Raw genomic sequence first — 72,089 nt, forward strand, 5'->3', positions numbered from 1 at the left:
GATCCGCCACTGGCCACTGCCCATACTTTCTTTGTATCGCTTACAAGAAATTTGATTTGTAGTGACAACCAAAATCCATCACTATAGAGCAAAAAGGGTGTGAGTTTGATCCTTGGTACCCACATTTTTTTTTATATTTTCAATTATATAAATGACATTTTATTCAAAAACCGCTGTTCTCAGTGATAGATTAAAGAAAGTAAACCACTGCACCAGTCCATAAACTTGTTATTTTTTTAAAACTATATTTGGCACCCCCATCAAAAAATTTCAAGATCCGCCACTGGCCACTGCCCATACTTTCTTTGTATCGCTTACAAGAAATTTGATTTGTAGTGACAACCAAAATCCATCACTATAGGGCAAATTTATGTAGCTAAATTTGTCTATCATTGCCAAATGGTTGTCACTGCATGCTTTCCACCTTTACCTACGGACAAAACGTAGGTAATTCTATAAGGAGACTATTTTAAAAACATTATGGACCTCTACCTACGGTTGTGCCTGTCACTAAAAGTTGTCATTATTTTATTTTATTTTTTATAGTTTCTATTCTACTATAAATTCTAAAAATGAATAATTCATAAAATTACCACTAAAATTAGTTTAATCAATATAATAAAATAATATAATCAATATCATTGGAATTTGAAATTGATTACTATAATCAATTTTTAGAATAAATTTTTAAAGTGACTTAACTAGAATAATTCTCCCTAACCATGAACTATTATACCATTTACCTAAACCAATATTCAATACTCACAGAAATTAAAATTTATATTTACTCATTGCTCATTTAATTTATGGTAACAAAATTTGAATCACTATTCAAAATAGCTTATTAGACAAAAAGACATAATATCAAGTTACTTGATGATATGTTACACCGAGCGGGAGATATTCAAGTCACTTGATGATGTTGATATTATTCGAACATTCGCCGCAAAGAAGTCTCGGAAAGGGCATTTACCTCCTAATTTTATTTAGCACACTATTGACAGATTATGTTTCATCTCTCTTATTTCAAATTGTACTTTTATCGACAAAATAACGAGCCTATTTTATTTCGACCTATGACTATTTATATATTATGTCACATGTGAATTTGCGGTCAAAGTTTTGCCCGACTCGATAAAATTCCTGACTCTACCACTGACGAGGGTCGTCCAAGCCAAGAGTTCACGGAGCCGGGGAATGCTCCAGGTAGTTCGAACCCTGAGGAGGAGGGTGAGAGTTCAATAGGACTCTTATAGAATCTTTTAACTATGAAACTCCGCAAAACTTTTGAATCTCGCCATAATTCCTTTAATGATGAATTAATTTGGGACAAAATCAAACAATTGCAAAATAAAAAGTAAAAGGAAAGATTCGTACAAGAAAATTAGTTGGATTCTATGGTGAATTAATTGCCCTAAATATAAGGTTGGGTGATTCATATGTGAAGAGGGATGGAATTTTAAAGAATTGGACGAAGCATAAAGATAGAAGCACCATGGGATACAAGAAAGGGAGAGAATGTAGAAAAAGATAAGCACAGAAAAGACATATAACTATAACCGTTTGATTAAATCGAACGGTTGATATTTAACCCTCTCATCCTCCAATAATAAAGAGTCCTCTCATTTGGTATGTCATATATATATATATATATATATATATATATATATATATATATATATATATATATATATAAGTTTGTACAACTAAAAAAGACGTGTTCGATAACTGGCATGTTCTCGAATGCTAATAGCTTATTTTTATGAGCTTGCAACTTTTTTTTTTGATAAGATGATTATAGAAGTTTTAAACTTATAACTTATGACTTCTTTTTTATAAGATTATTAAAGCAGCTTATAACTTATCACTTTATCTCAATTTTACCCTTGCAATCTTAATTGAAAAAAAAAATTAATTAAATACACATTTTTTATGTAATTTCATATTATAATCTAACTCAACCGTTAATTTTACCATATACTATAAATTCAATCAATTAGCTTATCGACTAGTAGTTATAAACTAATTATAAGTCATCCACTGCAAGTTAGCTTATAAATCATCATCGGTTATAAGCTCATCTACTATCTGTTATTTTTTACCAAACACTCATCCAGTGTCAAAAATTTTAAGTTGTTTTTTCTTTTTTTTTTTTTTTTTTTTTTGCGGCCAACAACTAAAACACAAAGCCATTTTATAAGGACTTGGAACAACCTCTATGTACCAATTGACAAGAAAAAATATGACATCGCTTAATATCAAAATGATTCCCCAATTCTTCAACAAATAAAAAAATTATCATCCAAGCATGTGACATAAAAAAATAGACCAATAGATTCAATTGGAATGAAATGAAATACAGATTGAGCATAATCAAATTCCCAATAACCACATCACCATGTCAAGAACCAGCTCCAAAGCGATCGATCCCCAAAGCTAAGTTGCACGATTGTTGCTTCTGAATCTGTCTCTTGATATACAGAGCTATTGGCCACTACAAAGTTTTTTACTGCATATCTGCAGTAAGAATTAACCAATCAAATGTTGCAAAATTAAAATAGTGTACATAAAATCATGGCATATCCTGATAGTGCAGCTTAGAATCTTGTTACACAAGCAATGTTCTAGGGTTTTCTGGTTTTGCGAAGTTTGTGGATTAGAGAGAATGAGAAGAAAGAATAGATGATAAGAAATCGAGAATGTGAAATTGTATTATTGAGATATGAACAAATGTACAAGAGTTTAGCTTATATACAATATCTAGTTAGGTTGCTTGAAGCACAAGCTATGTAACAAACCCTAACTCTATTTGCTAATCTCTAACAAACTTGTAACAAAATTCATAACAAACTAAAAACAATAATGTGATTAACGCAACATTCACTTGTAAAATAGAGAGGATCTCCACGCGCGTATGTGGTATCAGCTATAATGTACAGCAGTAGGATTGGTCCATTAAAGAGTAATAATCTCTCTTTGACAACTTTCCAAAAAGAAGAGAAAATTAGTGCTGCAGGTTTTTATATGACATTCATTCGAATTTTCTAATAAAGATACTGAGCATGAGATTTGGCACATTCATGCAGTGACCATTCTGTTAGAACCGTTGTGGTAGGCAGTAGAGAGAATAGTTTTCTCTCAACTGAGGAGCTAAAGCTCTGTAATTTGTATTTGATTTCCTTACACTCATTTCCACTATAATCAATAAGATCATTTGGTGAATGGAAAAATGAAAAAATAGGGTACGATAGGAGGGGGAATAAAGCATACTAAACCTTACAGTCAGAAAACTAGATGTCAGCCACATTTGGCGGTGAAGGAGCATTTTTGTGTAGTGGGAAAGGTTCTCCGATGAGGTTACATTTGTTCCACAGAACATCAAGATCAATGATGATAATAATCCTGTTTATAAGAACAAATCAGACAATGAAATGAGCAATTCAACTAGTTTGTTGAGAATGTTAAAAAATAAATAAAATCAAGAAATCTCAACCTTAACATGGTTGAAAACTAATAATCATTTCATCTTACTTTTCATTGACTAAAATAAACATACAGACAGAAAGACAAAACAATCTCACTTGTAGTTTTCAGCTGCACAAACGCCGAAGTGCGTGAGTTTAACAGTAGAGCCTATCTGCAACCTGTCCAACATTATAATGGGTGCCATCAGACAGCCAAATACGGGAGTTTTCCAAGCCTATAACCTGCAGCTCGGGCTGAAACTCCTCGTTATCACAAGAGAAATCTTGGGTGCTCATTCTCTCTATCGCCCCTTGAGTCAGATTCACAGGCATTCTATCTTCAGGCACTGCAGATAGAGAGCAAAGATTTGAACCTAAAACTTGAAGAATGGAAAGAAAGAAAGAAAATAAAAGGATAGGGAGGGAATAAAGCACACTAAATCTTACAGTCAGGAAGCCAGTAAGCAAACCGGAGGTCAGACAGCTTTGGTGGCGTAGGAGCATTTTCGAGTAGTGGGACAGGTTCTCCAAGCGGATTACAATGTTCCCGTAGAAATTCAAGGCCAATGATGACAATAATCCTGTTTGCAATAACAAATAAGACAATCAAATGAACAATTCAACTAGTTTGTTCATAATTTTAATTAAAAAATTATGAAAAAGACGCAATTTTGTTTTGTGAAAGAAAAAAATCCAGAAACCCACACCTAACATAGTTCTAGACTCTATCAAGATCTCAGATTCGATTAACCCCGTTGCCAATTTCAGTGAGCTAGTTTGCCTTTTTCAACAAAACATAGTTGAAGACTAACGATCATTGAATCTTTCATTTCATTAATAACAAAAATAAATAAACATACTGAGAGGAGAAAAAACAAACTCACTTTAAATTGTTTTTAAGTACACAATTGGCGAGGTGAGTGGGTTTAACATAGGGGTATGTCATGCGGGATTTGAAATCATTGAATAGGATTCCAACAGTATAATGGGTGCCATCAGACAGATAAATACGGCTGTTTATCGCGTGGATGACTTGCAGCACCGGCTTAAACTCTTGATCACAAGAGAAATCGGGACTGCACATTCTCATTATGGCCCCTTGAGTCAGAACACTCAGATGCATAGGCACTTTCTGTTTCCTCCATTGAGTCTGATTTGCTTGCATTCTCTCTTTCAACACTGCAGATAGAGAACGAATATTCAGATAGAGCGAGTAAGAAAACACGGATAATTATAAGTGTCGGCACAAGCCTTCAATCAAAAGTGTTGGTGCAACCAAGGATGAGAAATAAAGCACACAAAATCTTACAATCAGGAAACGAGTAAGAAAACTGGACGTTTTGTGGCGAAGGAGCGTTGTTTTTGGGTAGTGGAACAGGTTGTCCGATTATATCACATGTCTCTAGCAGAATATCAAGGTCAAGGATAGCAATTAACCTGTGTTATAAATAACAAATGATATGAGCAATTCAACTAGTTTGTGAAATAAATAAATAAATAAAACAAAGAAACTCACGTGTGGTTTTGATTCTCTTGAAATTCGAATACAAGGAAGTGAGTGAGTTTAACAACAGAACCTTTCTGCATCATTCTGGAACGAACAAAAGCTTCAAATTTAGGAGACAATGTGAGCACTCCAACACAATGATTCGTACCATCAGAAAGCCAAAGAGAACGAGGTTCCAGGTAAGTCACTTGCAGCACAGGCTTAAACTCGTTATCACATTCAATGCCATTCTCGCTCAATATTCTTTCTATCGCCCCTTTCGTCAGATTCACTGCCATTGGAACCCTAACGAAATGGAAGGGAATATTGACTAAACAATTGACTAGACTGGAAAGACCAGGTGAACCAAAATTTGTTGGCTTTGCTTCGACAATTAACTTTTTTTTCTTTTATAAGAAACTAAACTTCCACAAATAACTTGAGCGGTATTAACACATTAACAATATAGGGGTGTCCTTCAAAAAAAAAAAAAAAACCAATATAGGGGTGTCTAACATTTCCCAAATATAAAAAATTGTGGAAACAGTCTGCCCTAGTTTTCTAGTGAGAGAAATTTCAACTTCTCTAAACTTTCTTTCTCCTTCATCCATCGAGGAGGGATGGTTTTAGGCTTCTTTCTCCTTCATTCATCGAGATTCGAGAAGGGGTGGTTTTACGTCTTTTTTTGACCTAAAATCACACATCTACATCTTTTTCCATTTTCTTTCAATCTAAATAAGTGGTTTTCACATATATCAAGTTTTCCTTTTATGTTTTTTGTGATTTCGTCGTTTAAGTGCGGCGTTGTGTTGTTCGTCGTCTTGTGCGGCGTTTGATTTCGTGTTTTGTCGCGCTATTTGTTTAGTTCCTATTTAAAGATCGACATCACTCAATTACAAATTCAATCAATGATTTGGGCGTCAACGTTGCAGATCCAGAATGATATGTATTTCGGTGACTTACATTTTATCATATTATTTGTAGGCATTTTGTCGTTGTATGCTATTAACTTGGGTGTTGTGAGTTTGTTTGCAAATTCACCTTTTTAGCGACGTTTGTATTTGATGTCTATCAGTTTGAATAGTGAATATCGTTTTGTTTTTGTTAGAAAATCTATTATCAATATACATATACATATATACATACATATATATATATATATATATATATATATATATATATATATATTTATTAATTGAGAGCAATTTGTTGTCCTTAAAAAATTAAATTATTGTTAATCTAATATATTTTTTTCTTTCCAGGAAAATTACTTGGAAAATAAATAAAATAAAATAATCTTAACATGGTTGCGAAAAAATTAAATAAATCATTTGTCACAACAATAAAATAAAGTTGAACGTTTGGAAAAATAGTTAAAAAGACTTAGAAATTCTCAAAGTTAAAAGCGTGGTTTAAACAAAGATTTAGTTATGAAATAGCTTTACTACGATCTACAAAGCAATAGCTTTCTATGGCTTCTTGGTAACCTGATGGTCACTAGGTGTACATCACACTCATCCTTCATGTTAAGCATGTGAAGACGTCCATTCGGAGTGCAATCACATAATCTTAACATGCTACGTTGCCAGGTTAGGTCATCAACATTTACCACGGAAGTGTTATTCTGCTAAGCCTTTGACTTATGACAAGAGTCCTAGTTAGATCTCAGCACTTAAAAGGCTCCTCCAAAATCTAGTACTCGTGCAAATTAATCTCTCTTGTTCCCTTCACCTTTTAGTGTATAGGTACTAACTCAAATCAAACAAACATTTTCCATTCTTTTACCCAATCAGTGTTAGAGAACTATTGCATCAAAAGTAAATGGGATCAAGTTTTACTTTCAAAGATTTTGAGTTAAAACAGTTTGTTTGAAAGCATGAAGCTATAGATTTAGCAAATGATATCATAACCTCACCATATCTAAACCACAAGAAGGGGTTTAGCTCATGCTGACAGAACTTCGAGATGAAGATGAAATGAAACATAAATGAAAACAGGAAAAGCTAAATTGATAAATAAAATATAATTAATACAAGATTACAATCCTTGAAGGAGAGTGATGAACTAAAAGTATCACCAAGTAATTCTAACTATAATTCACTAAAAACTAGTACTCATGCTCATCTACAAAAAGATGAGATGAAGTAATAACTCTAGTGCTGCTAACCCTAGCTAGAACTTGGCCTGTCAATTCACTATGCAAATTTTCTGACCCTTGGCACTAACATGTGGTTGTCCTTTTATAGTACAAGGCTAATCACTGCAAGTTGTACCCTTTTGTCATTTCCCCTATGAGTTGTCATTATCTTATCCTGTAACATCGATTTTTAGATATTATTATTAATATCATTATTTATGAATTATTTGTTGCTACTTTTATTTATTGGGGTTGATTTGATGGGTTAGTTGATTTTAATTAGAAATTGATGAGTAAAGGGTATTTTGGACAATTAAGGAGTCAAGGGTATTTTTGTGAAGTTATTAGAAAATAAGAGTTTTTTAGGAATTAAGAGAATAAGGGTGTATGAATAAAAGGAAGGTTTAAGTGAAGTAATTGTGTAGTGTTTTTCTTATGAAGAATGAATAGAGACTAAGCTCATTAAGAGTTGTGAGAACCAAACCCAAAACAAGTGGATATAAATAAGTTGTAGTCTTTGTGAATTAGGATTAGAAAATCATTTTGTAACATTTTGAGAAATAGGCAAGAGTAGAAAAAAGAGCCAAGAGGTGAAGAAAAGAAGAGAGCTCAAAGCATCAAAAGAGGAGCCTAGTTTTGAAGATTAAGAGGTAAGGGGGGAGTTCTATTCACCATTGGAATTTTATGAGCAAATGGGTAGAAAAAGGGTTTTGTGTAATTCTTGTTATTTTCATGCTATTATGATAAATTAATGATGAATTGATGTTGAAATTATTATCTGGCATGTTGTTGTGATTATGGGTATATGCTTAATTGTGAATTCATGAAGTTACCATGTTAATTCCATGTTTGGATTGTGTTGTTGTTGTGTTCTTGAGTGCTATGTTAAAATTGGTGAAATTATGGAATTTCCTACATGATTGTTACTTTGATGTTTTGATAGTTTGATTGGTGTTTTGATGTGTTGTAAGTGCTTATTTAAAGTGTTTTGACCAATGTTTTTAGATGATTTGGAAGTGATGGGGTTGATTTAGGAATCTTAGAAGAGCTTAAAATGGTGAAAATCGTGTATTTGAAATAAGTTGAAAATTTGTCATTTTTGGCACCTGATGTCTGCGCACGGTCGTGCTGCCTGGGCGCACAGTCCGTGCTCAGCTTTCGGCCTTTTCATCCAAACTTAGGAAAATCAACTTTTTTCGCCATTTTTCGTTCCGAATTGGGCCTTGGTGTCTTCACGAAACTTGTATATTTGGATGTAAGCTTTCATTTGTCTTTAGTTTGACTCCAATTGAATTTCTAGAACTTGAGTTATCATCAAAATACTACACATAGGTCATGTTGTGTTTTTCATGAATTTCACCAAAACCTTTTTAATGGCATATGAGAATTAATGAACTTGATTTTGCTACTGTTTTTATCACTTAATGATGGGATATGAAGGTTGGCGTTTAATTGATCATATGTGGTCACTTTGAAGTTAAATGAGGATGATTTTAGAACTTGAAATTGAACTTGATTTTGATAGATTGAACTAGTGTAACAAAATGAATTACTTTGAAAAGATTTTTGATTGATAATAGTGATTGAAATAGCATGATGTTGGACATAGGAATATGTATATGGCTAATGAGTATGTATAAGCATGTAACCTTGATAAGCTTGAATGTTGGAAACTATTTAATGAATTGAATTGATATGAATTAGTAAATGATGAGTTGTGATGGTTACATGATGATGAGCTTTTAATGATGAGAATGTGATGAGTAATTGTTGAGTTATGTGACGAAGTGTAAATGATGAATTATTTGGCTAAATGTAGATGGTGTCGAAAAAGATTTTCCTGTACCCAATTTTCATAAAATTTTTCCCTACCTGAACGAAACGCATGGTCATGTGTGCAAAATGCACTTACCGTGTGTATCCCACTGTTTCCACTGTGTGTGTTTTTGGAAAAACACACGGTCGTGCGTCCAATATTATTATTATTAACTGATTTTCTATTTATTTTTTTGGTAATGATAAAAGTAACTAATTTGTAATAAATTATTGTTAACTATTTCATATTTATGGGATTTGTCTATTAATATATAAACCTATTTTCATTAAATTGTCTAAAATTTCATCAGTTAGACTAGGTTTCATGGTAAAAAAATTATTAAATTTATAGGAAAAAGATAACGTATTATGAAATAAATATAGAAAAATAGTTTATACTCATCTCTTATGCCTGAAATTTAGGGAAAAAAAATTATTCTCATATCTTTTAATCTCTTAATCTCACTAATTTGCAAATAAAAATAAAAAAAATTAATAGAAAGACCACATTAATTTTAATATTTTGAAAATAGCCACGAATTTTCAAAAAATTTTAATATTGGTACATAAAAAATTTCTTCCTCAAATATAAAAACATAAAATCTGCTACGAGTGCGGTACAATTATTAAAAGTGAAAAAATTTCTTCCTCAAATATAAAAACATAAAATCTGCTACGAGTGCGGTACAATTATTAAAAGTGATTTACATATAAAATAAAATTAAATAGAGATAAAATTAAAGATCCAATTATTCATCTCCGCTAAAGTTAAATCAAAATCTCTGTTGGAAATTTAGGTCTTAATAAAAACAGATTTCATAAAACATTTCAACAACTATGAATCAATAGCAGAAACAAACAAAACATTGAATTATCGGATCTACGACATGTTTGATTTATCAAGAATATTAATAATTAGGGTATTAGGAATACCTGGATAAAACTTTCCCAACGATAAAGAAAGAGAGGATATGATGATCTAAAACACACAACAAAAGGTTAGCGGCGGCTGATTTGTTTCTTCCTCAACCGGTACCTTTATGCCTCAAGTTTTCTTCAGATGGGGAGAAGAAAGAGTTTTGCCGTGTACGGTGTATTGGGGACCATAGCCTCGTTTATATTGGATGGCCATTAGGGTTTCCCATTATTCCGTTAATGGGTCATCCGGACATCCACTCATTGAGTCAATATCAACTAATTAAAAATTTAATTAATTATCCAATTAGAAATCTAATAGTCTTATTACTTAATTTGATCACTAATCAATTAAGGCTCACAATTGATAAATAGCTAATATAATTATTATTACGATATTTGCCCACATAATGATATTAGAATATAATTAAATAATAAAATATTCCAACAATCTCTTCATCTTCTCGAATATGATTAAATATGAAATTCAAGTAAGAATTCGAGTTTTCATCTTTGAAACTCTCGGGGGCAACAAATTGAAAAATTGCAGTATGAACAAATACATAAATAAATAAATAAATAAATAAATAAATTAAATAAATAAATAAGGTGAAAAATGAACTTTGATCCTCTATTTGTTATTACTACTTTAAGGCGAGAGAGATATTAAAGAAAAATAAGTAAGAAAGCAGAACACGAAGATGCGAGGAAACATTAACGCGTTGGTGCATAAGGGATGGACATGACTCACTTAAGTCATATTTTAGTCTCAACCATTACTTTCAATATGATGACTACCATTTATTCCTATTTTTCACATAAAGATATGATTTTCAACTTCTACATTGGGATATCAACGGAACCGGGCAAGAGTAAGGTGTATTTTTTGCTCTCTACCCCCGTCAACTAATATGTTGACCATACGTCTCCATTTCACGCCTAACCAACTCTCAAACTAACCATCTACAAACATTGCACCTTGGTAAGAGAAGACACATGTGACAAATAGATGATAAAAAAAATATTTAAATTGGACCTATACAAAATAAACATTTCCCTCCATATTTCTCCGGTATGAATCAAGTTATGCCCTTTTGGATATCTGTCCGGGAATCAATAAAGATGTCCAACAACAACAACCAAGCCAAAATGTTGTATCATAAACCATATTTCGGCACGGAATCAGCGAAGATGTCCACTAAATTTAATGTCTCTTTATGTCAAGCATGTGCGGTTAGCTGTAAATGCATATTGCTATGAAGGTGGATAAACTCACTATGGTGGATGATTAAGTTTCAAGTCATCCCAACAAGTGCACAACAATGTATCAATACAAGCGATTTAGCTATGTGGAGAGAGAATGCTCTACCCTATTGCAGGATATGGATGAAATAGTTGATATACAATTTGTAAAACTCTCAATTTGTATTGGAATTTTTCATAGAAAGAATAGTTGCCATTTTTAGCAATTTAGACTATTGTTCACAACCAGAGGAAAATAAATGAATAAGGTAAAATTTAGAAGGATAAACAATTGATGGTTGAACATGAACTTTGTGTGTCTTGTATCCAACAAATACAAATAACTTTTCCTCCTATCTACCTTATACAACTAGAGTAAATTAGCAATATTTGCTACTACTTAATTTATATTAATATTTTCCAACAATAAGACCTTATAAAACTGATTGGAAATCATTGGAACATCTTCCTCTTCGATCAAGCATCCTTCACACATCTCTCTCAGCTGCAACGAAAACAACTCAGGCCAAGACATACTAGCATCATCATCTTCATCGCCATCTACTTCAATCTTGTTTTTTCCATTGTTAAGTTGATTACTTGGATTTTGGTCAATATCTTCCCCCAACCAAACATTATTGTACTCCTATAATATGAGAATGAAAGAGCACAATAATAAGGAATTGAATTATCAGCACAATTAAAATGTGAAGTGATTTGCATAGAAGTGACTTAACGAGCAGTAATTTATAAAAATCAGAGTCTTAACAATAGTAATTTATAAAAAAAATTAAAAAAAAATCATTGTATTAATTTCAAATAGAGTGTCTCTAAAAAAATGTATTACATACGATCAATTGTTAATAAATAAAATATATAACAACAAAATAAAAATACTAAAAAAAGAACAAAATAAGCACAATAATTAAAAAATGTAAATATATGTAGCACTTACAGATTTGGTGGGTGCTTCGAGTGTGTTGAAATATGATGCACATTTCTAGAATTCTCTAGAATGCATTAGTAGTTTATAGAATGATGTACATGCCTAGATTTCTCTAGAATAGTTTAGTATGTTTTAGAATTAATTAATACTACACATGTAGTAGGGAATATCATGAAGAATCTAGAAAGAACTATCTAGAACATGACATCCACACTATAAATAGGCAAGCATGTACTCATTTGTAATTAATCCAAATAATCCAAATAATCCAATCAATCTAATTTAGAGAGCAATACAATATATTCTTGCTCCAAGTCCTCACACTACTATATTTCAACTATCAACTAAAGCCTTCTTCACTATCCAACTACACTCTAAACTATCACTACTACCTAAGTTTCCAACAGTGGTATCAGAGCTGCGTTCGGTCATTAACAGGGCGTAGCAAAATATGACCTCGTGTCACCAACTATATGTTCTTCTATAACATGAATTCTTCAAAAGTAGAAATTCTCAGTCTATGACTCAAACACAAAAGGAGTACATGTAGCCACAAGGCTCTACTCTGTTTGAGTTCAAACAAAAACTAAGAAGGCTATAGAGGAGTTCAGGTAGCCTAACAGCCCGATCCTCTAAAGTTCAAGTCCGACTAATGTCGAAGACCTATGGCGAATAAGACACTCAAGTTCGAATAGAGCACAAGCCCAGGCAATAAATATAAATGGAGACCTGTGACCTCTGATGCTTAACTTGAGTACAAGCATAGGTAACTACTAGAGCAAGAATGAGTCCCTGTCAAGAATCTACTACATGAGTGACAAGGAGACTCACAAGCAACTATGAACAAGAAATTCTCCCTGTCAGAAATCTTCAACAATGTCGACAAGGAGATTCACATGCAACTAAGGAGGAAGAATGGTACATGCAGAAGTCTTCAACAAGACTAGCAAGGAGACCAATAACAAATATTATGGCAAGAGGTGGCACAAATTTTCTATCATGTCAAATTGATCAACTATGAAGAGTATCAATGCTGGAGGAGATGATAACACAAAACTATGTTTGAGCAACTACGTACTACATTGGAAGTTTTCGAAATATGCATCAAGGAGGAGTGTTGAAATATGATGCACATTTCTAGATATTTCTAGAATACATTAGAGAAAACTAGAACAAGCTTAAAGTTATTATATATTTCTAGATTGTTCCATTAATGTCTAGGTTAAGTTGTAGCCTAGAAACATCCATAATATTCTAATGTAGAAAAGGCAAATAAAGGCCTAGATTATTCTAGTTCTAGAAACATCTATAAGCACCTATAAATAGACTTATATGGGTGCAATTGTATTCAAGCCTTTAAGCCTTTGAGATGCAATGTCAATAATATTGAAGGCTTCACCATATCACTAATGTGTCTCCTCCTACAATATGCTCATCACTAATGTGTGTTCCTACCACTAGCTCACTCAAGCTCTATATTTTCCAACAGATTCTCCCTCACGCTCTATATTCCAACAGAGTGCAAGAACAAAGTTCTCTTTTGGCCATTCCACATATTTTTCTTTTTCCTTACGTTGAGACTTTGTATTAACCACAGGACAGTTTGATTCTGTTGTTGGTTCTTCATAGATTATATATTTTCTCTTGCCCTACAAAGCCAAATGAAAAAGAACAATGTTAAAAAAAATTACTTGAATGATTATTATATAAAAGAAAATTGTTATATAAATAAATTATGAGTAGTAAATCATTAAAATAGGAAATTGATTTCGTTTATGATCAAATCAATCAAAACTTATTTTTCCAAAGAAATAATTTGCATCAAAATCTAAAATCTATTAAATAAATCACATGCTTAATTGATTAGGCGATCTTTAAGCAATATTTCAAGAAGATAAAAAGGTTAGAAGTAAAACAAACCCTAAACACAGTGTTTTACGGGAAAGAAGCTAGAAAGAAGATAAAATCTAATCTTTTTACTGGAAAGACAACAATAAGTCCTTATAAAGAAACAACAATATCATAAAGAAACACATTCTTGCAGGTTCAGTAACTTACAAGTACAGTGATTGCGGCAGGTCCAGGAACGATTGTCATTCTTGGTTTATCTTGTGCAACAATATTTTTGCTTACAGGTAAGTCAGTGCAATTCTTTCTAAATCTGCATAGAACATAATTATTGGCCTGCAAGAAACCAGATACAAAATCAAATCATAAATACCCAAGAAAAAATCTATATTGTATATTTGCAAAAAAACTAGGGCTACAAATCTTGGAACCTAGGGCTTACCAAAGGATTGCTTATCAAAGAATTGTGGAGGCTATATTCATGCAAGATCCATCCACCATCTTGGGAAGTGTCACTCTTCTCAAAGCGAAAACGTTTTTTCATGCCGAGGATTTGGTTCTTGTCTTTGCTCAATATATTTTTTCCAGCGTCTTCACCTTCCCATCTACCAAGTCCAATGGTGCGAACTACGCGTGAGCTAGTGGCAGATTTCTTCTTTAAGGTTGTAAAGAAGTATAGGTCTTTTCCACGATATGAGTAGGAAGCTCCCAACTCTTCCCAAATCTCCCATGGATTCTTTGCTGTGCCGAACAAATCGTATTCAAGAATGGTGATATGATTGGGCAAAGGTCTGTTATGAATTTTGTTGTAAAGGAATTGTTGTAGAAGTTCGTCATCTGTGAGTGCGATAACCTTATTGGAAGAAGAGTTGAGGGCCATTGTTACAAAATAAGAAATTTTGGAATCGTAAAGTCGATAAGCTTGAAGAAGAGTATTCTCGCTTCAAATTATACTGAACAATTCAAGGGAAATCTATACTGTGATCTTTTGAAGTAATAGTATCTAATATATATAGAGATATCTCAATTTACACTGACCCAAAAGATTTCCTTAAAGATACGAAAAATAAATATTTTTGTTCTGATACTAATAAAAAATTAAATCTTTACTTCAAGTTTGTATAATTTTTTCGTCAAAAAAAGATTTTGTATAATATATTTTTTTTTTTGAATGGTATTAAAATCAAATTATATCTAATCTTAACCCTAATTTATATTTTAAAATCAAATATAATTTGGTTCTGAAATTTAAATCAAGTTAGCATATTTTTCCTGCATTGCCCGGTTATACATATAATATTATTATATTATTTGAGTTTTTTTTTTAAGAAGAAGAAATATTACTATTTGAGTTAGGTATAATATAGTCATTTAAAATTTACATATCAAGAGTTCTGAAATAAAATATAAAAAGTACTCATATTATAACCCACAAATTATTAAATGAATTATATCCCCCCACAACAAATGAAAAATATAGGTATAGAATATGAAAGTTCAATATATATGTATGAATATGTGATTTTAGGTGACTTTTTCACGTTCAATTATATCGTTAAACAAATTTGTCTATAAAAATGTTATATTTTTTTTTCTTCTTTCAAAACTATAAGATTTATAATATATTTATTATAATGTTGGTGTCATTAAAAAAAGTGGATACATAAGAACGAAGTACCCATTTAGCTGCTAGTTTCAATATTAAAAAAACCACGTTAATAAAAAATATTTATATAAAAAAAAAAACTACATGTTACCCAAAAAGATATTAGGAAAATGTTAGCAAATGAAGTTATAAAAGAATCACGCACTATAGAGGTTTTTTTTTTTCAAGTAGTCTAGTAGTTGTAGCTCTCACTTTTTTTTTGACCAAAAATCTTGAACCTCATATCTTTTAAATGTAGAGAAGTAGAGTGTCTGGGGTTCGAACATCGACCTCGAACCTTATTTTTTGTTGTGGTTTGGTTTCAAAAACCCGAAAGGGTCTGGCTACTAATTAACGTATTGGACTCATCCCTCGATCTGAGTCCTTACGCGTCTGTTTGAAACCTGTGGTGTTTGGTGGCTTGGCTACTTTGATTCTCTGATGTTTTCAGATCTGTTGAGATTTGCAGGTTTCAAGTTGGTCTTGTCTGCACACACACTCAGGTTCTTCATGCTCGAAAGAGCTCTTATGCTTGCTGTATTATTTAGGGAGCTGTTGGCACTTGGATTTGGATACCGTGTTGGCGGTTGATCCATTCGCCGAATTTTTAAACCCTGATGTTTCTTCACATTGTTCATTTTTCACATTTTTTTGTAATTTGGTTTCGCGCCCGTACGCGGGTTCGTTGGGTTGCGTACGTGACTAGTGAATTTTTGTTAAGATAGATTAGGGTCGATCCACTAGGTCTGTTTTTATTGATGTATCCCCTTTTGGGTTGTATCTGGGTCAGGTCCAATGTCCCCCCAGTCTTTGTATCACTTTCTTTTTATTTAATATTATCTTCCTTTTGATTAAAAAAATATTAAATTTTCATAATTTTTTTTAATATATTATTCCATATATTTAAGCTCAAAATTATGCATTAATATACGTAATATGATCAATTGTATCATGTATTATGGGACGGAGGGAGTATGACTCTTCTATCAAAGGATTGAGGGAGTATACCCCCAACATTCACCTGTGTAGTTTAGTTGACTTGACCGGTTGGAAACCGAAAGGAAATTTGGAAGGAAGGACACCCACACTAGACACACTTTCTTTAAGGTACACATTAATAACCAATAGGCACTAACCAAGGTGACTCATACCTTTTCTTCTCCAAAGAAACTAGACCAATAGGCCATAACCAACTTTATACCTTTTCTTCTTTTTATTACGTTACTTCTCGAAGAAGGAGTCTTCACTGTGCCAAAGAAACTAGACAGGAAAAATACTTGGGTGACATAATGTCACCGTGACATTAAAATCACCGTGACATTAAAATTTGGGCCACACAAATGTACTCATGGATGTGTTGTGTGGCCAAGATACAAATGGCAATGTGTGTTGTGTGACCCAGATTTAATGTCACGGTGACATTATGTCACCCAAGTGCTTTCCGACAGACAGACACTCTTTCTTTAACGTACACATTAGTAACCAATAGGCAATAACCAACTTTATACCTTTTCTTCTTTTTATTACGTTACTTCTCCAAGAAGGAGTCTTCACCGTGTGCTTTGTGTCATTTAAAGAAGTAAAACTAGAGAAGTAAACCATTCTCTTCTTCACTCCTGATACTTCATTTCATTACCGTTGCAGAAGATCAATGGCTACACCAAAAGAACACGTTGAAGAGATACGAAGGACAAAGTTCTCTATCGGTGGGAATCCTAATCCTTTGACCGAGGATCTTCACCATGCCGTTAAGAATCTCTCCGCCGAGCTTTATGCAAAAGATGTTCATTTCCTGATGGAACTAATTCAAGTACATGTTCATCCTTTTCTGTTTCATCTCTTTTATTTATTAGTAGTATAATCATGCATGCATATGCATGTGTACGAATAATATTATAAATGTTTTCAAAATTATATTTTTGTCTTGTTTTTGTGTAGGTTCAGTTACATGTATCAAGACCATGCTTATTCTTCTTTTACATTTTAATATTTTTCTTTACTCTTTTTTTGTGTGGATAATATATGCATGATTCTGAGTGATTTTCTCTATTTATGTATATCACTATCATTGTTCTCATATCTAGAGATGAAATCATGTTTTTATATGAGAGATGCTATTTCAACATAAAAATCCTATCATCTTTTTTAGAGAAAAAAAAAACCCATCATCTTATTATGCCGTATAAAATAAATAGGGTTAATATATGTTTATCCCCTGTAATATTAGCGATTTCCGGTTTACCCCTGTAAAAAAAAATTGTTTAGATTTCAACCATGTAATTTAAAGATTTTTGGTTTTTGATCTTCATGAATTTTGACTGTGCAAAATCGATAATATGATAGGGGGTAAACCGAAATATCCATGATATGACAGGGGGTAAACTGAAATTCTCTCAAATTATAGGGGGTGAAAGTACCTTAAATTTTGTAATTTGAAGCCATGAAAGTCCAAAACAAAAAAATCTTCAAATTACAAGGTTGAACAATTGTCTTAGTGTTTGTTTGGTTTTGTGGTGATAAAAATTGATCTTATATGCATTGTTTTTGTGAAATTGATTTTCGTCAAAGTGAGTTGAACGCAAAGTGACTTATGTTTAAATTTGTACATAAAAATCACCTTTGAAGTCAAAAGCTACAAATTCTAGCTTCAAGTTATAGTCAATTCCGAAGTCCAAATCAATTTTATTGGAAAATACTTAAAACATGTCAAACAATTATAAACCTCAAAAATTGCTAATGTGTTTGAGAAAGAGAAAAGTAATACTCGCTCCGGTCTCTATTATAAGATAAACAAATTATTTTTTAGATTCATTGAATAACTAATGTATCTATTCTATATTATAGATACATGATATATCAATTATTCAATGAACCTAAAAATAAATATTTTTTCTTATAATAGTAGTATAAAAAGATAAAATATATTTCAGTTATTTATATATTAGGTGTTGGACTCCACTTTTGTTGTCAAACTCAGTAACATTTCTCTTTTCAAATATAGTATTTGAATCCCCCTAAAAAAAATTGTATTTGAATTTCGTTTCCATAATTTTTTTTTGTTGTCAACTTTTACAGAATGCTGAAGATAACCACTACAACGAGGGAGTGAAACCAACACTGGAGTTTGTCATAACTTCTGATGACATTACTGCTACTGGTGCTCCAGCCACATTACTTATTTTCAATAATGAAAAGGGTTTCTCTCCAAATAACATCGAGTCCATATGCGGTGTTGGACGATCAACAAAGAAAGGCAATAGGAGCAGTGGTTACATAGGAGAGAAAGGTACATCACATTCTTATATTTATTTGTTTCTTAAAATGTTGTGTACTTTGGACTCAAGATGGACTAATGCTAATATAGTTAATTCAATGAAGATTAGTTTTTTTTTTTTTTTTTTGAAAGAATGAAAAGATTAGTTTAATGTTTTATTTTGTATTTTAATATCTGAATTGTAATTTTAATCTTTTTTTAAAAGGACATAAATATAAACATGTGTACTTTTTGATAGTCAACTATCTCTCTTTTGGAAATCCTTGTTAATCGAGTGATATAAAACCATGCTTGACTATGGAGTATGAATATCCATAAAAGTAGCCAAATTGAAGATGATAACACAAATGTTTGACATAATCTCTCTTATGGTTGAATTTCAGGAATCGGATTCAAGAGTGTGTTTCTGGTTAGTGCTCAACCATATATTTTTAGCAATGGATATCAGATAAGGTTCAATGAGATGCCTTGTCCACATTGCAGTCTTGGATATATAGTTCCTGAATGGGTTGAGGAGAAGCCAACCCTTGTTGACATAAAGCAGATATATGGTGCTGGTGAAGCTCTTCCAACTACAACAATTGTCTTGCCCTTGAAGCAGGATAAGGTCAACCCTGTCAAACAGCAGCTTTCAAGCGTTCATCCAGAAGTTCTTTTGTTTCTTACAAAAATCAGACACCTTTCTGTAAGAGAAGTTAATGAAAATCCTGGACAGAGCACTGTAACTGCTGTATCTATTTCAAGCGAGATTAACTTCGTGCAAAGGAAAAACATGAATTCTGAGTCTTACACACTATATCTCTCCGCAGAGGAAAATAGTAACAATGAGAAGGAATGCAGCTACTACATGTGGAAGCAAAAGTTTCCGGTCAGGTCAGAAAGTGTGGTTGAAAGGAGAACAGATGTTGAAGAATGGGTTGTGACACTGGCCTTCCCAAATCAGGAGAGGCTTCATAGGGGTAAAAGCTCACCAGGGGTCTATGCATTTCTTCCTACAGAGATGGTCACTAATTTTCCTTTCATTATTCAAGCAGATTTTGTCCTTGCTTCATCTAGGGAGACAATTCTCTTGGATAATAAATGGAACCAAGGGATACTTGAATGTGTTCCATCGGCCTTTATGGATGCATTCAAAACACTTGTTGTAGGATCCGATCAAGCTCCAGTATCAAGTTTGGCTCGTATGTTCAAGTTCCTTCCCAGTGAAATTTCATCATTTGAGAAGTTTAATCATGTGAGGGACAAAATCAAAGCAAAGTTGGTTAATGAAAATATTGTTCCTATTGAGACATATACGGAGCAGAAGCACTTCTATAAGCCTGGTGAAGTTAGTAGGCTGCTGTCTGAATTCTGGAATATTTTGAGTAAATCCCGAGACGAAGGAGTGTACTTGCTTAACCTATCTTCTCATGATGGGAGGAAGATCTTGAGTTCTTCGTTTGATAAAAGTGAGTATGATAATGTACTCAACTTTTTAGGGGTTAAACAAGTGACCGTTGATTGGTATGCAAAGTGCATCCAGAGTTCTAATCTCGTGGATGGTGTATCAGAAGATCTCTATCTACAACTTTTACTGTTTGTTGCTAAAAACTGGACTTCAAGATTTAAGGGAACAAACATTAATAGTATTCCATTGATAAAATATGTGGCTTCTGATGGAACTCTATCCTCTTTCAGTCTTTATGAATGCACACAGCACGCAAAGCGAGTAGTAATGACAGACTCAAGTCAGTCTGATGCTTGTTCTTGGCTGATCAATTGGAACAAGGAATTTTCATGTGCAGGAAACCGGTTTTTTATGCCAGAAAGCACTCAAAAGGCTATCTTGAGATTGGCCCAGGGCCAGAAGCAGACTTTGATTGAATGGCTTGCAAATGACGTTTCTGTTACTAATTTGAACGTGTACACTTTTGCCAATGTCCTCTGCAGTTCTCTTAAAAATAACAGCAAACATGCCATTGCATATGCTCATTTTTTGTACCACTCTTTATCAATGAAGTATTTGTCAAAGCGGGAGGTTGATAGTCTATGTAGCTCTATGCCACTTGTTGACAACTATGGGCGTGTCACAGAAACAAGAAAGGGGGTTCTTATGCCTGCAAATGTTAGCAAATGGACAGACTTGATTGTTTCTAATCCTTGGAGGAATGAAAATTATGTTGAGCTTGGAAAGGAGTACCTAAATTCCTCATCTTATGCAGGCCAATTTACAGGTTCCGGAAAGCTTATTGATTTCCTCACAACTCATGTTGGAGCTTCTGACATTCCTCATATATCTCCTCCAAATGCTGGGTTTTCAGCTGTTGACACACCACTTACCAAAAACAATGCCTTTTTGCTTTTGGATTGGATTCGGAATCTGAAGCATAGGGGAGTGCACTTACCAGAGAGGTTTTTGAAATGTATAAAAGATGGCAGCTGGCTTAAAGTTACCGTTAATGGATACAGTCCTCCTTCAAAGTCGTTCTTAATTCGCTCGCCATTGGGGAAAATTTTGCAAAGTGGTTCGGTTCTTGTTGATATCCCCCTGATTGACGAGAGCTTCTATGGGGATAGGATAAACGAGTATGAAGAGGAGTTGAAAACAATTGGAGTGATGTCCAGTTGTGAGGAAGCATGTAAATTCATTGGAAGAGAACTGATGTCTCGCGCATCTTCCTTCACTTTAAGTAAGAATCATGTCCTTTTGATGCTTAACTTCATCCAATATCTCAGGAGAAGTCATCTCCTATTGGACGAATTTGTGAACAGCATCAGAGATGAACCTTGGCTAAAGACATCTGAAGGTCTTAGGTCTCCTGTTGGATCTGTATTGAATGATTCCGGATGGAAAGTAGCATCACAAATTAGTAATATCCCTTTTATTGATCAATATTACTTTGGTGAGGAAATATATAGCTACAAAGAGGAGCTGAAGTTGTTAGGAGTGGTAGTTGGCTTTAATAGAAATTACCAAATTGTTATCAAGCACTTAAAAAAATCACCCTCAAATTTGGCCTCTTTGACACCTGAGGCTGTTCTTTTGATAATGCAATGCATCAAATCCTTGGATGACCCTAGTAAAATCGTAAGTTCATTGAAAGGAACAAGCTGCTTGAAGACAAACATGGGCTTCAAAATTCCAAGTGAATGTTTCTTGTATGACCAGACGTGGGGCTGCATTTTGGATGTATTCAATGGCCTTCCTGTGATTGATCATAAAGTCTATGGAGATAATATTTTCTCTTTCAAATATGAACTGAAGCAAATCGGTGTGGTGGTTGATTTTGAAGATGCTATCAAAATATTTGCTTCTCTCTTCAAACAGAAGGCATCACAAGCTTCATTTAATCCAGAAAATGTCATGTCATTTCTTTCTTGTTGCAGGCTGCTGAAGGGGACTGTTTATAGATTTCCTTCTGATTGTTCGACCATTATACATAATCAGAAGTGGCTGTATACCAAGGTTGGTTGTTATGCGTGCCCAAAACAATGCATTTTATATGGTCCAGAGTGGAAATCTATATCTCCGATTACTTGTCTCCCTTTCATTGACGACAGTGACAAATTTTATGGTACGGCAATACATGAATACAAGGAAGAACTGAAGAACCTTGGTGTTGTTACTGAATTGAAACATGGCGTGAGGTTTGTGCCTAAATGTCTGAATTTTCCTTCAGATCCCTCCACCATTACTCCTGAAAGTGTGTTTTCTTTGCTGGAATGCATCCGAAGTTTATATGAAGAGCATAAGCTTTCCATTGATGATGAGTTCAGAAAGAGATTGTCCAGAAATTGGTTGAAGACACATGCTGGTTATAGGCCTCCAGAGATGTGTTTGCTGTTTAATTCCAAGTGGAGTTCTTTCTTTAATCCAACTGATGGGCCTTTTATTGATGCAAATTTTTATGGACCTAAAATAGCATCTTTTCAGAAAGAATTCAATGCAATCGGTGTCACCACTGACCTAGAGAAAGGATGCTCCTTGCTTGCCGGTCACCTTGAGATTCTCTGTGACAGTGAGACTATTGTCAAAATATACAGGTACTCATTTAATCACCCACATGTTGTGTCTCTTTTTGCTTCTTGCTTGCCAGTCACCTTAACTCTCTTTCTGACTTTGATAATATTGTGAATATACATAGGTACTTGTCTGAATACAACTGGAAACCTGAGGATAAAGCTGCCAAGAAAATTTGGATTCCCAATGGAACTGAAGGTGGACTGTGGGTCCGCTCTGAAGAATGCATCGTACATGACCCTGATAAGCTTCTTGGTTTAAAATTCTATGTTCTTGAAGATATCTATGATAGGAAGCTTTTTCCCTTTTTTACGTTTGCCATGGAAGTCAGGGCTAAACCCTCACTTGATGATTATGTTGATCTTTGGAATGAATGGGAGAGTTCATTGGAAGAATTGTCGCATGACAAGTGCTGGAAATTCTGGATGTTTATCCTGAAACATTTGGGCCCAAATACAGAGAAGAAACTTTCGGAGAGGTTGAGCAAACTACCTGTAACAACAGGAAGCAAAGAGATATTTCTGCTGGACAAGAAAGATGTTTTTATACCTGATAACCTTCATCTGAAGAAGCTTTTTGAGCAGGAGAAGATTTTTGTGTGGTATCCTCAGCAGGACTTTGGGCCTTCGTCCATTTCTAAGTTATATGACATCTACAGAAAAATCGGCGCTCGAAATATATCTGAATCACTATGCAAAGAAGAATCTTCCTTGCTGAATGATGGTGTTGAAATGGTGCAAGTTGATCATAATGATATTCTTTTCAACTTAAAAGGTTTGATTAAGCTCATTCTTGGGTTCCTTGCTTGTTCTAGCCTGAAGATGGAACCAGACAAGAGGCATGAAGCTGTTCAAGGTCTTCTCAACCTGAGTTTCCTTGAGACAAAGGTCCCGGTCATGGTAAGCTATAGTCTATCGCTGTCATCAGGGGACATTGTTACAAAGAAAGATGACAAAATGGTACGCTGGGAAAGGCAAAGTTCCAAGTTTTTCATCCAGAAGTTGGATGAGCCTCAAGGAAATGCACTGAAATATGCCACATATTTCTCTGAAACAATATCAGAAGGTGTTTTGTGTGAGAATCATGATTTTGTTCCTGCCCTCTCTGAATTGATCACGTTGGGTTTTGTGCTGAAATTCAAGAATGAAGATATTGAATTTCTGATGGAGTCGAAGAACTTTCAGATTTTCAGTGAGGATGAGGAGCTCCTCAGTTCTGCCTTCCCTTCTGACTGAGTATTCTGCATAAGTTTTTAAGTTTACTTGTTACTATGTCTGTCTCTTTACAGTGTTTAAGTTTCTTGTTCTTTTAACTTTGTTCTCTTTTCTGTGGTTTGTGAGACTATGTTAAGGCACCTTTGTTATTATTATTGAATCACTGAATTTCTTATGAGTACCTGTCAACAATATTTTGCTTCTTTCACTTCTATTTGATGGCCTTTGTTCTCTTATGCACTTTATGGAAACTTCAATACTTGACTTTTATATGTTAGCAATTTGCAAGTCAAGACACCCAACATATGCTCAGAATTTGTATAGAAATCTTGACATTGTCTAAATTACATTCCAGAACTTAGGAAAATTATGCCATATTAAACTTTACACTGGTTTGCAAGTGTCCAGTCTAGTTGACTGTGATGTCTTGTATCAATTTTCTATTTGACAAAGGGGCAATACTGGCATAATAACCTGGGTTACTAGGTAGAGCTTAGAATCCCATATCTAAGCTCTAGTGGAACTAACAATTAATTTCTGTTTTCTTTAGGGGAACAATTAATTTCTTTTAATTATATAACCATTTTTTTAAGAATTTATGAAATAGTACTTATGTGATTCGTTTTACTATGATTTTGTGATTCAAAACAAATACAAGAAGAAACCCTATCTTTAGTTAGTCTGCATCTATTGAGACTTGTATTAATGGCATCGTTCACTTTGATTACAATTCTTGGATTTAAACAATGAAGGCCAAATTTTACACTCTTCTCTCAAATAGTGCAAGTCCCCTCACGAAATGTGTATGGAGTACTTAATTTATTTGCTAATTTTGTGTTGTTACATTGCTGCAAATCACTAACTATTGTGCCCAAGACAGTGCTACCTAGAGCTCTAGCCGAAATATATGAAGGGATTATAATATCCTATGAAACACTTATATGTACAACTGACACAATTTTGACGGTGTCGGACACAAGACACACCTTTAACTTAAAGTGTCGGTGCCATTCACATAGAGCAAGAAAATGTCAGAAACATAGTGTAGAAGGTAATTTGATTTATTTTTTCCCTTCATTTCTTGCCTAGTGATTTGATGCAATGTACAATCAACCTAAGCAAGCATTACAATTACATCATTTCTACAAAATAGTCTACTGACTTTACGAGACTACTTTTGAGTTGATTTTCATCCGTGTTTAATAGATCTCTATATGAATAGCTTTAGGTCCAGCCAAGGTTTTAAAAAACGGTCCGTTACCGAGAAAAAGGCCGTGACAAAAATGTATAGGTAGCGGACGTTACCGCTTTTCACCGTTTTTACATAGTGAACAAAAATCGCGACGAAATGCCGTTACGGCCGCGACGAAACAGCCGCAAAAAATACCGTTAATGACATTAGACATAGAATCCGAATATTTTTTTCAATTAAGATAGATGAAAATCATATTGTTAGTACATATTTGATCATAAAATTACATAACTTATCTCCTTATCTAGTTTAAAACTCAAAATCTCTCTCTAGTTTAAGTTATTTAAGTTACTATCATTATTTAAGAGTTGTGCAATGTTGTCATTAATTCACACCGCGACAACCGCAATCCGTATCGCAACACCCGTAACGGCCGAAATCGCGAAATCTTATACGCGACTGCGACCTTGACCGCGACCGTTGTTTAAAACCTCGTCCAGCAACTTGGAGTAAGCCAGAAGATGTGAATTTTAATATCTACTTTCCTTCATATGAGACATTTAGCCCCAAAAAATTGAATTAGTCCAAATCAAATTCTGTTCATACCATAAAACATTTTCTATCATCATAGGCAGATCATTACCTCAACAATAGTAATCAAACGTTAGAGAGATGGATTAGAGATAACTTAAGAAACCTTCTATCAGCTAAGCACTTGAAGGAAATCGTCAACAATCTCATATACATCGAATCATATATGGTAAAAGAGCTTGATGTGATTTGTATGTAAATATTTGGCTTAAATGCACTTTTGGCCCCCTATGTTTGTCGTCGTAGCAATTTTGATCCCCTAACAAAAAAAATGCAAATTTGACCCCCTAATTTTGCCATGTTTAGGGAAATATGCTCTTTTACCCCCTTATCTTTACAAAAAAGTTGTGATTTTGACCCCTTTTTTGGGACATGTGGCGGCTTCTCAGCATAGTTGCGAAAATTTGGGGGTCAAATTTGCATTTTTTTTGTTAGGGGGCCAAAATTGCTACGACAGCAAACATAGGGGGGGTCAAAAGTGCATTTAGTTTGTTTGTTAGTCATGTAGTTTGTTTTGCGCCTCAATGTTTTAAGAGTAATGTTATTTGAATATTGGACAATTTGTGGGACAACAAAAATATACAAAAAAATGTGAGTCTTGGCACAAAAACTAAAGCAATAAAGAGAGAATGAGAACATGATGTGAGTATGAGAGAGAAAGTAGTCATAAAATTGTCACAAAATGGTTGTTCAAATATCATTTCTCATGTTTTAATGTACCGAATAAGCCTTTGATAACAAAAGTAAGGCTCTGTTTGGTAAATGACCAAGAAATTAGCTTATAGCGGATAACTTATAAGTTCGTTTGACAAAAAAAATCTTATTTGATAATAGTCTTTTCACCACAAATAAAATATACAAAATGTTTTGCGCCTCAATGTTTTAAGAGTAATGTTATTTGAACATTGGACAATTTGTGGTAGCGTTTAGGTCCCTCATTGCATGAGGGAGATTTTTTTAATGGTGAGATTGACTCAATGGATTGGATCTATTCCACCTCATCAAGTGAGCACATGCACCTCTCCATACTCAACCAAAACATATCATACACACTCTACATTTGATTTTCCATTAGTTTACAATTCTCTCTCCTCTCTATCAGTACACTCACCTCTCTTCTTCCATTTCACAACTCAATCGCTGACTTCACCGCTCCGCCGCCGTCAGTTCGTCGCGCCGTCGCCGTCCAACGTTGATACTCATTTGTTATTGAATGTTCAATTGAAACTCGTATGAAATTACTGTGTAAAACGTTGATACTCATATGTTTAATAGATTTTTTTTCTTGCCAGAACCTTAAAAAAAAATTATCTGCAATTGGTTTGTGTATTTGAAAAAGAAGTATGTCCTTTCTACTTCCCTTTCAATCCCGATCAAAACTATGTAAAAAAAATTGAATTTCATTGCGTAACAAGGGAGATCAGGTCGGGTCAAAACGACCCGTTTTACAGTTGACGGGCGAAGAAGAAAAGATGAGTTAAACAAAAAAAACAAAAAAACTAACAAAATCAAGCAAGGCATGAGTCGAACCAACGACCCCTCACACACATATAATCACATTACCAACTGTACTACGGATGCATTTCTGATAAACTTGGATTTATATATTATTTAACGTCTATTACAAAATTTGAATTTGATCATTTAATTCATTTTGTATTGGATTTTTATACATACCAAGTCTTAAATAGACACAACCCTAAATAAATTTTATACGACCACACTTACATAAATGATAAATTTTATGGTTAAATATGTTTTTGATTTCTATAAATATATCAATTTTTCGTTTTATTCTCTCTAAAATTTTCGTTCAATTTTTAGTCACTATAAAATTTTCAATCACTACTTTTGGTTCTTATTTTAAAGTTAATTTTTGTATTTTCTTTTTTAATGAAAATATGCAGGAATTTGTAGATTTTTGTAAAAATAAATAAATTTTTTAACAAAACACAAATTAAATATGAATTTTTAACTATCAAAAATATAAAAATTCATATTAAATTCATGTTTTGTTAAAAAAATCTATTTTTTTTTTGGGAGAGATACTTATAATATTATGATTTTTTTTTCAAAATTTTATACAAAAATATGAATTCTACATATGAATTTACTTTAAAAGAGGGACCCAAAGTGAACATGAAAATTTTTTATAGACTTAAAGTTGAAGAAAAATTTTAAACGGACTAAAATGAAAAGTTGTAAGCTGCAACACGATTTCAACACTGTAACTTACGAATTTAAAATATTTTAAATTTCATTAACTGTATTGAATGGAAATTAAAATAATTAATTCTTTTTTATGGAATCAATTAATGCATCATTTAATTCATAGTAGGATAGTGTATATATAGTATAAAAAAAAAGACTTTTGAATAACATAGTCAAAAATTTAAATAAAATTTATTTAAACACACAATCTATTGTCATTACAATTTAAAATAAAAATTAAAATTAAGTTATGAGACTAAATTATATTTCTTTTAAATTTTATCATTTATATGTGTTCAAATTATTTATTTATTTTAGGTTATGTTCAATTAAGCATTTCTCATATCAGATTCCCAGAGGTATGTCATTCGGACGAACTATCCCCTCGAAAACTAGTAAGTTTAGGAACTAGTTTACTTCGGGGACCTAAACGTGCCTATCATCTGAAAGGCAATAGGCACAATCAATCCGACCGTTCAAAATGACCTTCTTATACCTAAAAGGATGCAGAAACTTGAATTTCTCAGATCGGGTTCTCGAAGGTATGTCATCCGGACAAACTATCCCCTCAAAAACTAGTCAGCTTAGGAACTAGTTTACTTCGGGGACCTAAACGTGCCTATCATCTGAAAGGAAACAGGCACAGTCAATCCGACCGTTCAAAATGACATTCTTAGACCTAAAAGGATGCAGAAACTTGAATTTCTCAGATCGGGTTCTCGGAGGTATGTCATCCGAACGAACTATCCCCTCAAAAACTAGTAATCTTAGGAACTAGTTTACTCCGGGGACCTAAACGTGCCTATCATCTGAAAGGCAATAGGCACAGTCAATCCGACCGTTCAAAATGACCTTCTTAGACCAAAAAGGATGCAGAAACTTGAATTTCTCAGATCGGGTTCTCGGAGGTATGTCATTCGGACGAACTATCCCCTCGAAAACTAGTAAGCATAGGAACTAGTTTACTCCGGGGACCTAAATGTGCCTATCATCTGAAAGGCAATGGGCACAGTCAATCAAACCGTTCAAAATGACCTTCTTAGACCTAAAAGGATGCAGAAACATTAATTTCTCAGATCGGGTTCTCGGAGGTATGTCATCCGAACGAACTATCCCCTCGAAAACTAGTCAACTTCGGAACTAGTTTACTTCGGGGACCTAAACGTGCCTATCATCTGAAAGGCAACAGGCACAGTCAATCCGACCGTTCAAAATGACTTTCTTAGACCTAAAAGGATGCAGAAACTTGAATTTCTCAGATCGGGTTCTCGGAGGTATGTCATCCGGACAAACTATCCCCTCGAAAACTAGTAAGTTTAGGAACTGGTTTACTTCGGGGACCTAAACGTGCCTATCATCTGAAAGGCAATAGGCACAGTCAATCCGACCGTTCAAAATGACCTTCTTAGACCTAAAAGGATGCAGAAACTTGAATTTCTCAGATCGGGTTCTCGAAGGTATGTCATCCGGACGAACTATCCCCTCGAAAACTAGTCAGCTTAGGAACTAGTTTACTCCGGGGACCTAAACGTGCCTATCATCTGAAAGGAAACAGGCACAGTCAATCCGACCGTTCAAAATGACATTCTTAGACCTAAAAGGATGCAGAAACTTGAATTTCTCAGATCGGGTTCTCGGAGGTATGTCATCCGAATGAACTATCCCCTCAAAAACTAGTAATCTTAGGAACTAGTTTACTCCGGGGACCTATACGTGCCTATCATCTGAAAGGCAACAGGCACAGTCAATCCGACCGTTCAAAATGACCTTCTTAGACCAAAAAGGATGCAGAAACTTGAATTTCTCAGATCGGGTTCTCAGAGGTATGTCATTCGGACGAACTATCCCCTCGAAAACTAGTAAGCTTAGGAACTAGTTTACTCCGGGGACCTAAATGTGCCTATCATCTGAAAGGCAATGGGCACAGTCAATCAAACCGTTCAAAATGACCTTCTTAGACCTAAAAGGATGCAGAAACTTTAATTTCTCAGATCGGGTTCTCGGAGGTATGTCATCCGAACGAACTATCCCCTCGAAAACTAGTCAACTTCGGAACCAGTTTACTTCGGGGACCTAAACGTGCCTATCATCTGAAAGGCAACAGGCACAGTCAATCCGACCGTTCAAAATGACCATCTTAGACCAAAAAGGATGCAGAAACTTGAATTTCTCAGATCGGGTTCTCGGAGGTATGTCATCCGGACGAACTATCCCCTCGAAAACTAGTCAACTTAGGAACTAGTTAACTCCGGGGACCTAATTGTGCCTATCATCTGAAAGGCAACAGGCACAGTCAATCCGACCGTTCAAAATGACCTTCTTAGACCTAAAAGGATGCAGAAACTTGAATTTCTCAGATCGGGTTCTCGGAGGTATGTCATCCGGACAAACTATCCCCTCGAAAACTAGTAAGTTTAGGAACTCGTTTACTTCGGGGACCTAAACGTGCCTATCATCTGAAAGGCAATAGGCACAGTCAATCCGACCGTTCAAAATGACCTTCTTAGACCTAAAAGGATGCAGAAACTTGAATTTCTCAGATCGGGTTCTCGAAGGTATGTCATCCGGACGAACTATCCCCTCGAAAACTAGTCAGCTTAGGAACTAGTTTACTCCGGGGACCTAAACGTGCCTATCATCTGAAAGGAAACAGGCACAGTCAATCCGACCGTTCAAAATGACATTCTTAGACCTAAAAGGATGCAGAAACTTGAATTTCTCAGATCGGGTTCTCGGAGGTATGTCATCCGAACGAACTATCCCCTCAAAAACTAGTAATCTTAGGAACTAGTTTACTCTGGGGACCTAAACGTGCCTATCATCTGAAAGGAAACAGGCACAGTCAATCCAACCGTTCAAAATGACCTTCTTAGACCTAAAAGGATGCATAAACTTTAATTTCTCAGATCGGGTTCTCGGAGGTATGTCATCCGAACGAACTATCCCCTCAAAAACTAGTCAACTTAGGAACTAGTTTACTCCGGGGACCTAAACGTGCCTATCATCTGAAAGGCAATAGGCACAGTCAATCCGACCGTTCAAAATGACCTTCTTAGACCAAAAGGATGCAAAAACTTGAATTTCTCATATCGGGTTCTCGGAGGTATGTCATCCGGACGAACTATCCCCTCGAAAACTAGTAAGCTTAGGAACTAGTTTACTCCGGGGACCTAAATGTGCCTATCATCTGAAAGGCAACGGGCACAATCAATCCAACCTTTCAAAATGACCTTCTTAGACCTAAAAGGATGCAGAAACGTTAATTTCTCAGATCGGGTTCTCGGAGGTATGTCATCCGAACGAACTATCCCCTCGAAAACTAGTCAGCTTAGGAACTAGTTTACTCCGGGGACCTAAACGTGCCTATCATCTGACAGGCAACATGCATAGTTAATCCGACCGTTCAAAATGAAATTCTTAGACCTAAAAGGATGCAAAAACTTGAATTTCTCAGATCGAGTTCTCGGAGGTATGTCATCCGGACGAACTATCCCCTCGAAAACTAGTCAACTTAGGAACTAGTTAACTCCGGGGACCTAAATGTGCCTATCATCTGAAAGGCAACGGGCACAGTCAATCCAACCGTTCAAAATGACCTTCTTAGACCTAAAAGGATGCAAAAACTTTAATTTCTCAGATCGGGTTCTCGGAGGTATGTCATCCGAACGAACTATCCCCTCGAAAACTAGTCAGCTTAGGAACTAGTTTACTCCGGGGACCTAAACGTGCCTATCATCTGACAGGCAACATGCACAGTCAATCCGACCGTTCAAAATGACATTCTTAGACCTAAAAGGATGCAGAAACTTGAATTTCTCAGATCGGGTTCTCGGAGGTATGTCATCCGGACGAACAATCCCCTCGAAAACTAGTCAACTTAGGAACTAGTTAACTCCGGGGACCTAATTGTGCCTATCATCAGAAAGGCAACAGGCACAGTCAATCCGACCGTTCAAAATGACCTTCTTAGACCAAAAAGGATGCAGAAACTTGAATTTCTCAGATCGGGTTCTCGGAGGTATGTCATCCGGATGAACTATCCCCTCGAAAAATAGTAAGCTTAGGAACTAGTTTACTCCGGGGACCTAAATGTGCCTATCATCTGAAAGGCAACGGGCACAATCATTCCAACCGTTCAAAATGACATTCTTAGACCTAAAAGGATGCAGAAACTTTAATTTCTCAGATCGGGTTCTCGGAGGTATGTCATCCGAACGAATTATCCCCTCGAAAACTAGTCAGCTTAGGAACTAGTTTACTCCGGGGACCTAAACGTGCCTATCATCTGACAGGCAACATGCATAGTTAATCCGACCGTTCAAAATGACATTCCTAGACCTAAAAGGATGCAAAAACTTGAATTTCTCAGATCGGGTTCTCGGAGGTATGTCATCCGGACGAACTATCCCCTCAAAAACTAGTCAACTTAGGAACTAGTTAACTCCGGGGACCTAAATGTGCCTATCATCTGAAAAACAATGGGCACAGTCAATCCAACCGTTCAAAATGACCTTCTTAGACCTAAAAGGATGCACAAACTTTAATTTCTCAGATCGGGTTCTCGGAGGCATGTCATCCGAACGAACTATCCCCTCGAAAACTAGTCAGCTTAGGAACTAGTTTACTCCGGGGACCTAAACGTGCCTATCATCTGACAGGCAACATGCACAGTCAATCCGACCGTTCAAAATGACATTCTTAGACCTAAAAGGATGCAGAAACTTGAATTTCTCAGATCGGGTTCTCGGAGGTATGTCTTCCGGACGAACTATCCACTCGAAAACTAGGCAACTTAGGAACTAGTTAACTCCGGAGACCTAATTGTGCCTATCATCTGAAAGGCAACAGGCACAATCAATCCGACCGTTCAAAACGTGCCTATCATTTAAATGGTCGGATTGTCTGTGCCTGTTGCCTTTCAGATGATAGGCACGTTTAGGCCCCCGGAGTAAACTAGTTCCTAAGATGACTAGTTTTCGAGGGGATAGTTCATCCGGATGACATACCTCCGTGAACCCGATCTGAGAAATTCAAGCTTCTGCATCCTTTTAGGTCTAAAAAGGTTATTTTGAACGGTCGGATTGAATGTACCTATAGCCTTTCAGATGATAGGCACGTTTAGGCCCCCGGAGTAAACTAGTTCCTAAGTTAACTAGTTTCCGAGGGGATAGTTCGTCCGGATGACATACCTCTGTGAACCCGATCTGAGAAATTCAAGTTTCTGCATCCTTTTAGGTCTAAGAAGGTTATTTTGAACGGTTGGATTGAATGTACCTGTAGCCTTTCTGATAATAAGCACGTTTAGGCCCCCAGAGTAAACTAGTTCCTAAGTTGACTAGTTTCCGAGGGGATAGTTCATCCGGATGACATACCTCCGTGAACCCGATCTGATAAATTCAAGTTTCTGCATCCTTTTAGGTCTAAGAAGGTTATTTTGAACGGTTGGATTGAATGTACCTGTAGCCTTTCAGATGATAGACACGTTTAGACTCCCGGAGTAAACTAGTTCCTAAGTTGACTAGTTTCCGAGGGGATAGTTCGTTCGGATGACATACCTCCGTGAACCCGATATGAGAAATTCAAGTTTCTGCATCCTTTTAGGTCTAAGAAGGTTATTTTGAACGGTTGGATTGAATGTACCTGTAGCCTTTCAGATGATAGGCACATTTAGGCCCCCGGAGTAAACTAGTTCCTAAGTTGACTAGTTTCCGCGGGGATAGTTCGTCCGGATGACATACATTCGTGAACCTGTTTTGAGAAATTCAAATTTATGCATCATTTTAGGTCTAAGAAGGTCGTTTATGCTATTTTAATAATGTTTTTATTTCACGTTAGTGTGGACCAAAAACACTTTTGGAGAATTTAACTTGATTTTAATGGTTAAAATGACGTTTTGTTCTTTATAATTAAATTGATCCTAAGCGAAGCTACTCCCCCTATCTGCTTTTTGCCGCAATCAATTCTCTCTTGTAAACAAAAGACAAAAGATCACGTGTGGTTTGTTTTTTTTTTTTTTGGTCAAATACGTGTGGTTTGTTCTAACTTTCAATTTTTTCCTTTCAAATCCAACTTAAGTTATGAAAGATGAATAGTTTAATTAACTTCAAAAAATAATATTTTTTTAGCTAATTTATTTTATGAAAGAAATTTGTCAGTTGATATAATATATGACTTAATTAACGGACCAAAAAAATGTAACTTTTTTTTACAGTTGAAAAAGACATATGTCCATTGCACAACATCGTATTTTTTTTCCTTAAAAAAAAATTGTCACAATCAATTATGTCAAACCCACACTAAATTGAATTGATATTAGTATCCAGAACAATAATGGTTTAACCAAAGTTTGAGACTAAAATTAGAGATAGAATTCAGTTTCATATCTTTTAGCGGTCCTTTAAATAAAAAAACTATTTACAGTAGTTAAATAAAAATAAAAGGTTTTAAAGTACAAGTGGTGTGCTTGGTGCAGCTGGCATGATAGTTTCTTTGCGTCATTCCTGGATGAGGTTTTGTTTTAGTGTTCGATTCCTGCAATGCCTCAATTATTATTAATATTTTTTTTATTTTTTTTTAATTCTGCTTCTTCAAGCTCCAGACGGGTCATAACGACCCGGTTGAAAACCCACGTTACCCGGAACGAAAAACCATGACTTTAAGCCATTTTAACTCCAAAAATTGAATTTGAACACGTAGTCATGAACCAAAAACCTTTTTTGTTTTGTTTCATGCAATTTTCTGCATTTTATATACTCAAAGTGTGGAATCAAAAATTTTAATTTCAAATAAAATTTCCCAAAATTCCAGAAAAAATTAGCATGAAAGTAGGCCATTGATGATACCAAAATAAAATATAAAGAAAACACAATCAAATTTTATATCAATAGTTATTCAATTTGCAACAGAGATGGCTCCACGATGGGTTTACACTATAACAAGGAGGATTTCGATGGTTTTTGTTGAACTTTGGGTTTTGAGTTTAACTGTATATGTCTTTGTTGTCGTAAACCATAACTATGCCTTCGAACCTGCACAAATATTGTTTATTGAACGCCGGTAAGCTGTGCCGGAGAGGTCGCCGACGATGGGGAGTGGGGAAGAAAGAAGTTTGGATCTTAAAATATCTGAATGTGGGACAGTTATGTTCTTGTTGGATGTGTTAGAGTGTGGAGAGATGTCTGTGTTCCTTATGTTTAATCTAGACCACATATCTAATCCAATGGTATTTTTTACTCCCTCACCGGTGAGGGACCTATTAGCTACCTCATCCTAGCCGTCACCCAACAAAAATATACAAAAAAATGTGAGTCTTGACACAAAAACTAAAGCAATAAAGAGAGAGAATGAGAACATGATGTGAGTATGAGAGAGAAAGTAGTCATAAAATTGTCACAAAATGGTTGTTCAAATATCATTTCTCATGTTTTAATGTACCGAATAAGCCTTTGATAACAAAAGTAAGGCTCTGTTTGGTAAATGACCAAGAAATTAGCTTATAGCGGATAACTTATAAGTTCGTTTGACAAAAAAAATCTTATTTGATAATAGTCTTTTCACCACGAGTTTATAACTTATTTTTTATGTTTTTTTTTTTTTTTACCGAAACAAAGTTAACTATTATCATTAATCATTCAATGTTCAACTTATTTTTTATATGTTATTTTAAGTAGTATTTGAGCTTATAACTTATCATCTTTTATTCCATTTTTACCCTTATTATTTTAACTAAAATTCATATTTACCTTTATAATTTATTATACTTTAAAATTAAAAGAACGCTATTGTATGATGCGTATTTATTTTATATATCAAGTATGCTGCTTATGTTTAGCACTCATTGAATGTATTGCGGTGCAACGACACCATTTCATATAATTTTTTTTTTTATTTCCTGACTTATTGAAAAAAGTTCAATTTTTTTCCGTATATACTTTTGTTTCTCTCTTGTTATTCTTTTAACACTTTTATTTTTATCCTTTTTTTAATCTTATCTATTATTTTTTACTTTGTTTATAAAAAAAAAAATGGGTTAATTATGTTTTTGGTCCCTACAAAATTGCGACCTTGTAAGTTTAGTCCTTACTTAATTTTAATAGCATTTTTAATCCCTACAAAAAATTTCTGCACTCAATATTAGTCCTTACTCAATCCAAATTTGTTTAATTTATGCTTAAACTCTTAAGTTTTTCAACAATTTTTTACAGGCGTGTTAAGAACGTTATTAAAAGGTCCTCCGAAAAAAATATCGCAAAAATTTGATTTCTACGTCCATATTTTTGTTACTTATATCTTAAACTTTTGTCGTTTTAAAAAATTCATATTTAATTTATTTCATGTTAAAAAATTATAGATTTTAGTAAATGAACCTTTCATAGTATTCTAAACTTGTATAAAAAGAATCGTTAAAAAATTTAAGAGTTTAAGGATAATTAAACAAAATTTATTTTAGCAGGGACTAAAATTATAATTAAATTTTTTTTTGTAGGGATTAAAAATGCTATTAAAATTAAGTAAGGACTAAATTTACAAGGTCGCAATTTCGTAGGGACCAAAAACATAATTAACCCAAAAAAAATTTATACTTTAGTCATTCGTAAAGTATAATAACTGAATGAAAAAAAGCTTAAAACAACTTTTTAGCAAAAAATATATATTGATTATATTAATAAATTTAAATGATTAAATATCTTAAATATTATATCATCTGGTCACTATTATAACATTTTAAATTTATTCATTAAATGATGTATGTGGTGTACAATAAAGATCATATACATTATTAATTAAATGAATGTAAAATGTAGTTTTTTACTTATAATAATAACCAAATGGTGTAATTGGTATAAATTGTTTTAAGGTGCGAAACACACCAAAGATAAATGGAAAATGATATTTGTACGATTATTTTTTAGAACAAATTGTTTTCCCTTTTTTGAGGAGACAAAAACAATAGAGAATAATAAAGGGCTTATGCGTGTGAGAGAGTCCCAGATTTTCCAGCAGTCGCGGACTAGGTGGTTGCGTGAAGGCGATGCTAACTCTGGTTACTTCCATTCGAGTATGAAGATAAGGAGATGGAGGAACTCGATTCTTGCTCTTAGGGTGAGGAATAGGTGGGTGGAAAGTGTCCAGGAGGTTCATGGGGAGGTTATGGATTATTTTCGTGGCCATTGATGGGGGGCCCTTTCCTTGTCTTTCGGAGATGGAGGCGGCGGACTTGACTATACCTTTTACCGAGGATGAGATTAGGAGAGTGGTTCTGGACTCGAATGCTAACAAAAGTCCAGGCCCGAATGGGTTTAACTTTTCCTTCTCTAAGAGGTTTTGGGATCTGCTCAAGGGGGAAGTTGGGATCATGTTCACTCAATTCTTTCATTCTGCATCTCTTCCGAGCTGTTTTTCCTCGTATTTTATTTCGCTCATTCCTAAGGTGTCGTCCCACATCCGTTTTGGGGATTTTTGCCCCATTTCTCTCATAGGGTCTCTCTACAAGTTGGTGGCCAAGGTGCTGGCCAGTAGGCTGGCGCCGGTGACAGATTCGCTTATCTCCTCAAACCAATCTGCTTTCATTAAAGGTCGTCAGCTGGTAGATGATGTGGTGGCGGTGAATGAGATCATTGATGTTGCTAGAAGGAAAAAGAAGGAGCGTCTAATCTTTAAGGTGGACTTTGAAAAGGCTTATGACTCTGTTAGTTGGAGCTTCCTGGAGTATATGATGCAGAGATTAGGTTTCAATGATAGGTGGCGTAGTTGTATTCGGGCTTGTGTCTTTTGTGGGAGGCTTTCTGTTCTTGTGAATGGTAGTCCGACAAAGGAGATCAATATCCATAGAGGGCTGAAGCAGGGTGACCCTTTGGCCCCGTTCCTCTTCCTTTTAGTGGTCGAGGGGCTGAGTGGCTTAGTCCGATCAGCCGAGGCTAAGGGTTTGTATCACGGCTTTAAGGTGGCTAGCTCCGGGATTTAGATCTTCCATTTGTAGTACGTGGATGACACCTTTATTCCTTGGGGAGCCTTCAATGGCAAATCTCTGGGATCTTAAGAATATTCTTCGCTATTTTGAGTTAGCTTCTGGGCTTAAGGATAATTTCCACAAGAGCTCTGTCATGGGGGTGAATATGGGGGCTGATTTTCTTCGCCTGGCGGAGCGGTTTCTTTACTGTAAGGTGGGTAGTGTGCCTTTCATTTATCTTGGGTTGCCTGTTGGTGCTAACCCCTGGCTCGAGAATACTTGGCAACCCCTCCTCCATCTTCTGACCAGTAGGTTGGGGTCTTAGGGGAACAAATTTGTTAGTCTAGGTGGGAAGGTGGTCCTTCTTAACTCCGTCCTTAATGTTATTCCTATTTTTTACTTGTCGGTCATGAAAATGCTCGTGTTAGTGTGGAAGAAGATTGTCCGCATTCAACAGGAGTTCCTCTGGGGAGGGGTTAAGCGGAGTAAGAGCATACCTTGGGTGTCGTGGTCGGTGGTGTGTAGGCCGAAGCGCGAAGGGGGGTTGGGGGTAAGGGATCTTCGTCTGGTTAACCTAGCCCTCTTGGCTAAATGGCGGTGAAGGCTTCTTTTGGGGGATGGTGGAATTTGGAGAGATATTATTTTCGCCCGCTACGGTGATTGCCTTCCTTCTCCCCATCTTAGGGGTAGGTCTTCGGGCCTCCGTGGTGTGTCCTCATGGTGGACGAACATTTCCCTCCTGGGTGGAGACAGAGAGGCTTCTGGGGATTGGTTCTCGGAGGGGGTGGTTGGGGACGGTCTTTCGACCCATTTCTGGCATGACCCGTGGTGTGGCTCGGTGCTTCTTCGTGTGAGATTCATCCGTCTTTTTCAGCTATCCCTCCAGCCGGAAGTGCGTGTGGGGGAGTTAGGATCGTGGGAGGGGACTGACTGGGTTTGGGATTTTAGGTGGATGAGACCACTCTTTGTTTGGGAGATTGACCTTCTTAACGAGATGCTCATGGTGGTGGTCAGGCATTCCCATGTGGACAGGAATGATTGGTGGTCCTGGACTCTCAGCTCTGATGGCCAGTTCTCAGTGAAGTCGACCTATTCTTCTCTTCTGAGGGGTTTACCGTCTCAGGGCTCCCCTGATGGTGTGACTTTGCAAGCTGTTACTGGGGTCTGGAAGTCGCGAGCCCCTTCTAAAGCGGTGGTGTTCTCTTGGCAGCTTCTGCTAGATAGGATTCCAACTAGGTTTAATTTGGTGCAGCGGGGTGTTCTCCTCCTAGAGGGGGGCTTAGGTTGTGCCTTCTGTGATGCTCCGTCTGAATCGTCGGTGCATCTTTTCATGGTGTGTCCCTTTATCCTCTCGGTTTGGTATCAGGTGTCTAGGTGGTTAGGCTGGGATTTTGTGCCCCCACTAGGTCTGGCCCAACACTTCATGTCCTTTGCAGGTTTAGGAAGGGGGAAGAGAGTTAGATTAGGTTTGCTTCTGGTTTGGCATGCTGTTATTTGGACCATTTGGACGTCCCAGAATGACCTTATTTTTTCTGGTGGCGCTCTTCGTGAGGAGCCTGTGGTGGATAGAGTTAAACTTCTAGCTTGGAAGTGGTACCTGGCTAAGTGCCCTGCTGGTTCCTGCACTTACCATGAGTGGGAGGTGTAGCCCGTCCTTTGTTGGCAGCGGTAGGGTTTTTGTGGTGGTGATCCTGGGGCTGTGGGGGGTTCCCTGCCTCATTCTTTCCCGTCCTGGTGCCCTTGGCTGGTCTTGGTGCTGTTTGTTTTTGCAGGTGTTTCGTAGGTTTGTGTCGGTCTCCTTTGGACGGTCACTTCTTGCTGTTGGAAGGTTATTTACTACGGTTCAGCAGCTTCCTTCAGCAGCTTCAAAACCATACCTTCACCTTCCAATGTGTGGTCCAACTTTTTTTTTTCCACAAAATAAATGAAATTTATTCATTTAAATTGATAGAATATATCGATACATAATAAACTTAAATTATTAAAAAAAATGTGAATTAAGTGATAACATCTATGTTAATGTTAATAAGATAAACATCAAAGTATATAAACTTAAAAATATGACCATATTCAAATAGTCGAAATACTAATAAACTAAAACTAATCTTTCAACTTGGATTAAATAAATAACAGATTAAGACGAGAAATCAAAAAACACACAATAAAAACACAAATCAAGTTAAGGTGAAATTACAAAAATATACGAAAGAAGACTACACATGTGAAAATCGTTTATTTAATTAAAGAGGAAGGAAAATCAATTAAACAATTTTTTAATTAAGGTATTGTTAACCAGTGTCCTGGGACATTGGTTAAGGAATCCAAAAGTAGAAAAATTGTCTTGAAAATATAAACTATTATTTTTTACTAACTAATTATTACTCCACTTTTTAATAAAATCTTACCACTTTTAACTACTTAACCAATGCACCGGAGACACCGGTTAACATTCTCTTTTAATTAAGTAGTTTAATGGATAAAAATTTATCCAATAATTCAGAATTCATACCGATATATATCTTGACGATATATATCTTGACGGTTAACATTAAATTAAACTTTGTTTTGCAACAACAATAAAAATCGATATAATTAATTATACAACTAGTTAAATTAAAGGGGAATTAGTCACTTTAGTCCCTGAATGGAGAACGATTCGTCAATTTAGTCCCTGAATGCAGATAAATTGCAAAATAGTCCCTGAATGTAGACTTTGTTAGTCAATTTAGTCCCTGAATGCAGACTCCGTTAGTCAATTTAGTCCCTGAATGTAGACTTCGTTAGTCACTTTAGTCCCTGAAATTGACCATGCAGGGACTGTTTTGCATATTATCTGCATTCAGGGACTAAATTGACAAATCGTTCCCCATTCAGGGACTAAAGTGACTAATTCCCCTAAATTAAATTAAGAGAAGAGAGAGAACGACAATGGAATGTTTTCTTCTTTAGTTACTTTACCTTTTGCTTTCCAGCTTAGCTGTGATTGACAATCACATGGTTGAAAACGATAATAACGACTACCAGCTAATAATACTTACTAAACTGCAAATCCCAAATCAACTCCTAATAATCATTTCCTATATCAATTTAGGGTTCTAATCTCAAATCTTAGTATTAAAAAAAATAAAATAAAATAACCTTATGAAAAATTGAACTGGTCCCCATTATTGAAACCTATCATCTTCACCACATGCACCCATCATCATCAACAACATCAACAACTAACAATTAACAAATTTCATTTCAACCTCATTCCCTACCTTAACCCCAAATCATTTCAAAGATTCTAATCACAAATTATGCTTCCAATTTCAATTTCAATTCCAAATCACTGAGATATTTTTTTTTTAATTTGTCTATTTCCCTTGATAATTCCCAACCCCAAATCCTAATTATGAATTTATAATGTTCCCTAAATTATTTGTTAGGATTTCAATTTCAAATCTTTCTAGTTTATCAAATTAGGGTTTTTTTTTTTTTTCTTCCAGAAACACAAACCGACCCATCATAGTTACCATCATCAAGTTTCAATTTTGAAGTTGAAAATGGCGACAAGAGGCACCAGATCGGAGAAGGTGCGACGAATTTTCACCCAATTCGACGCGAATCATGATGGGGGTTTGAATAGGGAAGAAATGGCGTCGCTTGTTGGTGCTGTAAACCCTAGGGTGAAATTCAGCGATGAACAAATCAACGCAATTCTCGATGAGGTTTTTCGAACCTATGCTGAATTTATTGATGGTGAGAGGGGTTTGACTTATGAGGGTCTTTTGAGAACTTATGATGATGGTGCTGGTGATGTTGATAGGGATTTTGATGCACTTGCTCTTGATCTTAATGTTGATGAGGCTGGTAAGGCTCCGGCGCCGGATTCGGAGGCTTCGTCGTCAATTGTTGATGAGAGGATGGCGGTGGAGTCGCAGAAGAAGCAGCGGACAGCTGCGTGGGCAGTGTCGCCGAATCACGGTATTGTGTTCGATGAGACGTGGAAGATTGTTGATGATTTAGAGATTTTGATAAAGAGGTTGAAGTTGAAGCAAGCTAAAGATGGGAAAATTAAAGGTGAGAATTTTGATGCTTATTCTGATGCTGGTTGGTCTCGCGAATTGGGGCCTTCGACTGAGATTTCGGATAAGAGAGTAGTTTGGGATGAATCAGGGCATGATTATGCTGTTTTTGTGAAGGAAGTAGGTGGTTTGAGAACTAGAGCTGATAATGCTAGATCAAGAGAAGAAGCTTTTGATGGACATATGGCAATTGGTAGAGTTTTGTATGAACATCAATTGTTTAAGGAGGCTTTGATTAGTTTCAAGAGGGCTTGTGAATTGCAACCTGTTGATGTTAGGCCTCATTTTAGAGCCGGTAATTGTTATTATGTTCTTGGAAGGTATAAGGAAGCGAAGGAAGAGTTTTTGTTGGCACTTGAAGCTGCTGAGGCTGGTGGAAATCAATGGGCTTATTTGTTGCCACAGATTTACGTTAACCTTGGTATTTCATTGGAAGGTGAAGGTATGGTTTTGAGTGCTTGTGAGTATTATAGGGAGGCTGCAATTCTTTGTCCTACGCATTTTAGAGCTTTGAAACTGCTAGGTAGTGCTCTTTTCGGCGTAGGGGAATATAAGGCTGCTGTTAAAGCGCTTGAAGAGGCTATTTTCATGAAACCGGATTATGCTGATGCACATTGTGATCTGGCTTCGGCTTTGCATGCTATGCGTGAGGATGAGAGGGCGATTGAGGTGTTTCAGAAGGCTATTGATTTGAAACCGGGTCATATTGATGCTCTTTATAATTTAGGTGGATTGTATATGGACTTGGGTAGGTTCCAGAGGGCTTCTGAGATGTATACGAGAGTTTTGGCTGTGTGGCCGAATCATTGGCGGGCGCAGTTGAACAAGGCTGTGTCGTTGCTGGGAGCTGGTGAGAACGAAGAAGCCAAAAAAGCTTTGAAGGAAGCATTGAAAATGACAAATAGGGTCGAGTTGCACGACGCAATATCGCATTTGAAGCAGCTGCAGAAAAAGAAGAACAAACCCAATGGGGATACTCCGGAAGAATCGCCATTTGTCATAGTTGAACCATCCAAGTTTAAGACAGTTGGTGATAAGACTACTGTGAGGCAGGAACTAGCCAGTGCTCTGCAAATCAGAGCACTTCAGAAGGTTGCTAGGTTGAGTCGTTGTAATGTGGAGCTTTTGAAAAAGGAAATGAGCGAACATGATGTGCCGGTGTCGTATTCTGGTACCGGAGTGCCGGAAAAATCCATCCGGAAACCGAACTTGGAAGAAATTCTTCGTAAATTGCTTAGTTTTCTGAAGCCAGACACTTTTCAAGGAGCTGTGAAAGCCATAAATGAGAGGATTCTTTCTGTTTTGGATGAAAATGGTTCAGGCAGATTAGATCTTGGAATGTTCTTTGCTATTCTTGCTCCCATTTGTGGTGGTCCTCCAGAGAGACGTAAAAGGATCGCCTTTGATGCACTGTTGTGGCGTCCCATGAACGAAGACGGTGCTAATTTAAAGAAAGTTGATGCTACCAGATACATCCAGTTGTTAAGGGCTGTTTATGTTCCTTCCCAAGGTGTTAGCGAATTGATGGAGGTTCGTGGAGACGTAGACACTTCAATGGTATCTTTCTCTGAGTTTCTAGTTATGTTTGATGATCCAGATTGGGGTTTTGGTATTATGCCTACCTTAGTGAAGCTTGAAACAGGAGATAGAAACCGACATGGCAAAACCATGTGCGCAGTGTGCCGCTACCCTATTATCGGTTCGCGCTTTAAGGAGATAAAATCTCATTTTAGTTTGTGTAACCAATGCTACAGCGAAGGAAAAGTGCCTTCTACATTTAAGCAGGAAGAGTACAGATTTAAGGAGTATGGAAATGAGGGTGACGCCATGAAAGATAAGTGTACTTGCTTTAACTTGCAATCACGGAATGAAAAGTAGATAGAGGAATTCAATCCTTTTTTTCTTCTTTTGATTTTTTGTTTGAATATTATCTTGGATCATCCTCTCACCTTTGTAATTTAGCTTTTCAGTGTGAAATATTTAGCTCGTGAGTTCATTAGTTATTGTCATTTTTTTTAATAATTGAATACGGAGATGATTTAACTGTTTTAGTAATTGTGTATAGTTATTGTGAAACCTTTAGACCTCTTTGGCCGTAAACAAGGAACTTGCAATTGTATAATGGAGATTGTTTGATGTTGAACAAATTTAACAAGGGACTTTTGTCAACAATTGAAGTTTGGATTCAAGGGATTATTACTTGGTGAAAATGGGATTATTTGTGGAGTCTGTTTGATAACCTATATCACAGGCATTCGTAGAATTTACAAGTCTTTTGTTGGATTCATTAACAGAGGGAGAATATTGAGAATTGTTCAAGTAAAGAAGCTGCATTCCTGCATTATAGAAGTTTTTGGCTTCATCTTATGCTGCAATTTGTATTTATAATAACTTGTCAACGCACTGACTCATCTCAAAGTGTTGGTTTCATCTCTTTTGCTTCCACTATGCCACTCCTCGGTTAATAGCCTAGATTCTTACATATCAACAGTGTGTATAATATCTCAATTCTCACATGCCCCATTCACCATATTCACCTGCTTAATTGAACTGTATCACCCCTCCTTTAGATGCCTCGTTCTCTTCATGCCTTCTAAATATTGACATTTAGACACTTGCAAGCGCTATTGGGTCTTTGCCGATCAACTAGATTGGAGTCATACTGCATCGGCGGTGGTGTCGTGTAATTCATGGATGAAGATGGTTCACCATACATCATGGTTGGCGGATACATGCGCTCATACTGCATCGGCGGTGGTGTCGGGTAATTCGTGGATGAAGATGGTTCACCATATGTCATGGTTGGTTGATACGTGCGGTTCATATTATTATAAGCATCTTGTTGTTGTTGTTGTTGATTCCCCTGTTGTTGTTGTTGTAGCATCTTCATATATTGATCATAATTATTTGGATATCCACCAAAAAAACTCGAAAATGAATATTCTTGACTATTATAAGCTGCTTCTTCTTGTTGATGCTGCTGATTCATAGCCGGCCACGGATGGATATCAATATCATCCTCATTGTTACTTCTATTACTCTTTTTTCCAAAGAGTGAAAACCGACGTAAAAAAAAATCACCACCACCTGTTACCTGGTAAGTTGGACCTCGAAGATTCTTCATTGTGTGCCATGATGTTATACCAGCTACCACGTATTTCAGCATTTTTCTTGATATTCTTTAGCTTTTTTACGAGTATGTTTGGATCCACATCACCTATCACTAGTACTATGACTATCCCTCGCTCTATGTCTTGTACTTGCACACCCTTCACCCCTGGAAAAAGAAAAAGAAAAACTTCATAAATTAAAACAAATCCAACCTACTAAAATTGAAAGAAAAAAAAATCATACTTCCTAGTATCTTGAATAATTACAATTTTTTATGCAAAATTAGAATTGTTATTGTTTTTAAAGAATTAGAATTGTTATTTTATCATTGTGATATATTGACATTCCAATTTTATTGCACTTTCAAAAGTATTGTTCATAATAAATTTGCAAACAAATAATCATATTTAATAATATATATGAAATATCCTCAAATCTAACTAATAATCAATATTGAATAATATATGTGAAATATTCTCAAATCTAACTATTTTGCTCTACATATGTAGACTAAAGTCGTAAAAAATGAGCCGAACTACATGTTTGAATGGGTTGAGCCTAAAAAAAAAAAAGATTGTTGTTTACTCTAAAAGATTTTTTTGTCACACACTTGAAAATGACCAAAATACCTCCAACGATAGTCGTTCGCTCCAAAAGAAAAATTAAACAGTGAACGGTAGTTAACTGCAGTTGGGGGTATTGAAGGTCATTTCCAAATATATGATGTCAATCTTTGAAGTCTAAAGAGAAATCTTAAAAATAAAATTAAAAAAAAAAACTAGCCTATTGACCTTTGAGTCGGCCTACTATCAACATTTTTATGTTATTTTTTTGTCAAAAAAAACTTTAAAAGTTATGGTCTAGTAAAAATAACATTAATAAAATTTTAAAATTTATCATCTATTTTAAAAATGACACTACCAAAAAAAATCTATTTTAAAAATGATTAATAAATAATATATTAAAATATGTAAACTTAATAAAAAGTGATGTGTATAAATAAGATATTTCAATATGCAAACTTAATAAAAAGCGTTGCATTATTTCCTTAAAAAAAACCGATGCATTATTAGCAAAAAAAATGCATTTAGTTAAAACTCTTAAAAAAATTAAATTTTATAAATTATAATTTATAAATCTGATATAATTGAAGGAATAAACCAAGAGTTTATTAAACCTCATAAGTCATTGGTATACATTAAGTTGTTTAAAATATAAAATAAATAAGTCATTGGTAATATCTAATTAAGGAGAGCTCTGAAAAAGAGATAGAAAAGTAGCGCATGCTATTGTTGTATGTTTGATTTTGTAAAAATTGAGTTTAACAATTAATTTGACTATATTTGTCAAAAAAAAAAAATTAATTTGACTATAAAAATCAATATAGATACAAAAGCAAGATCATTCTACTTTGGAAGACTTGATTTTGTAAAACTAATTTTGTAAAAATAAATTTTGGTTTTGCAAAAATATATTCAAAAGTTACATGCTACATGATTTTAGTGTACAAATTAATTTGAGTAACATGATTTTGTTAAATTGGTTTGAGCGTAAAAAACAATTAACAAGGTGAAATTGAAAGGTATTAATTTTATTTTATTTTGAAAGAAAAAAGGTATTAATATATAGTATCAAGAATTGTATGAAAAAACAAAAATTTGATAAAGTAAAAAGATCAAGGATGTACTATGAGAATGTACCATTGATATTCGACAGCACTCTCGGTACTTTATCCGCACAGCCTCCACAACAGTTCATCTTAACCTTGAGAAAACAACGCTATACATAAAGAAAAGACCAAACAACACATCAATAGCTTTCTTACAAGTTAAAACTACCACAACAGGAAGAAGAAGAAAAAACAAAACAATGTGTCAGGGACAAAAGCCAAACTAAATGCACAAACTCCACACGTTTCCTTTGCATCATTACATAAAACAAATGAAAACTGCAAACCATGCAACTAAGCTTTTCCTCTTAGCTGCCAAGTAACCCTCAACCCCCTCACACTCACCAACAGTTTGTTTTCTTATTAATCTCAAGTTCATCAATCCATCCCAACATTATTCTGGAAATTCATAACCATCAAACACTTCCAAAATAATGTCACAATCTCTGCCGCTTATTAAAAACGGTCCCTCTTTATATATAGTGTAATTCACTAACTTGATCAACTCAACACATCTTTCTACACACACCAACATGGCTTCTATTTCCATCCTTCATTTTCTACTCATTTCTCTTTTTTGCTCCTTCCTTTTAGTCTCATCTCGCCACCAACAACAACCAAACACCAATCCAAAACCAAATCTATTGGTTCTACCAGTTCAACATGATGCTTCAACTGGACTCCATTGGGCCAACATCCACAAAAGAACCCCATTAATGCAAGTCCCAGTTCTCCTTGACCTCAATGGCAAACACTTATGGGTCAACTGTGAACAACACTACTCATCCTCAACATACCAAGCACCATACTGCCATTCAACCCAATGCTCCAGAGCCAATGCTCACACATGTCACACGTGTGTCTCTTCTTTCAGACCCGGTTGCCATAACAACACATGTGGGCTTATGTCCGCAAACCCGGTCACTCAACAAACAGCTATGGGTGAACTGGCTCAAGATGTCCTCGCTATTTACGCCATTAACGGGCCTAAGCCCGGCCCAATGGTTACAATCCCTCAGTTCCTCTTCTCTTGCGCTCCTTCCTTTTTGGCCCAAAAGGGCTTACCCAATAACGTTCAAGGCGTTGCTGGGTTAGCCCATTCACCCATTTCACTGCAAAATCAACTCTCATCCCATTTTGGACTGAAACGCCAATTCACCATGTGTCTCTCTCGTTACCCAAATTCAAATGGAGCTATACTTTTTGGGGATGCACCAAATAACATGCATTTTGGTCAGGGCAATAATTACAATAACAAAAACAACCCTAATCTTTTCAATAATTTGGTTTACACCCCATTAACAATTACACAACAAGGAGAGTATCGTATACATGTTACTTCCATAAGACTTAATCAACACACTGTGGTTCCAGTGAGCGCACCTATGTTATCATCATATCCAGAAGGTGTTATGGGAGGAACATTGATTAGCACTTCAATTCCTTATACAATTCTCCAACACTCTCTCTTTGAGGCATTAACACAAGTATTTGCTAAGCAGTATCCAAGACAAGCACAAGTGAATGCTGTTGGACCGTTTGGTATGTGTTTTGATTCCAAGAGGATTAACCAAGCTCTTAGTGTTGAGTTTGTGATGGATAGGCCTGATGTTGTTTGGAGAATCTCTGGTGAAAACTTGATGGTGCAGCCACGAAATGGGGTTTCGTGTTTGGCATTTGTTAATGGTGGGTTGCATCCTAAAGCTGCTATTACTATTGGAAGTCGTCAATTGGAAGAAAATATGATGATGTTTGATCTTGCAAGGTCAAGGCTTGGGTTTACTAATTCCTTGAACTCCCATGGAATGAAGTGTTCCGATCTTTTTGACTTCACCCATGCTCCATAGATCTCATCACACTTTATGCGTGTGAGACAGAGAGGGATATGTATCCGTAGAGTGTATGCTTAATTATTAAGTATAAGCATCTACTTTGTTGTTGTTTTCATGGTTAATAAAAGTACTAGTAAAGAATAAAATCTTGAAGTGATGAATGATAAAGACACTTCTTGTGTTGTTTAGACACAAATTTGTTGTTTCAGTAGACCGTTTTTGGTATAAGTGCTTTTTTTTAATAAAATAATGAATTTTAAAATTTGTTTAACAAGACAAAGCGACAAACAACGACTAAGTTCAATTCAAGGTTTAGTATCGTGTGAAAACACACTTGTGATGGGTCACGATCCTCTCCATATATAACTTTTTCCATTTGTTGCAATTTGGAGAGAGATAGACACATGCCGATGCAAATGTTGATGGAATAAAAAATGATTCCTAAGTTTGTAAATCAGCGTCACTACAGTCTTCGAAAGAAGCGAAAATACAACATCTTTCATGGATATTTTTTTTTCTAGTAATTTCATATATCAAATTATCTAACACTCAGAAACTATAGTGAACACCATCTATTATCCATACAAAGACTAAAATGATGAATCATAAGTAAACAACAACCAAATAGTTAAAATCAAGTATTGCTTGAGCATTGTATAATTGTTGAACAACAAAGTTGTAAAAAACAAATAGATAGCAATGCCAATTCGTTACATGTTATTAAAGACCAACAACAACCAACGAGAAATATTGATGAACAAAACAAAGTGTGAGGATGATAATGACATGAACGTCACTAGTCTTTATCGGTAGTACGTTTCTTCTTAGAATTAGCATAACTCTTGAGATGAAAATCAAGAAAAAGAGCCAAAAGAGAAGCATTAAAAACAGCATTGAAGCACCAAGCTTTCATCCCAGAGCATCCACCACCAGTACTGGATCCGAAGTGATAATAAAGCATGAGACCGGAGACGGCGAAGCTGAACACGAACTGAACAATCTGGCAGTCGGTAACGACGCGTTTCCACGGCGGTCGGATTCCAACAGTGGTGAGGAAGTAGTAAGAGTACATGATGACGTGGACGGATGAGTTGGTAAGAAGTGCAATAGGGAAGAGTGATTGAGAAGAATTAAGCCATAGATAACACATGATAGGGACGGTGGAATGATGGTACACGTGGAGGAATGAGAGACGTTTGATGGATCTTAAAAGGATGATGAAGAGAGTGTCAATGAATTCAAGATATTTTGAGAGGTAGAAGATGTAGGCCCAGAAGAAGAGGGGACCATTTGGAGGGGTATGAGGAGGGAAGCAGATGGTGGAGCGGAGGTTGGGGGTGTGGGTTAGGATGGTGAGGGAGGTGCCAATAGCCATAATGAGGGAGAGGATGGAGAGGATGAGGTTGTGGAGTGCGGTGAAGGGTTTGAGGAAGTGAGGTGGGATGGGTGGGAGAGGGAAGAGGAGAAGGAGAGTGAGGGAGAGATAAAAGGCTATGGAAAGAGAGAGGAAAGAAAGGGATGAGGCTGGAGTGTGAGGAGGGTTCCATGTGAAATTTAGAATGTTTGGATGGTAGACTAGCCAATGTTGAAGGATTCTGCCAATGGGGTTTTCCATTCACCTCTTTTTGGATAGGAAATGTGTGTTGGGGGGGGGGGGGGGGGGGGGGGGGGGGGGGTGTAACATCCTGATATGTTATATACATGCCTTTCGTACTAATTTCTTTGATTTATAATTTTTTCAACAACTTATTTTATTTTATGTGTAAAGAATTTAAGAAAATTATAAAACTCTCTATTTGTATTAATTAGATATTTAGTTTTATTTATTATTAGTCATCTTATTATCTATTTGATAGGTAAACTTGGTGTGACTAAATAAGATAATTAATCTACTACTTGTTGACATGTATGTCTTTGACTTACAAAATCATACTTTTTGTTATTGATTATTGATCCTAGCTATTTAAGTAATTATTAAGAAAATTGTAGTGGAGTGGTAGAAAAGAAAGAAAAAAAAACGTGAAACCAAATTCATAGAAGGTAGTTTAGTCATGCTTATCCTTATTTTCTGCTGCAACCTATTTTCTTCATATGTGCAATAATAAGCAATAAGTCACAAGAGGATAAAATAGTTAAATAACAACTTACCTCGCAGAGTGTGACATTCATCCTTATACTTAGAGCCACTGAATTTTGATGACTTAAGGAGAATATCTTATAATATAGTCATATCAAAATAATCATGAATAGAGAATAAGTCATTATAACTAAACATATATGAGACTCTAATTAGAAGTCAATATGATTTATACAAGAATTCAGATGTAAGGATGATACATATTTCAAAAATTGCCTCAATTCTTAATAATGTAAAAACAGAATATGATATTTTAGTAAACAATTTATTTCCCAAATAATAATATATAAAATATTTATAATTGTCAAAATAATTCCAAAATTTATGCCAAATTGATCAAAATAATAATTGATAATTGATAGGCACAAAATAATAATAAATTTTGGAATATTTGGCTTGACCCGGATCGGCATCTGTCGGCCTGTAACTTCTCGCCGTAAGACAACAGTTTTACCAAAAGGATTTAAAATCATAAGTGATTTGAGAGAATTCGAAAATTCTTGAATTCATCAATTGATTAAGGGCAAATCACATAACAATATATAATTAATATGATTGTAGAGAATATCAAATCCATGATCTATAAACATGAGGAATGCTAGCATATTAGAATTTAGATTCATGCTATTCAACAAAACGTGATTCTTCGAATAGGATTTGCAGTATATATGATTCATAAACTTTAACAATAGTATATAGAATTTGTTAAATATATCAGGTTCATGAATTTCAACACGTCAATTTGAACGAACAATAGACGTATATATAGGTTCCGTTTCTACTTGTATATGATGAATTCATTCATTCAATTCAAATAAGGTTCACATCGACGAAACCTATTTGGTACACAGAACAAAAAAATACAGTTGCATTCATGAAACCCTTAAAACAATTTTGGCATTCAGATTGAAAACTAAAACCATATATTAGGGTGAGAAAGAAATTTGCACAACAACTTACGGATCAAACGATGCATAACAAATTGCAAAAGTATAGCCATAAATTGTATCTAATTGGCTCTGATACCAATTGATAAAAGTTTTAGAATTTAGCCATCGATTACTAGATACAAATTATAGCATATCATCAATAACAAAAAAAAAAAAAAGAACAAGAGATTGTGTACCTTTGAATTAGGTTGATGAAGGATAACCGTAGACAACGCCAACAACTATGAGAGGGGTAACTACCCTCATTCCGTCTAGCTCTAGGTTTTCTCACCAATCTTCAGAATAATTAACCGTCTAATGGGATGACGTTTACATAGCTAAACGGCTGAGGGCAGGGACCTCTCATTGGGCTTATCTAAATGGTCCAACCCATCACGGTCCATTTAGTAACAAAAGCCCAATCACTCAAATTCATCATATAATTAGTGCTTAACACAATAGACCATAATTTATATTATGACATCAACTTATAATAATTGATTATTGTCAATCCATAATTGATTAATTAAATAATTAATCCAACAATCTCCCACTTGGATGACAATACTCAATTACTGAAAAAATAAAAAAATTCACTTGTCATAAAGAATTTAAAAATTTAAAATTACATGTATGGTCAAAGCACTAATCATTCAAAAGAGAAGTAAGCTTTAATGCTGCAGAAATTGAATCCGATAAGGAAAACAAATCATACAGATCAAAGACTCACTTTTCTAACAAATGATGAATCTATAGTGACACGTTTGAATTAAAAAGAATATGTCACTAAAGAATAGCCCAAGCATTTTAAAAATGCTACAACAAACTCCCACTAACCCAAAATAACATAGACTTAATCAAATCATTATGAGTTACAATACTCATATATAAGTATGTGGTTAGTGGTTCTGCCAATGAGTTTTCAATTCCATAAAAGTCATATATCCACATAGGTATAAGAGTAGTAATTACTTATAGGGATAGCCTATAAAGAGATAGTAATTACATTTAGTCAAAGTCGATAAATGTTCTATGACATTCAATTAATCCAAGTTTTATAAAAAAAATGTGACTATGAAAATCCATAAAAGCAAAATAGGAAATTCAATAATCTCCAAATTGGATTAACATAGACACGTAGTTTAAAGAAAAATATGTGGATTAATGTGGCCACTAGAATGTCAATAACAAAAGAACATTTATGATTATCTCAAATTATAAGTACCACAAGAACACAATATCATACTCGATAGGAGTATTGATATTATACATTGTACTTACTATTTATGACCTCAAAAATGTGGAATGTTGGTAAAACAGAAACACAATGTATATTTGCATGCCAAGAAGTTATTGTGCATATTCCAACAAAATTGACTTAAGCATCCAATTATAATGCTCATTGAGATCGATAGAATTTAACATATATCTCAATATAATAGAATGAGACTAAAGTTTAAAGTCTCTTAAGCTATGCCATATTTTATAGTGTGCACAAGAGTATATGGCGATAACGACAATAATATTGTGTACACATTTCTCTTGATCTCACATATATATATATATATATATATAAACAAGAGTGAGATTTCTCATTTGAGCTCATAATATATAATATTGTGTACACACTCCCACTGATCCCACATATATATAAACAAGAGTAAGTGGAATTCTCATTAGTGATCACTGATACAAAATATTATAATAATGTAATATTCAACAGTGGGATACTCAATTACTAGTGCAAGATCATCAACATAAGTGGTTATATAATTTTAGCCAATAGAGTTTCATGAACTCAACCACATATTTTGCACATGAGCATAGCAGAATTATTAACACAAGTGGTAACTCAAAGATAATACGAAACCCCATAAATACATATTTTATCAATGGCAGATATTATCAAGAATTGGGTTTCGTAGTTAACCACATATTCTGCATTTACAATTAAGGAGAACGTAAATTTTCATTTAAGAATTTTATAACACAAGATCTCCTTTTCACAATTAAAATTCCACAGAATTTTATAAACATAGTAACCGTTATATGACAGAGTATGATGATTATATAAAAAATTTATCATCATATGAGTGAGATGAGTCTCTAAAAATAGGATATAAGACTCTGTTCATAATTTTAATAACTCACTCAAAACTCAAACGCTACAATTATACTTACACAAATTTGAGAAACAATTAGGTTACAAGCAGCGGAAATACACAAGACTTATATTTTATTATTATTGAGGATATAAGAGAAAATAGTCATAAGCTTCCATAAGTATTAAAGAATAGCAATAACATAATTAATATCCTCAATATAAGTCTCTATTTCATATCTAAAATATGAAAACAAATAAATATATTTGTTTATGAGATATAGTTAGTTGACATGTAGAATTTTTCTCACTTGTTGAAGAATGATAGTTAAACTATCTTACCCACAAAAGGATGATTATGTTAAGTAATGTCATACCGATAGGGTATGTCCATCACGTTACACAATACATAGTAATGATTCTCCCACTTGATAGAGAATAGACAATGATAGTTGAATTAAAAAGGTTTGAAAGATATTTTATTTAAAATATTCAACTATTTCTCTATCACAAAATGATATGTTAAGTATCGTCACACCGATAGGGTATGTCCGTCACTCACAACAAAGGGATAGTAGCAATCCGATATATTTATATATATATAAAAATCACATTTAGGTAGAAATTTAATTCAAAATGTAATAATATTGGATTGCAAAATTTATACAATTTTCTACATGTCTTTTAACAAAGTAACTTACTTATATTAATCTCATTCAAGGATCTTAACGATAATAAGTAAGAACTATATCATCACAATGTACCATTTTTATGTCTTACAAAATTTAAACATTGATAGAGTATTCTAATTATAATTGACATAAGTATAAACATTTTAGGTACATTGAATAATAACAATTATATTAATAACAACACACCGATAGGGTATGACTGTTACCAATATAATGCTAATCTATTTAACAAAATTTGCATAATTGTACCCACGATAGGTGAGATTACAATTATACAAATAAATAATGTTTATGCTTAAGAGAATATGATACAATAATATCATGCATAAACAATTATACTTAAATTTACTCAACTTCGGTCATATTCAAATGATAGAAAAATGTGCTTAACAATATTTTAAATTAGCACATCATAAATATGACTTTAGAATTTTTTTATATGAAGTAGTATAATAACAAAAGTTGTTATTTGGAATAGAAGTGTGTCAAATAGTTTTCTAATTTATCCAGAAAAGAACTCTTAGAATAAAATTTTTCAATACTCCCACTATAAATTAGAAAAAACACAAATACAAAATGGAGCATTATAGTAAGAAAATGGTATATAACAACAGAGTTCTGTTTAGAATATTCTGAAAAAGAATTTCACTTCTATATATGATATCATAATTGCACAACAAAAGAGAAGAAGAACTAAATTTCTTCATATGTGCAATAATAAGCAATAAGTCACAAGAGGATAAAATAATTAAATAACAACTTACCTCGCAGAGTGTGACATTCATCCTTATACTTAGAGCCACTGAATTTTGATGACTTAACTAGAATATCTTATAATATAGTCATCTCAAAAATATTCATCAATAGAGAATAAGCAATTATAAATAAGCATATGTGAGACTCTAATTATAAATCAATATGATTTATATAAGAATTCAGATGTAAGGATGATACATATTTCAAAAATTGCCTCCATTCTTCATAAGTTGTATTGATAATAGTTAACAGATAAACAACAAAGAGGCTTACAAATTTTAATTCATCATTATAATTTTAGCATAAAAATGCAATAGTGCATTATTTACTATATACAAAAATACATAGTTTAACATAATTGTGATCCAAATACTTAATTGCGACAAGACACACTAACAGTATTTATCACAAAATTTAGAGTAATAAATTACGGGTCTAGACTAGAGAGTATAGCAGAAAGCATAATGTATATTAAAGAGAAATATGTCAATATTATATTCAATTAATATAAATGACATATACATACAACTCACTATACTCATTTTGAAAACAAAATATTATGAGGACCCTTCAAAACAATTTGTGACAAGAATCAAAGACAAGTGTCTTAGTTTAAATATGTTGCCAAAAGAATGATCAATTAGTGAACTTTGGATCTTTATGCTAAGACAATATGAATTCAAGAATATCTTACATTAGAATATTTATAATGCCAAGAATATTTAAAATCGTAAAATATAAATTAATTATACTTGGCATTAAAATTAACAAAATTGAGCCTTCTATAAATTCACTATAGTAAATATAAGAGAGAATTTTCAAAAACAGTTTAAGCTCAAATATTGAGAATACATGATTTGAAATAAATTATTCTCAATTTAATCGATATATGATCTTTTCAAGATTTGACAAAATTTTGAAATCCATGCATCAAAAAATACAATATCAACAATTCTCAAAAATATATTAGTTTATACAAGATATTTGAGACAATAATATAAGACTGAGTCTAAAGATTCTTCACAATACTAACACTTTAAAAAAATAATTTACATAAGTGTTATATTTTAGACTCAAATCTAAAGAATGCATGATTTAAAAGAACATATGATTTTCATATCAATTTACATCAAAAATTTAGAGATTTCAAAAATAATTTAAATCCCAAATTAAGGGTACTGAATAAATCAAATCTTGTTAAATATATTTTGGGTGCAAAAGAAATTATATTTTTATCTCAAAATAAAATAACATTTACTAATCAATTATGGGTATAAAATTCCTCGATGACACATTAATCTCAAATTAGGGAGAATAAGATTTTCCATAAGTGTCAAACAAGAATAAAAATTTTCACACAAAAATTGTGAGAATACATAATATTTTAAAATAGGATTTATACCCAATCAAAACTATATAAATATTTTCAGGTGTCGAAAAAATTCCAAAAAACATGCCAAAATGATCAGAAAATTAAATTATAAATATTTGGCAGAAAAAATAAATATTTGGAATATTTTAGACAACACGCGCTAACACTCGCTCGCGTGGGTTTGCAATTTTTTTTTTTTTTCACCTGGAAATCAGAAAACGGGTCATGACGACCCTCAATACGACCCGACACGATCTCGATCTATACAGAACGAAACACATCAACTTTAAAAGGATTTTAGATCTTTTTCATCTGATTTAATGAAAGACTGCAAATTTTCAGAATCGTTGACCCATAATAAGAGAAATCGCTGATTAAAGAGTCGGGGTTTTGCAATTCAATCAAGGCATAAAACCATATATCAGGAGGATTCATATGTGCTGCAACATACTATTCACACATAAACATAAAGTAGCTCTCAATCGATAATAAGAGTTTGCATCAAAATTACATTCATGTCACACTATTCAAGTTTATTCATTAAATTAAATTAAGGATCGCATCAATGAAACCGATTTGGTACACACGATAATCAGTTGCTTATGATAACATGTTATTCACAAAACCTTGAAACAATTCTGGCATTGGGATTAAGAATTAATGCCATATTTTAGTGCTCGAAATTTTCTACAGCAACTTGTTACAAAACATCATCATCGATGAATAACAGATTTCAAATATAGCCATAAATTGTATCTATTTGGCTCTGATACCAATTGATAAAAGTTTTAGAATTTAGCCATGGATTACTAAATACAAATTATAACATATCATCAATAACAAAAAAGAACAAGAGATTGTGTACCTTTGAATTAGGTTGATGAAGGATAACCGTAGACAACGCCAACAACTATGAGAGGGGTAACTACCCTCATTCCGTCTAGCTCTAGGTTTTCTCACCAATCTTCAGAATAATTAACCGTCTAATGGGATGACGTTTACATAGCTAAACGGCTGAGGGCAGGGACCTCTCATTGGGCTTATCTAAATGGTCCAACCCATCACGGTCCATTTAGTAACAAAAGCTCAATCACTCAAATTCATCATATAATTAGTGCTTAACACAATAGACCATAATTTATATTATGACATCAACTTATAATAATTGATTATTGTCAATCCATAATTGATTAATTAAATAATTAATCCAACAATTAAGTCAAAGTACCTATCCGCCCCATATGCTCACGTTCCTATTCATTTATTTATTTTTACTTCCACCACTTTGAGTACTAAATGGCAGTACAGCATGCATCATATTCGTAAACTCATTCCACAACTGAAACTACCACTTCTTCATTATCACTTTCTTTTTTATTCACATACAAGTCTGCCATTATTTTCATCCTAGTGAGAAAATAGGCACTCGAAAAAGAATAAGAGGGAAATCCAAAATATGGTGTTGTAGTGGTTGTGTGAATTAAACATAAAAAAAATTGGTGAGAGAGAAGGTGTACGCAAGATAGCAACATAGGTGGGGAAGTAAGATAGCAACAAAGGTGGGGAAGCAAGATGGACGTGTGTAGATTGAGAGTTTTTGCTAGGAAGGCTAAGGTAAGAGCTCTAGTCTTGACCATGATTTAACTGAAAATGATAGATTATGATGTTGAATTTGATATGCTTCTTGATTTAATGGATGAGTGAAAAGATTTATTGTGTTTTATTATTTTTCTTGTAGTTGCTATTATAAGAATTGGTGAGTTGCAATTTTATTAGAGTATGTGATTTGATGAAGATGATTTATTATTTGTGAAATGAGAAATGTTGTTGAATTAAAGTGATTTTTGTTGTGTATGCGGTTTAGTGTTTGTGTTAAAGCTTACTGATTATGAAGTTTTAGTGATAATGTGAAACTCATAAATTATGTGGTTCAAGAGTCAGAAAAGTAAGTAGTTTACAGAAAAAGTGCATAGCATGCATATCATTGCATTTGATGGATCTTTAAGTGCCAAAAGGGGCGATTATTACTATTTCAATGGATTTATAAGTGCCAAATGGGGCGATTATTATTACTTCAATGGAGTATAAGTGCCAAATGGGGTGACTATTATTATTTCAATGGAATTATAAGTGTCAAATGGGGCGATTATTAGTATATGCCAAATGGGGCGATTCAATGGATTTTTAAGTGCCAAACAGGGCGATTATTATTATATGCCAAATGGGACGATTCTTTATTACATGGCAAATGGGGCGATTAAAACTATTATGTCAATTGGGGCGATATCCGGATCATGGTTTAATTGCATTTCATGCATCTACATCATCAACATTGAGTCTTGGGTTTTGTGTTTGTTCTTATAGTATATTTTAGAGTGATGAATATTTTAAATTAAAAAGAAATATTTTAGCACGATTCCTAGATGATGGTTGTATATTCTTATTTGATGTCTTAATTTATTATTGATTTTATTTCATGGGTGTTGAAGACTAACCCTTACAACCAACATTTTAGGTACCAAAGAAGAGATGATGTGTGCTTGATGTTTTTCTTGAAGCGTGTTCGCGGGGAAACAAATTTGGGTTTTTTCTGAATTGTAATTTAAATTAGTTTAACTATTTTGTTAGGTGCTAGTTAGGAATTTATTAGTCTAAAAGAAAGAAATAGACGTAATGTCTTCGATCAAAAATCCAGGACGTTACAGGGGGAGAAGTAGATTTTGTGTTCTTGAGTCGCCTTCTTGATGCTATTTGAACACCAAATACGGACACTTCTGTACGTATGTAAGTACCATATATGTTAGTGTTATTTTTTCTCTTCAAAAAACAATTAATTTTTTGATCGGTATCTATTTTATTTTTTAAAAGAAGACATATTTTGTTTTTTTACAAAGTTTTCACAGTTGTTAGACATCGATTAATCTCCGTTGAACAACATATGGGACACAAAATGTGAATTATCTCCTCACAACTGGATTCTTTTCGTATGTACGAGAAAGAAATCAAATATTTGACCACATGTTTAATAAGTTCAAATTTATTACCACTTAGATCAATTTATTGTTGCTAAAAAAAATATTTTAATAAAAATAATATTTGTGTAACCACAAAAGTGTGTGTATTTTCTTTTTGCCAATAAAAAATGTATGTTATTAACTATTTTTTTAACATAATTTTATTGACCATTTTGTCTAACTTTATTAACAATGAAAATGCAAGTCAATGACCACTTATTTTGTACAATTTCAAAAATGTGATAGAAATACATAGATTTACATAAAATAAGTGGGGGGTTATTTAAATAAATTATAGAGAGCATAGAGACAACCGTAAATTATGAAAATTTGCTAGCCAAGTGTTTTCCTAAGTCTGTTTCGATTCCTAATTCAAGATTGGTAAAGTGGAATGTTCATAATGGTCAAGGTATGATTTTAAATGTCGATGGTAGTAGCATTGGGAATCTTGGAATTTTAGGTTTTGGAGAACTGATTCAAAATGACGATGGTGCTTGGATTAGTGGTTTTGTTGGGAATATTGGCTTCTCGAATATCCTTCACAGAGAATGGTTGGAAGTGTATCATGGTTTGCGGTTAGCGTGGGTGTTAGGAATCTTAAACATAGTGTGCTATTTAGACTCGAAGTCAGTCTTCAAGTTAATCTAAGAAACAGTTAATGATTGACACCATTATGCCCCAATTGTTTGGAATATTCAAGGGCTTATCTCAAGGGATTGACAAGTTTATTTATTGTATACTCTTAGGAAAGGGAATGTGTGTGTTGACTGTATAGAAAAGTTGGGTGTTGGCAGCATGAGCCCTTTTCTATTGAGCAACCCCCATGCTAGAATTGCTCTTATCCTGTTGGCGGATGCGAGTGCGACTTTCTTTTCTAGATAGCATTTTCCTTTGTTTTTGTTGTTTTTCTAGTTGTACAAAAAAAAAACATTATGAGGAACTCACGTCTATACTATGCTCGCACCCCCCGTTGTTTTTCTAGTTGTACGTTTTTGTTATTTTTCTAGTTGTACAACAAAAAAAAACATTATGAGGAACTCACGTCTATACTATGCTCGCACCTCCCGTTGTTTTTCTAGTTGTACAAAAAAAAAAACATTATGAGAAACTCACGTCTATACTATGCTCGCACCCCCCTCCCTCAACAATCATTTGCATTAAACAAAGTTTGAATACTCCAAAAATGATGATGTGTGTGTACACACACTTCGTGGTTACGTATCCAAAAAGTATTTGATTTTTTAAAAAGATTATCAGATATGTATAAGATATTTCATTGGTGCACACATATATTTATTAGATATTTTATCTATGTGTACCATAGATAAGATGGTGGCCAAGCAAGGATGGAATATTATTAAAAAAACCGGACTCCTTGGTGAAGAAGCTTCTAAAACCTATATATTCTCGTTGGTCATTTTTTTTCTTGTAGTTATTCTTTGTCAGAATCCTATTTTTGTTTAGCGTAGTTTTTAGAATTCTAAACATGTGTTTTCACATGGTTGTAGATGGAGGATCGGTGATGGTAAGAATGTTAGAATCATGGAGTAATTTGTGTGCTTTGTATGAACCAAGGTCGTTGGTGTTAAGAATCAAGAAGATTCATCAAGTAATGGATCAAATCAAGACAAGTCAAACAAACCATTGGAAAATAATTTATCTGAATGCATTGCCTTAATTCATGGAATAAAATCAAATAATACTCATAAAGGAAAATAATGATATTTCCTTTATCTATGTATTACCGTTGGTTTAGTCAAAGCCAAGGAATACTCTTTAATAGTCTTTATATCATTCCCATATTTGTATATAGGACCGTTAGGCTTAATATTATAAAGGATCAATTGTAATTGTAAAGCAGAAGACACAGAACATTATACAAAAGGGTGAAGCACGTTCAAGTGCCACCAACAATCCTTTAGCTACTTTTATTTTCATTTTTCAATTTCATTATGGTATCAGTAGTATCCTCATCTTCCGTTGTAGAACCCAAACTCACTATTCAGTCATTTCATCAATGTTCAAGCCTTGTTTCAATCAAACTATCCACTTCAAATTTCCTTCTATGGAAATCCCAAATGTTACCTTTGATTAAAAGCTTGGGCCTTGAACACCATATTACTAGCACTTCTAAACCAGATGATGAGATCACCGATTCATCTGGAACCAAATCAAATAATCCAGATGCACAACAGTGGATATTGAATGATGGATTGCTCACCTCATGGCTCCTTGGAAACATGAAAGAAGAAACTCTTAGCATGATCCTTGGAGGGGATACAGCCCACTATATTTGGAGTTCACTCCATGAGCAGTTGTTGCCCAACACTGAAGATGGTGAAGCTCAACTAAAAAGTAGCCTTTATGCTATAACAAAAGGGAGTCTATCCTTGGATGAATACATCCGAAAATTTAAAGAATTGTGTGACAAACTCTCAGCAATCGGGAAGCCACTTTCAGATGTAGACAAAGTTTTTCAAATTTCGAAAGGACTTGGAAACAATTACAAAGAATTTCGAATTGCGGTTTTATCAAAACCTCCATATCCTTCCTTTAATCAATTTATTATGTCTTTGCAAAATTTTGAACAGGTTTATCTAGCTGAAGAAAAGCCCGCAGTTGATCATAATCAAGCCTTCCTTAGCCTTAGAGGAAGAGGAAGTAATATGCGTGGAGGTAGAGGCAACTTTAGAGGGCGTGGCTCTTCCAATTATACTCAAAATCGTTCAAATAAAAGTCACAATTTTCAAGCCTCAAACTCAAGATTTCCACCAAATTCCAATACCACTTGGAAAGCACCACCAAGGCAACAAAACAAGGGTGCTTGCCAAATTTGTGGTAGAACAAACCATATCGCCACTAAGTGTTATTACAGGTATGAGTACAATAATGTAGAAGAAAATGCCCAAGAAGCATTAGCAACATTTTACCCGAATGATGTTAATGATCACAATTTCTATGTTGACTCGGGAGCAACCACTCACATGACAAATGAAGGAGGTAACTTACAAAACCTTAAACCTTATTTTGGCACTGACAAAGTTTTTGTTGGAAATGGGCAAGCTTTACCCATCACTTATAAAGGAAATTTTTTTCTTAAAACTACACATGGTAAGCTTGATCTAAACAATATTTTGGTAGTGCCTAATCTTAAAAAGAACTTATTATCAGTGAGTCAATTTACTAATGATAATGATTGTATTTTTGAATTTAACTCTAATGGTTTTGTCATTAAGGATCAGAAACAAAGGATCTTAGCCGAAGGACATAAACAAGGCAACCTTTATGCTCTAAAGGGGGAGACTTTTGAAGCTCATTCCACTATTAAAGAAGCATCTTCCGAGATATGGCATGCTCGCTTAGGCAATCCAAATTTTAGTTTCTTGCAAACTTTAGATAATAAGAAAGTCATCAACGTTTCAAATTGGTTAACAAAAAATACATTATGTACTAGTTGTCAATTTGGAAAACGTTGTAAACTTTCCTTCACTAAATCCAATTCTAATTCACGTTTTCCTTTAGAAAAAATTCATAGTGATTTATGGGGACCAGCCCCCACAATTTCCTCTCAAAAGTTTCAATATTATGTTATTTTTGTTGATGATTTTACTCGATACACATGGTTATATCCATTGAGAAATAAATCTGATTTTTATACATGCTTCCTTAAATTCCAAGCTTTTGTTGAGAAACATTTTGACAGGAAGATCAAAATATTTCAAAGTGATGGTGGCGGCGAATTCACCTCCAATGAGTTTATGAATCATCTTGCTTACAGCGGCATTGCTCAACAATTATCGTGTCCTTACACACCAGAACAAAATGGTCTTGCTGAACGGAAACATCGACACATCGTAGAAACAGGGTTAACTTTACTTTTTCATGCAAATGTTCCTTTAAAATTTTGGGTTGATGCCTTCTTGACTTCTGTTTATCTTGTTAATCGTTTACCTCTTTCATCCATTGGTAAGGAAACTCCATACTTTAAACTTTTTGGTAAACATCCTGATTATTCTGGACTTAGAATTTTTGGATGCCAATGTTTTCCATATTTAAAGACACCTGGATTGCATAAGTTTTCTAGAAAAACTGCTTCTTGTGTTTTTTTAGGATATAGTCCACTTCATAAAGGATATCGTTGTCTTGATCCACACACCCACCGTGTCTACATTTCACGTCATGTAGTTTTTAATGAAAATTATTTTCCTTATTTATCTCATACAAATTCCACACACCCACAATCTTATGATTCGTCCATTACTACATTTCCTAACTATGATGAATGGTTTTCAGGAAATACAAATGATACTTTAGCTTCCGAAGAATCATCAGTCATCACCTCAAAACCTTTAGTCTTGGATCAAATTGACCCCACTTCACCTAATTCAACTCCACCACCCTTAACTTTCACCAACCTAGACCATGTAACCTCTAATCCTGAGGCAACCACATCTTCTCCACCATCTCATTCATCGCCTACAATTGTTGACCCTCCTCTAGTTGATAATATGCCTTCTCTACCCAATAACCATGCCAATCCTATCCTAACTACTAGTCGACCAACTCGAGACAAACACCCTCCATCGTACCTAAAAATCTATGATTGTCCAACTATCAAAGAACCGTCCACCTCCCATGATGCCCTTCTTATCTCAACCGAAGAACCTAAGACTCTTAAAACTGCCCTTAAATACACAAATTGGAGAACTGCTATGCACGATGAAATTGATGCCCTTCGTCACAACCATACATGGTCTCTTGTTCCTCGCCCATCTGGTGCCAATGTTGTGGGTTCTAAATGGATATTTCGAACGAAAATGAAAGAAGATGGAACTATAGACAGGTTTAAAGCTCGACTGGTAGCCAAAGGATATACACAAATTCCTGGACTTGATTTTGGTGAAACTTTCAGCCCAGTTGTCAAAGCTCCTACAATTCGGGTTATTCTTGCTTTAGCTGTGCGTTTCAAATGGCCTCTCAAACAATTAGATGTGAAGAATGCATTCCTACATGGCACACTAAATGAACGTGTCTACATGGAACAACCTCCAGGCTTTGTAAACTCGGAGTATCCTAATCATGTCTGCCTACTCCATAAATCTCTTTATGGTCTTAAACAAGCACCTCGTGCTTGGTTTGATAAATTATCTAGTTGTCTTGTTTCTATTGGATTTACATGTAGCAAAGCTGATTCATCACTTTTTATTTATCGTCACGACACTAACTTCATTCTTTTACTTGTATATGTAGATGACGTTATCATTACAGGCAACAATCCAACCTTCATCTCTAGTCTTACCAAACGTCTAAATAACGACTTTGCTCTCAAAGACTTGGGCCAACTGCATTATTTCTTAGGACTTGAAATAAAATATTTTTCTGGTGGTATCACAATCTCCCAAACAAAATATGCACGTGATATTTTGGAGAAAGCCAAAATGCTTGAAGCTTCAAAAATCAACACTCCTATTGTTCAGAAAGCTGTGGAACTATCTGATGATACTGAGTTAGTTGATCCTACAGAATATCGTCGTTTGTGTGGCTCTCTGCAATATCTTACCTTCACAAGACCAGACATTACACATGCTGTGAATGTCGTGTGCCAACATTTTCAAAATCCATCAAAAAAGGATATGCGTGCTGTCAAACGCATTTTGCGATATATCAAAGGAACTCTGACACATGGACTTCGATATTTATCTCAAAGTTCTCTAACTCTTAATGCTTTTTGTGATGCAGATTGGGCAGGATGTCCAACTACTAGGAGAAGCACTACTGGTTATTGCATCTTTCTTGGATCAAATTGCATATCTTGGGCCTCAAAGAAGCAACCCACAGTCTCTCGTTCGAGCACCGAAGCTGAATATAGGTCATTGGCAACCACAGCTGCTGAATTGACATGGCTCCAACATCTCCTCCATGATCTCGACATCAAACTTGAACGGCGTCCGCTCCTCTTTTGTGATAACAAAAGTGCAATTCACTTGGCTCACAATCCAGTGTTTCATGCTCGAACCAAACACATTGAGATCGATTATCATTTCATCCGTGAAAAAGTTGCCACCGGTCATCTCCAACTTCAATACCTGCCTACAACTCAACAAATTGCAGATGTATTCACCAAAGCGTTGGCCAAAGATTCTTTTTCCACTTTTCGATACAAGCTTGGCGTTCATCCATATTCTCTGCCAACCTTGAAGGGGGGTGTTAAGAATCAAGAAGATTCATCAAGTAATGGATCAAATCAAGACAAGTCAAACAAACCATTGGAAAATAATTTATCTGAATGCATTGCCTTAATTCATGGAATAAAATCAAATAATACTCATAAAGGAAAATAATGATATTTCCTTTATCTATGTATTACCGTTGGTTTAGTCAAAGCCAAGGAATACTCTTTAATAGTCTTTATATCATTCCCATATTTGTATATAGGACCGTTAGGCTTAATATTATAAAGGATCAATTGTAATTGTAAAGCAGAAGACACAGAACATTATACAAAAGGGTGAAGCACGTTCAAGTGCCACCAACAATCCTTTAGCTACTTTTATTTTCATTTTTCAATTTCATTAGTTGGATCCATTTGCCTAAAAACCAAGGTGGGTGTGTAATATTAATATACATGTTAATCGATTTATCGTGGATGATGAGAGATTATTGGATGTTAATAAAATTTGTGATCTTTTCCAACTGATTGTCGAAAGATAAAATTACTTGGGTTGATAATCATAATGGGTGTCATTAACAAGTACTAAAAGTAGTAATTTTGCATTGGAAATTACAACTTTTAAACTTTTAGAAAGTTGAATTTACTAACACTTTTCACCACTTTTCAACACATTTTATTTGTGTTCTTTTAACCAATGTCTAAAGGACACTTTTTTGCATTTCCCTTGTCTAAAATATGGGTATAATTTAATCTTGAAAGAGTTGGCGCATAATGATAAGTTTCACATTGATTGTAGTTGGAATGATGTGTGGAGAATGCTTGCACCTCCTAAAGCTCATCACCTAAGACGAGTGTGTACTATGTAGAGGTTATGTACTTATGCGTCATATGTTGTTACATCGTCATGTACACTCCCAAATGTTGAGGTTATTTACTTACTCCCAAATGTCCTTTGTGAAATGCTGGTGTTGAAGACGAATGACAAATCTTTTTCAATTTTGAAATGACCCATTTTTGGACCACATCAAGGCTAGATTCAACTTTGTAACCTAGACTGAGTATCTTTGAAAATAAGGGGTGGCAATATTCATATGAAGCGAATGCGTTACTCGAGTTATAACTTACGAGAAGAACAATAAGTAAATCATAGAAAACTAAGTCTAAATGTGACTATATGTACTTAATGTGCCAAGTAACATATTGATTTCCTTTGCGTAAAAAACAAAACAAAAAAAAACATAACGGTTTCCAAGGCAAAACAACATATAGTTTTCCTCAACAAAAAAAACATATAATTAAAATTTTAGTAAAATAAAATAAACTGAAAGCTTAAATAAACATAAATATATAAAGGATAGTCCAAACTTCGGATTCATTCTCCATAAAAATAAAAGATAACAATCCTTCAAAGAAAAATAAAAGATAACAAATAACTGACCCAAGACAAATTGTCTAGTCTTGGACAAAATTTCATGAGCTCCGACAAATAAAAAATAAATAAATTAAAACATGTCTAAAGTTTTCTTTTTGAAATAAAAAAGATGCATAAAGTTGTTACTTGTTTAATATAATTTTCACATGGTTCGGCAATTATCGACGTTACCATTCGTTGTAAACGGGCTTAGGATCACTCTTTGGTTCCTATGATCCACTATAATGCTAGGAGTTTCAATGACCAAACTCCTGTATAAGGTTTTTATTTTGGAAATAGTTGATGTTAATATGCTTGTTAATTGTTAATTTGCTGGAGGTGGAAATCGATCATGAGACCACGTTTATCACTCTACTCCAGACTCCCCACTTTTTTAAATCAACTTCAATACTGTCAATTAGAATCAAACACTTGTAAACAAAATGCCACATTAGTGTTCTTCAATCAAATGTCATCATAACCGCAATGTAAAAAAAAATATGGCTTGGTTTGATTGATTTTTAAAATAAAAATCAAACTAATGTCGTTTGGATTGGTTTGGTTGTTGGAGTTTTTTATGTACAATACGATTTTTTGTTTCCAACATTAAAATCAAATTGAAAAGTTAAAAACAATTTATTTTCAGCGATATTTTAAAATTCATCCATGTTCATCCAACATTACAATTTCATTTTCATGCAACAATGTTGTCATCAACATAGAACAAATTAAAAATAGAGACAAAAAAGTAACCCTGATAAGACATGCAAAAAAACTAATATTTTATCATTCTCTAAAAGTTCTTATTGAGTTTGTATGATTTAAAATATATATATATAACATAAATATATCCCATTGAGTTTCTATGAATACTTCCAAACCAAATATAATATTTTGCGGTTTCAGTTTGAGTTGGTTCGACTTTTGGATTTTCTATTGGATTTGTTTACTTTTGAACACCCTTAATGAGGATTAGAAAATACAGAAGAGAGTAAACTTTCATGGTAAAAATGGTACAATTGAAAATTAGAGGCAAAAATCAATCAAATAATGAAAATTTTGGTGTCAAAGTGTGTTTGATTTCCTAAAAAATGAAGGACAGGACATAACAACTCCAGTTGTTCAGTGTTTGATTTGTAAAACTGTTTGAGATACATGACAAACTTAAGGCAAGGGACATGACAAAAACTGATATTTTTGTCCCTCACCAAACCACAACACAACTTTTTGTCCCACGTAAAAGTTGTCTAAAATACCAAAATGGCATTTCGTCCCCCAAAAATCGTATAAAACAAAAAAAAATTATTCAATGCTATAAAAATTTGTCATGTGCTGTTCTACTTTGTGTTGTGATGTTCTGTCTTGTACTGTTCTGCCCAGTACTCACTGTTTTGCAAACCAAACGCACCCAAAAATTTTATTTATTTTTTCGAGTAATCTAATGACTCGAGTTCATACATTTTAAATATGAAGAAGTGGAAAATCCGGGATTGAATCTTCGGCAATCCTTAACCCCTGTGTAATATTGTTTTTGCAGTTAGGAGTGTTCAAATCCAAATTAAAACCGCAAACCGATTAAAAAAAATGAAAACCGCACAAAATCAAATATTATTGGATGTGTTTGGATGACATTTTGTGAAAACCGCTCGGATTGGATTGGATTTTGGATTCATTTTTCAAAACCGAACCGAACCGCATACACATATTTTAATACATATTTCCATTTTTATAAGTATAATATATTATTTTTTCTTTTTAATTCTTTTAATACTACGTATGAGTTTAATTTAATCAATTTTGTTTCTATTTCGCATGTTTGAAAGATAATCAATCATTGTATTCCATACTATTAATTTTTTTAAAAAATCATATGTTATATTTTCTATCGAATCTATATTCTATCATATTTTTATAAGATTATTATTAATAAAAAACATTACAATTTGTAATTTGGGTATCCAAAAACCGATCCAAATTAAACCACATTAATTTCAATCGGATCTGATCGGTTTTTTAAAATTAATTATCCAAAATTAAACTGAACCACATATAATTTTATCTCTGAATCGGATGAGTTTTTGTCTCAAAACCGATCCAAACCGGACTGTAAACACCCCTACTTGCAGCTACCGACTCACATGTAATGTAGCACCCCGTTTTCCCAACATAAAAATTTCGTAAAATAAATCAAAGTTTCTCAACACAAACGGAATAAATAAATATTAATCCTTCAAAATCCAACAACATAATATTTAAAACTTCGCAGCGGAATAATTCAGCATCTTAAATAATCTTTGGCACAAGGGCCTCAACATAAAATCTCATAAAATCTTAGTTCAGCAATAATTCTTGAAAACTTCAAGAATAATACGTAAGGAACAGAAAGCAACAACAAAATTCCCATCCCGTTACGTATCAGAGCACCTAAGACACACTGGTGAGAGAGTCCACTCACGAGCACAACTAATCTTGGTTACCTGCAAGTTACCCATACGAAGAGCAACATTTTCAAGCAGAAGGGGTGAGATTTCACAAACAACAATATTAAGCATATAATGCATCAATTACATTTAACAACATAAACATCATCAACATATCATAATAATAATCATGTAAAATCATATCATCATCATAAACAACTTCGTAATCAATCATCAACATCAACTTCATAATCAACTTAATCAACTTGACGACTTTGACTCGACTATGCAACTTCAACTTCTATAAACATCTTGACAATGCAAATGCATGTGGTACCAATCCGGGGCATCAAGCCCGCAACATATATGAGCGTAAAAAGGCTCTCAGGGCATCAAGCCCCCAACATAATTGAGCAAAAGCTCCAGGGCATCAAGCCCCCAACGTATTTGAGCAATGGCTCCAGGGCATCAAGCCCCCAACTTACAACTTGAAACATCATGAACATCTTATATGACTCCAATAGTTTGGACAACATCTTACAACTTTACAACTTAGATCGACATTTACAACTTTATGACATTAATAGTCAACAACAGCAGAACAGCAACATAGGCAACATATAACAGTTCTTATATATCATATCATCATTAAAGAATGAACCACATCAACATAAACATCGTAAATAATACATATAATACATATTTAACAACATCACATTACTAATAATATTAATCATCTTAATTCTGGCTTTCTGGACAGCTTCTAACATCATAAATAACTTTCATTCCTACCCCAAGGTCGTCTCATGACTACACGTGCGAAAGGTTCGCAAGGCAATAATTCAAGGCAGCCTACCACTAGTTAGACTCATCACAACATAGGTTAAATACTCTTAAACACCTTAATTGAACTCATAGTACACAAACTTTGAAGTTTGGAGACAATCCATAAGTTTTGGTTTAACTTAGAAATAGTTATGCTGAAATTTCATAAAGTTTTACTAAGACCCACTTGGAGTATTTTCATCATAACTCAAAATCTAAAAATCATTTTTGAGCCAAACCAAGACCATTAGAAAGCTAACACAGTTATCTAAAACTTTCATGTTTACACCGAAGGCAAATTCAAAACGGAAAAGGGTGAAAAATGTGAATGTTTTCTAGATTGGCCTGGCAGAAAATCGGTGGCCGATTTTGACAAATCGGGGGCCAATTTTTGCAGAACTAGAACTAGAAATTCAGATCAGAAATTGGTGGCCGATTTTGACAATTCGGTGGCCGATTTTGGGCTTCTCAGCAGTTCAAATATCAGTTTAACAATGCGTTTTTCAGTTAGGAATCACTCTTAAATCCCAATTTTCATCAACCCAAATTCCAAAATTGATAGAAAACTCTACCTATGATTATTCTATGAACTGACACCAACTGAACATGAATTTGATAGACTCCTATTCAACTAACAACCTATAACGACTTCAAACCCTAATTCTCAAATTCTCACAAACTCAACCTACAACATGTTAAATCTAATTATCAGAATTACAAACTTAATAATACTGAATGTTAGTCTCACCCTTACCTTAGAAAGATGAAATCGCAACTCTCCCTTGTCTTCTCCTCTTCTCTTGTCTTTTCTCCCTTTTTCACCAAAAACTGATCGTACATTCTCCAACTTCTAAACCTAACTTCTCCTATTTAAATCACCTCATCTATTTTATCTTATTTCTTCTTTCTACCACCAACTTTCTAAATTCACAAAATAATCCCTCAACTTAATATTTATTTTATTTTCAAATCTTATTTTATTAAATAATAAAATAAGTCACAACATCTCACATAAATCATATAAATCTTATAAATCACAATAATCATATAAATATAATCTAAAACTCATTAAAATAATTAAATAATCGAAACGGGCGTTACATGTAACGTCAAAAATGAATTTAAACATAAAGTTTTTTTTAGATGATTAAACATAAGTTAAATCATCAACAATATTTAACCAAAAAATAAAGGGTTAAATATGTTTTTGGTCCCTATAAATATACCAACTTTTTATTTTACTCCCTTTAAAATTTCCTTCAACTTCTAGTCCCTATAAAATTTTCAATCACTACTTTTGATCCCTAGTTTTAATTTAATTTTTGTATTTTTTTTTAAAGAAATTGTACAGAAATGTGTAAAATATTCTAAAAAAATTCCCAAAAAAGATTAGAATCTATTAACAAAACACAAATTAAATATGGATTTCTAAAATATAAAAATTCATATTAAATTCATGTTTTGTTAAAAAATTATAATTTTTTTCGGAGAGATTCCTATAATATTATGAATTTTTCTGTAAAATTTTATTCAAAAATATGAATTTTACATATGAATTTACTTTAAAGAAGAGACTAAAATGAGGATCAAATTTTTTTAAAAAACTAAAAGTTGAAGAAAAAAATTTAAAAGAACTAAAACGGAAAGTTGAT

At 34.3% G+C, this 72,089-nt stretch overlaps 5 protein-coding genes across 5 annotated transcripts; 3 read left to right on the top strand and 2 right to left on the bottom strand.

Annotated features, from left to right (window-relative positions):
• Nucleotides 1–11,385: 11,385 nt before the first annotated feature.
• Nucleotides 11,386–14,733, bottom strand: LOC146954233 (uncharacterized). The gene is made up of 5 exons (XM_085753473.1): nt 14,296–14,733; nt 14,064–14,189; nt 13,507–13,654; nt 12,015–12,028; nt 11,386–11,705 (listed from the first exon to the last, which is right to left on the bottom strand). Exons 1-5 carry the CDS (start codon nt 14,731–14,733, stop codon nt 11,460–11,462), a joined length of 972 nt encoding a protein of 323 aa, XP_085609599.1. The 3' UTR covers nt 11,386–11,459.
• Nucleotides 14,734–17,050: 2,317 nt separating this feature from the next.
• LOC146954234 (uncharacterized) lies at nt 17,051–24,161 on the top strand. Its single transcript, XM_085715372.1, has 4 exons — nt 17,051–17,308; nt 18,574–18,784; nt 19,156–22,795; nt 22,897–24,161. The coding sequence occupies exons 1-4, from the start codon at nt 17,150–17,152 to the stop codon at nt 24,005–24,007; spliced, it is 5,121 nt and encodes a 1,706-aa protein (XP_085571498.1). The 5' UTR covers nt 17,051–17,149; the 3' UTR covers nt 24,008–24,161.
• A 16,975-nt stretch (nt 24,162–41,136) lies between these two features.
• LOC146954235 (putative TPR repeat-containing protein At1g05150) lies at nt 41,137–44,047 on the top strand. The gene has a single exon (XM_085715378.1). It carries the CDS (start codon nt 41,475–41,477, stop codon nt 43,872–43,874), a length of 2,400 nt encoding a protein of 799 aa, XP_085571504.1. The 5' UTR covers nt 41,137–41,474; the 3' UTR covers nt 43,875–44,047.
• A 3,026-nt stretch (nt 44,048–47,073) lies between these two features.
• Nucleotides 47,074–48,804, top strand: LOC146954236 (basic 7S globulin-like). The gene has a single exon (XM_085715389.1). The coding sequence runs from the start codon at nt 47,310–47,312 to the stop codon at nt 48,621–48,623; it is 1,314 nt and encodes a 437-aa protein (XP_085571515.1). The 5' UTR covers nt 47,074–47,309; the 3' UTR covers nt 48,624–48,804.
• Nucleotides 48,805–49,236: 432 nt separating this feature from the next.
• LOC146954237 (uncharacterized) lies at nt 49,237–50,253 on the bottom strand. The gene has a single exon (XM_085715394.1). The coding sequence runs from the start codon at nt 50,221–50,223 to the stop codon at nt 49,405–49,407; it is 819 nt and encodes a 272-aa protein (XP_085571520.1). The 5' UTR covers nt 50,224–50,253; the 3' UTR covers nt 49,237–49,404.
• Nucleotides 50,254–72,089: the final 21,836 nt, after the last annotated feature.

This window comes from Medicago sativa, chromosome 1, assembly GCF_051527215.1.
Source record: "Medicago sativa cultivar Bolivia chromosome 1, Bolivia_mono, whole genome shotgun sequence".
Taxonomy (NCBI): Eukaryota; Viridiplantae; Streptophyta; class Magnoliopsida; order Fabales; family Fabaceae; genus Medicago; species Medicago sativa.

What these genes read in the sequence shown, in the direction of transcription:
- LOC146954235 (XM_085715378.1), top strand. Translation starts at nt 41,475, where the DNA reads ATGGCGACAAGAGGCACCAGATCGGAGAAGGTGCGACGAATTTTCACC.
- LOC146954236 (XM_085715389.1), top strand. Translation starts at nt 47,310, where the DNA reads ATGGCTTCTATTTCCATCCTTCATTTTCTACTCATTTCTCTTTTTTGC.
- LOC146954233 (XM_085753473.1), bottom strand. Translation starts at nt 14,733, where the DNA reads ATGGCCCTCAACTCTTCTTCCAATAAGGTTATCGCACTCACAGATGAC. An exon ending in CTTTGATAAGCAATCCTTTG is followed by an intron (nt 14,190 to 14,295) that starts GTAAGCCCTAGG and finishes GGTTTCTTGCAG; the next exon opens with GCCAATAATTATGTTCTATG. An exon ending in CTGCCGCAATCACTGTACTT is followed by an intron (nt 13,655 to 14,063) that starts GTAAGTTACTGA and finishes TTGGCTTTGTAG; the next exon opens with GGCAAGAGAAAATATATAAT.
- LOC146954237 (XM_085715394.1), bottom strand. Translation starts at nt 50,223, where the DNA reads ATGGAAAACCCCATTGGCAGAATCCTTCAACATTGGCTAGTCTACCAT.
- LOC146954234 (XM_085715372.1), top strand. Translation starts at nt 17,150, where the DNA reads ATGGCTACACCAAAAGAACACGTTGAAGAGATACGAAGGACAAAGTTC. An exon ending in TCCTGATGGAACTAATTCAA is followed by an intron (nt 17,309 to 18,573) that starts GTACATGTTCAT and finishes CAACTTTTACAG; the next exon opens with AATGCTGAAGATAACCACTA. An exon ending in ACTATTGTCAAAATATACAG is followed by an intron (nt 22,796 to 22,896) that starts GTACTCATTTAA and finishes GAATATACATAG; the next exon opens with GTACTTGTCTGAATACAACT.